The sequence below is a fragment of the Rana temporaria genome, chromosome 8, assembly GCF_905171775.1.
Source record: "Rana temporaria chromosome 8, aRanTem1.1, whole genome shotgun sequence".
NCBI classification, from domain to species: domain Eukaryota; kingdom Metazoa; phylum Chordata; class Amphibia; order Anura; family Ranidae; genus Rana; species Rana temporaria.
Window position 1 is genome coordinate 2,733,566 of NC_053496.1, and position 72,089 is coordinate 2,805,654.

General features: G+C 47.9%; 3 protein-coding genes across 3 annotated transcripts; all 3 read left to right on the forward strand.

The window, feature by feature from the left end:
• Positions 1-2,605: 2,605 nt before the first annotated feature.
• Positions 2,606-54,929, forward strand: LOC120946628 (C3a anaphylatoxin chemotactic receptor-like). Its single transcript, XM_040361211.1, has 2 exons — positions 2,606-2,661; positions 53,819-54,929. The coding sequence occupies exon 2, from the start codon at positions 53,828-53,830 to the stop codon at positions 54,776-54,778; it is 951 nt and encodes a 316-aa protein (XP_040217145.1). The 5' UTR covers positions 2,606-2,661; positions 53,819-53,827; the 3' UTR covers positions 54,779-54,929.
• Positions 18,581-20,605, forward strand: LOC120946627 (C3a anaphylatoxin chemotactic receptor-like). The gene has a single exon (XM_040361210.1). It carries the CDS (start codon positions 18,611-18,613, stop codon positions 19,577-19,579), a length of 969 nt encoding a protein of 322 aa, XP_040217144.1. The 5' UTR covers positions 18,581-18,610; the 3' UTR covers positions 19,580-20,605.
• On the forward strand, positions 33,105-34,210 carry LOC120946629 (C3a anaphylatoxin chemotactic receptor-like). The gene has a single exon (XM_040361212.1). It carries the CDS (start codon positions 33,109-33,111, stop codon positions 34,054-34,056), a length of 948 nt encoding a protein of 315 aa, XP_040217146.1. The 5' UTR covers positions 33,105-33,108; the 3' UTR covers positions 34,057-34,210.
• Positions 54,930-72,089: the final 17,160 nt, after the last annotated feature.

Here is a 72,089-nt window from a genome sequence, read left to right on the forward strand (position 1 = left end):
GAAGAGAAGAGAAGAAGAGAAGAAGAGAAGAAGAGAAGAAGAGAAGAGAAGAAGAGAAGAGAAGAAGAGAAGAAGAGAAGAAGAGAAGAGAAGAAGAGAAGAAGAGAAGAAGAGAAGAGAAGAAGAGAAGAGGAGAAGAGAAGAAGAGAAGAAGAGAAGAGAAGAGAAGAGAAGAGAAGAGAAGAAGAGAAGAGAAGAAGACTTCTCACGATCTACTCATTATAAGGTAGGACATCACCAAACCAGATGGATTTTTATCCCCCTGCTTTACAGGGACACACAATCCATGACTTCACCCCCCTGTTTTTCCCGATTTCATGCTTTCCAGCCTGGAGGAGAGATGTGGGGGGAGGGGAGGTCTTAATGACCCCGCCTCTCTCCGTAAAGAGGACCTGTCACAATAGATTCCTATTACAAGGGATGTTTACATTCCTTGTAATAGGAACAAAAGTGATCAAAAAATAAAAATGTAAAAAAAAGTGTAAAAATAAAAAAAATGAAGTAAAATAAAAAATGTAATAAATAAAAAAAAAATTAAAACGCCCCTGTCCCCAGAAGCGAAGGTAAGTCCCGCCCACATATGTAAACGCTGTTTAAACCACACATGTGAGGTATCGCCGCGTGCGTTAGAGCGCGTGCAACAATTCTAGCCCTAGACCGCCTCTGTAACTCGAAACTGGTAACCTATAAAAAGAAGCGTCGCCTATGGAGATTTTTAAAGCGGAGGACCACCCAAATTTTGTTTTTTATTTTAACAGCCAGCAGCTACAAACAGCTACAAACACTGCAGCTGCTGACTGTCCAGCACGCCCGCAATGTCGGCAGCCAAGGCCGAGCAAAATCGATCGTCTCTCGTCTGCCCCCGCCACCATCCTCGGTGAGGGAATAAGGAAGTGAAGCGTTGCGGCTTCACTGCCCGGTTCCTTATTGCGCATGCGCGAGCGGCGCAGCCCATCCTCACTGGTCCCTGCTCTCTCCTGGGACCAGCGTGTTTCCCAGGAGACAGCAGAGGGGGGGGGGCTGAAGTGGTGTGACTCCCACGGCTGAAGTGGCGTGACTCGCGTGCGCAAGATGCTTACCCCGACTTGTTCATTCCCTGACTTAGTTGGGGTAGGCGGTACACTTTGGTGGGGGTGGGTCAGCCACGCCCTGTGACCTTTGACCTCTGGGGGAGGTTCCTGTTCCAATTCCTGAGTCCTAGCCATATTCTTCAATTGGAGACCTTAACCCCTAACCCTAACCCTAAACCGTAAACCTTAACCCTAAACCCTAGCATTAAACCCTAACCCTAACCCTAATCCTAAACCCTAAACCTTAACCCTAAACCCTAGCATTAAACCCTAACCCTTAACCCTAAACCTAAACCCGAAGCCTAAACCCTAACCCTAAACTCTAACCCTAAACCCTAACCCTAAACTCTAACCCTAAACCCTAACCCTAACTGTAACCCTAAACCCTAACCCTAAACTCTAACCCTAAACCCTAACCCTAAACCTAACCGTAACCCTAAACCCTAACCCTAAACCCTAACCCTAAACCCTAACCCTAAACCCTAAACCCTAACCCTAAACCCTAAACCCTAACCCTAAACCCTAGACAGGTATATGCACACCCCCCGAAAGGTGCCAAATGTGACACCAGAGGTTCTGAAAAGCGGAAGTTCCATTTTTGGATGGAACTCTGCTTTAAGTATCGAAGTTTGGCGCCAATTCCATGAGTGATTTTAAAGCGTGACATGTTGGGTATCTATTTACTCGGTGTAACATCGTCTTTCACATTATACAAAAATATTGGGCTAACTTTACTGTTTTGTTATTCTTTTAATTCATGAAACCGTTTAAAAAAAAAAAAAAAGGGGGTTTGAAAAATGATTGCGCAAATACCGTGCGAGATTAAAAGTTGCAATGACCGCCATTTTTTTCCCTAGGGTCTCTGCTAAAAAAAGAAACATATATAATGTTTGAGGGTTCTGAGTAATTTTCTAGCAAAAAAAAAAAATGATGATTTTTACATGAAGGAGAGAAGTTCCAGAATAGCCCCCCCCCCCCCGGTATAGAAGTGGTTAAGTTCTAAACAACTCTGACGTTATTTATATGAATTCCAGGCGAACTCTCGGAACATCCAGACCCTCTATAATTGCCCTTCAAATTCTAAAAATGGGGGCAAAAAATCTTGTTTACAAATACCAGTTCACGGTCTCGGAGAACGTGATAAATTCTAAGAAGACATTTTCCCACGGATTTATGATGATGATGTTGACCGTTGCTTTACTGAACCCCCCCCCCCCCCCCAGAGACCACAGTGATTCAATATATGGACTCTTCTCACTTTCTATAGAAGATCCACGATAAAATCTGCCAAGGAAGGAAACCCCCCTAGATCGTATTTTATCAGGAGGAAGCTCGTTGGCAAAACAACTCGTCAACAATTTTTAAGTGTTGAGAAGGCGACTCGGACTCTCGCCGTCTGTCAAAGAAGAGAAGAAGAGAAGAGAAGAAGAGAAGAGAAAAGAAGAGAAGAAGAGAAGAGAAGAAGAGAAGAGAAAAGAAGAGAAGAAGAAGAGAAGAGGAGAGAAGAGAAGAAAAGAGAAGAAGAGAAGAGAAGAGAAGAGAAGAGAAGAAGAGAAGAGAAGAAGACTTCTCACGATCTGCTGATTATAAGGTAGGACATTACCAAACCAATCTAATATTTCAAAGGTTTTTGATAATAACTTTATTTTATAAGACATCAATTCTTGGGGGGAAAAAAGATCCAATAATTATCAAAAAGTAAAAAAAAAAATGATTTTTTTGAGCATTTATGTAAGATAAGCAAAATAATTTGCAGAGTTTCCCAAATATTATCCGGCAATCTAAGCTTATTTTAAAAATGGAAAATACTTTGTTTTATGTTATACAAGCATTTATGTAAAATGAACAAAAAGAGAAACACATTTGTAAATATTTTGCAGAGTTTCCCCCAATAATTATCCGGCAATTCAAGCTCATTTTAGAAATGTATAATATTTGTATCAATTTTAATTTTCAACAATCACCCGGGTAAAAAAAAAAAAAAATACTTTAAATGGCACCTAATACTTGAATCGCCTTCCATTTCACAGTTTGGGCCTCATCACTGAGTTGGCTTGCTTTAATTTTTTTTATTTCATTTGTGTGTTTTGTATCGGTATGAATATTAATAACTTTATTTTGTAAGACATCTCTTCTTGGGGGGGGGGGGGGGGAATAGATCCAATAATTATTGAAATGTTTTTTTTTTTTGTTTGAGCATTTATGTAAAATAACCAACAAAATGTAAACATTTGCAGAGTTTCCCAAATATTATCCGGCAATTTAAGCTTATTTTAGAAATGTTAAATGATTTATTTTATGTTATATGAGCATTTATGTAAAATAAACAAAAAGAGCTCCTTTACATCAGGTGTCCCCATTACAGTGCCCTTTTACATCTTTACATCAGACATTCCCGTCAGAGTGCCTCCTTACATCAGAGTCCCCCTTAACCACTTAAGACCCGGACCTTTAGGCAGGTAAAGGACCTGGCCAGTTTTTGCGATTCAGCGCTGCGTCACTTTAACTGACAATTGCGCGGTCGTGCGACGTGGCTCCCAAACAAAATTGACGTCCTTTTTTCCCCACAAATAGAGCTTTCTTTTGGTGGTATTTGATCACCTCTGCGGTTTTTATTTTTTGCGCTATAAACAAAAATAGAGCGACAGTTTTGAAAAAAATGAAATATTTTTTACTTTTTGCTGTAATAAATATCCCCAAAAATATATATAAAAAAAATGTTTTTCCTCAGTTTAGGCCGATACGTATTCTTCTACATATTTTTGGTAAAAAAAAAAAATCAATAAGCGTTTATCGATTGGTTTGCACAAAATTTATAGCGTTTCCAAAATAGGGGATAGTTTTATTGCATTTTTATTAATTATTTGTTTTTTTACTACTAATGGCGGCGATCAGCAATTTTTTTCGTGACTGCGACATTATGGCGGACACTTCGGACAATTTTGACACATTTTTGGGACCATTGTCATTTTCACAGCAAAAAATGCTATAAAAATGCATTGTTTATTGTGAAAATGACAATTGCAGTTTGGGAGTTAACCACTAGGGGGCGCTGTAGGGGTTAAGTGTGACCTCATATGTGTTTCTAACTGTAGGGGGGCGGGGCTGGACGTGTGACGTCATTGATCGTGTTTCCCTATATTAGGGAACACACGATCAATGAAGCTGCCACTGTGAAGAACGGGGGAACCCACGGCTGGGCACTTAAAGAGGACGTACAGGTACGTGCTTGTGCCCAGCCGTGCCATTCTGCCGACGTATATCTGCAGGAGGCGGTCCTTAAGTAGTTAACATAAAATGTGCCCATCAGTGTGCCCCTTAACATAAAATAAGGGTCACGCTGATGGGGACCTATTATGTTAAGAGACACTCTGATAGGGGAAATTTTATTTTAAGGGGCACTCTGATGGGCATAACAAAACGTGCCCCTTAACATAAAATTTGCCCATCAGAGTGCCGTTTAAGATAAAATATGTCCAGCAGCGTGCCCAGTAACATAAAATTTGCCCATGGGCACATTTTATGTTAAGGGACACTCTGATGGGCACATTTTATGTTAAGGGTCACTCTGATGGGCACAACAAAACGTGCCCCTTAGCGTAAAATCTGCCCATCAGAGTGCCCTTTAATACAAAATGTGCCCCTCGGTGTTGCTCTTAACATAAAATGTGCCCATCAGCGTGCCCCTTAACATAAAATAAGGGTCACTCTGATGGACACATTTTATGTTAAGGGGCACGCTGATGGGTACCGTATTTATCGGGGTATAGCGCGCTCCCGCGTATAGCGCGCACTCCTAAAGTTGCCCCCATTCCTGTGGAAAAAAATAGTTTTTTGTACTTACAGTTTTGGTGTCTTGCACGGCGTCCATCGGCGAATCCGGCGTCCGTCTGCGGCTTCGGGTGTCCTCTTCGTCGGGTCCGGCGTCCTCCCTGCTCGTTTCCCGCGCCGAGTTTTGAATACTGCGCCAGCATATACCGAGCGCAGTACACTCGGGCAGGCTCGGCAACTGTCGCGCTCACGTCCTGTACGTCCAGGACGTGAGCACGGAAGAAGCCGAGACTGGCCGACTATACCCGAGTGTACTGCGCTCGGTATATGTCGGCGCAGTATTCAAAACTCGGCGTGGGAAAGCGGGTATCGGCGTATATTGCGCACCCACGATTTTGCCCTGTGCGCGATATACGCCGATAAATACAGTATATTTTTAATATGCACGCTGATGGGCACATTTTATGTTAAGGGGCACTCTGATGGGCACAAAAAAATGTGTCCATCAGTGTGCCTCTTGACAAAATATACCCATCAGCGTGCCCCATAATATAAAATGTGTTCATCAGAGTGCCCCTTAATATAAAATATACCCATCAGAGTGCCCCTTAACATAAAAAAAGGTGCCTATCAGCCTAACTATTTAACAAAATAGTATGTGGGCCCAGTAGTTAACCCGTGGCCCACATACCTTGCATGCAGGAGGGCACAACTAAAATAACTTATGGGCGGAAGCTGCGAGATATGGATTGCCAGAACCCGGGAACCGGGAGCAGCATCGGGGCGGGGCAGGGGGGCGCGCATGTGACGCCACGCCCCTACTAGAAAAGAGAGCCAGGACAAGGGGAGCCGCGAGCAGCAGGGGTGGGGGGGCACGCATGTGACGTGATGCCCCTACTCACGGCTCCCGTGTCAACTCTGAAACCTGCGGTGAGGAGCAGGAGGTGGGCGCACGCACTCACTGGTTGCTGGGGAAACCCACGGTGAGGAGCAGGATGTGGGCGCACGCACTCACTGGTTGCTGGGGAAACCCACGGTGAGGAGCAGGATGTGGGCGCACGCACTCACTGGTTGCTGGGGAAACCCACGGTGAGGAGCAGGAGGTGGGCGCACACACACAACACTCACTGGTTGCTGGGGAAACCCGCGGTCCCAGCAAACCAAGGCTGACAATTACACTGGCGGCCTGGCGGTCCAGGGAGAAGTTTCACGCGGGCCGGACGCAGACCGCGGGCCGCCATCTAGTGGCACCTTATATTTTATACTTATTTACCTACCCTGTTTGGGTCCCTAAATTGTCTCACTTTCTTTATCGTTTTGCTTTTAAGTGTTGTATCCGTATGAAAATTAATACTTTTTTTATTTTATTTTTATTATTATTATTATTATTTATTTATTTTTATCTTGTACAACTTTAAAAACACTAGTGTAGATTCAAAGAGCAATTGCGTCTGCGTAACCATAGTTACGCAGCGCAATTGCTTACCTGCGCCGGCGTTACGAATGCTCCTGATTCAGGAACCTCGTTACACTGACTGCAGCCTAAGAAATGACTGGCATAGGGCTCTTATGCCGTCGTATCTTAGGCTGCATTCTTACATTGGCCGCTAGGTGGCGTTCCCGTTGTGGTCAGCGTAGAGTATGCAAATTGCATACTAACGCCGATTCACAACCCTACGCGAGCCCTGCGTACGCAGTTTGCGTACGTCAGGTTTCGCGTAAGGCTGCTCCTGCTAATAGCAGGGGCAGCCAATGTTACGTATACCCGTCGTTCCCGCGTCGCAAAGTTTAAATTTTATGTCGTTTGCGTAAGTGAATCGTGAATGGCGCTGGACGCCATTCACGTTCACTTTGAAGCAAATGACGTCCTTGCGACGTCATTTGCCGCAATGCACGTCGGGAAAGTTTCCCGACAGAGCATGCGCACTACGTTCGGCGCGGGAACGCGCCTAATTTAAATGATCAACGCCCCCTACGGGATCATTTAAATTACGCGCCCTTACGCCGGGCAGTTTTCCGGAGCGCACATGCAATATACGGAGCTACTGCTCCGTGAATCGCGCCTATCACAGGAAATTTACGGAGGCGCAGCGGCAAAACGGTGCGCTGCGCCTCCGTAAAAAAAAAGGGGCAAAGCTACCTGAATCCACCCCACTATTCAAATGATGAATAACATCCTGGTGCTTATTATAAGATGAGAATACTACTTTATATACTAATTATTTTAATATCTTATTTAAACAATGATATTAGTTTATTTGTTTGACTTTGTTCACAAATCTGGTATATCCCTACTTTCTTTTTTTTATTAGGGATACATTTAAATGTCAGTTGTATATATATATATACAGCGGAACCTCAAATAATCCGTTCCAGGAGAATGCTTGCAATCCAAAGCACTCGCCTATCAAAGCGAGTTTTCCCATAGAAGTCAATGGAAACTAAGAAAATTGGTTCCGCATTGACTTTCTATGGCATGCAATACCGCATGTGGCCAGAGGTGGTGGGGGGGGGGGTGCTGGAGAGTCTCGGAAATACTTCTGAACTCAGAAACCCTCGGAAATGCTCGGTAACACTTGGGAACGGAGTATTTCCGCGTGTTTCTGAGTCAGGGGCGGACTGACCATTGAGGCACTCAACACTGCCCGAGGGCCCCATGCCACTAGGGGGCCCCATCAGGGTTGCCAGGCTCAGTAAAACCAGGGACAGTATGGAAAAATCTGTGTTTTTTTTACATCTGTCCCTGATATGTCCGAAACCGACATGCGTTTGATGTGAAATGCCTGAGATTTTAGCTGCCCAGCCTCTGCACTGCCTCACGTAGTGGTCATCTGTAAGCCCAGGGGCCCCATAATCTTCTATTGTCAGGAAGGAATTTTCTTCCCCTGCAGTAGCAAATTGGATCTCATGCTCTGCTGGGGGTTTTTTCGCCTTCCTCTGGATCAACTGTGGGTATGTGGGATTGTATGATATTATTATTATTATTATTATTTTTTGTGGTTGAACTGAATGGACTTGTGTCTTTTTTCCACCTGACAAACTATGTAAGGGTCACGTTTGTGTTCAGGCAGCCGTCCCAATACTTTTGGCAATATAGTGTATGCGTTGCAATTGTATGTTATACACTTTGTGAAAGTAGAATTTTAATTAAGATTGCTGTATATTCTATTAATTGCTCATCAGGAATGCTAGAACATACTTTTTTTTTTTTGGCACCGAAAATAAACATCCTTTAATCTTCATGTATTGTGGATGTGGACACTTTTTTGTCCTTAGAAGGTGTTCCTGAAGCAGGTGGAAGGACTTTGAAGGTAGTGTGGGAAATCGGAATACTATCCCATAGACGTGTGCTCTCTTGTATTTATGAGATTTAGTGTTGGCAAGCTTTGCACTGCCTTGGGTTGTTCCCAAATCATCATATTCTATTCTTGGAGCTTTCAATTAAACTCGCTAAAAACAAAGGGAATAAAACCTCTCGTACGGGAGACTGCTCAGCCACACTTCTAGATTCCTGGTGGACTGATCCAAAGAACGTCTAGAATCCTGGTGGACTGCTTAGAAGAACGTCTAGATTCCTGGTGGACTGCTCATAAGAACTTCTAGATTCCTGGTGGACTGATCAGAAGAACTTCTAGATTCCTGGTGGACTGATCAGAAGAACTTCTAGAATCCTGGTGGACTGATCAGAAGAACTTCTAGATTCCTGGTGGACTGCTCAGAAGAACTTCTAGATTCCTGGTGGACTGATCAGAAGAACTTCTAGAATCCTGGTGGACTGCTCAGAAGAACTTCTAGATTCCTGGTGGCCTGATCAGAAGAACATCTAGATTCCTGGTGGACTGATCAGAAGAACGTCTAGATTCCTGGTGGCCTGATCAGAAGAACTTCTAGATTCCTGGTGGACTGATCAGAAGAACGTCTAGATTCCTGGTGGCCTGATGAGAAGAACGTCTAGATTCCTGGTGGACTGATCAGAAGAACGTCTAGATTCCTGGTGGACTGATCAGAAGAACTTCTAGATTCCTGGTGGCCTGCTCAGCCACACTTCTAGATTCCTGGTGGACTGATCAGAAGAACTTGTAGATTCCTGGTGGACTGATCAGCCACACTTGTAGATTCCTGGTGGACTGATCAGAAGAACATCTAGATTCCTGGTGGACTGATCAGAAGAACTTCTAGATTCCTGGTGGACTGATCAGAAGAACTTCTAGATTCCTGGTGGACTGATCAGAAGAACTTCTAGATTCCTGGTGGACTGATCAGAAGAACTTCTAGATTCCTGGTGGACTGATCAGAAGAACTTCTAGATTCCTGGTGGCCTGCTCAGCCACACTTCTAGATTCCTGGTGGACTGATCAGAAGAACTTCTAGATTCCTGGTGGACTGATCAGCCACACTTGTAGATTCCTGGTGGTCTGATCAGAAGAACTTCTAGATTCCTGGTGAACTGCTCAGAGGAATGTCTAGATTCCTGGTGGACTGATCAGAAGAACGTCTAGATTCCTGGTGGCCTGCTTAGAAGAACGTCTAGATTCTCGGTGGTCTGTTCCGACACACTCCTGGTGGACTGCTCAGAAGACCGTCTAGATTCCTGGTGGCCCGCTGCTTTCAGTGGTTCCTCTCGTCAAGCCTAAAAGCTGGCCATACACTAGTAGAGCTCAGAACGTTCAATAACTTGGTAGACGTTGGAAAGTACTTCAACGTTTTGTTCTTCAGGTCTGGACTTGAATGAGGCATTTGGAAGGGAATTGATACTCGCATCATTTGGACCCATTTTTTTTTACCTTTTGCACATTTTTGCTTGGATTGGTTTTAGGTGTAGCACGAAACATCCTCCTTTTTTGTATCAGCTTTTCTCTTTATTGAGCACTGGATTTTGAGGTTAGTATTGAAGTATTATTGAGGTTGTAATGTTTATAATGGAGCCAATGACTGTGAAGGACTTTTTACCTATATGCTTCAGGTTAATCCTCCCTGCTTGTTTAAGGCTGTTAATGGTATTTGCCCTTCTGCAGCCAGTCCTGTTTCAAATGTTAATTGTTCTAGCCCTGTGTTTACTGGTTACTGTGATTAGATAAGTGGCTCATGTTAATTATGCTGATTGCTTCATTGTGGTAATTATCTCTCTATATGCGGAGCCGAACCGGCTAGATACTGATTAGTTCAAAGAAATATCTGTATTTCAAGGGAGCTGTATTGAAGACCCCCCACTGTGTAAGGGGGGGCGGAGATTTGTTATTGTAACAGTTGTAACCACATATAAGCTCTGTTTTTTTTACTATTAAAAGTCTGTGTTGTTCCAGCCTTAAGCCTTGCCTCATGTATGGATGCTTCTGTGATGTTCTTGTATGGAGAGGAGGGAATGCTTGACGGGGATATCATACCAATACCGTCACAAATTGGTTGGCAGCAGCGGGATCTTCCCTTCTACTCTCCCTTACACCAGGACTCCAAGCAGACACTGGGAACAGTGAATGGAAGGCTGCTACACCCTGCTTAAAAGAACTACTGGAAGTTCGTGGAAGGATTGCTAGCAACAAAACCAAGCGGGTCATCATAGCAGAATTAATGGAGCTAGACCAGGAGAACGTGATTACAGCAACGCCAGCAGTACAAGAGATGGAGACACCAGTGATTCAGGAGGAGGAATCACCAGCCAACAAGCTAATGAGAGAGAAGCTAGCGTGGTTCGGCCCGAACCCAACGCCGGATGTGGTGCTGAGAGTGATGGAGCTACAGGAGGCTAAAGAAATAAGGGACGCAGAACTACAGTTAAAACTGGCAGCAGTCCAACAAGCAGCCGCACATTCTCCAAAGAGTGAGTACAGCACAGCAGACGCAAGGAAGATTCCGTTTAGCGCTTTTAAAGCTTTTGATGAAAAGGACTGTGAGATTGATAACTTCCTGGCGGATTTTGAGCGACAATGTAACCTGCACCGAATAGCTAGAAGAGAGTGGGTTGCAATATTGTCAGGCAAACTGTCAGGCAAAGCTTCTGATGCTTTCCGGACCGTGCCAGATCAGGATATCCATAGCTACGCCAGGGTTAAAGAAGTCCCACCGACAGAAGTTCAGGGACTCGCGCAAAACCACGAAAGACTCTTACGCGGAATGGGCATGCCAGTTGTCCCTGTCGCCCTCTAACTGGGTTAACAGCAGCCAGGCCACCACCGCAGAGGACATTTTGCAACTAATGCTCCTGGAGCAATTTTACAATCACATCCAGACGGACGTCAAAGATTGGGTGAGAGATCGCAGGCCCATGACTCTACCAGAGGCCGCGAAGTTGGCGGATGAATAAGCGGATACTCGCAAGACAAACCAGGTCACACCACGGGTACAACCTCCACGACCAACGGCACCCTCACACCCACCAGCCGCTAGATACCAACCGCCTAACAGACCGATGACATCTAGCCCTCGCTACCCACGCCAGGAGGACAATGAACAACGCTGCTTCCGGTGCAAACAGTTGGGTCACTTCAAGCAGAATTGCCCCATGAATGACAACACCAGGTCAAATTGGTCTCAACCTGGGTACCGCCCACCAGCAGCAGCCCATTGTGTAGACTCGGCTTGGGATCCCCAGGAGCTGGGTCAGGAAGAACCATTGGGCACCCCTTACGAAGCCCTCATGGTACAATCTGTTATTACGGACAACAGGGAACACCATTGTCAGCTGGTCATGGGCAACAGCCATGAGCCGGAGGGGCCTTGGAGGGAGCTGGGCAGAAAGAGGAACCGCCAGCTACCCTCCAAGAAGAAGAGGTCCTGGAAGTCATATAACCAGCGGACCTGGGAGGAGAAGAAGCGACTGGAGGAGATGGAATCGCAGCGGGCGCCCCAGATGCGGGCCGAGATGTTCGCCAAGGGCCCACCGGTGGCCCCTTACACCACCACCCAGTTCCTGATGATGAAGGACCACGTGGAGAGCCTGCAGGACATGAGCAAGCAGGAGCTGATCCGTGAGTACATAGAGCTGGAGGAGTGCATAAGCCGCAAGGAGGAGGAGAACAACCACCTGAGGTCACAGCGGGCTGACCCCCCCAGGCTCCATGAACTGGAGATGGAGCTGGAGAAGCTCAAAGAGGAGAACCGGCGGCTGCGGAGGGAGCAGGGGGTGGCTGACCTTATGGGGCTCTGAGTCCCTTCCCCCCCCCCCCCGGACTCTGAGCACCAGTGCTACAGCATTTCAACAAATATAACTTTTCCTTTTTATGAATCTCCTGTGATTGTCACTTCAGAGCCATAACCTGCCCCTCCCATGGCGGGACACCTAGACGGCGGCGCACAGACCCATTCGCCGTCTTCACACTGACTTCTGGTGACTCTGCAGATCGCACAAAGACTTGGGGACTGACCGGCGTGTGATCTGACGACCCGGTGACATACCTAAGTCGGAAGCAGTTGCCAAGGGAGGTCAGTCACGCCAAACGGAGTTAACCTCGGACTAAAAGCTCTGAACCCGTCAACCCTACTGGACCAGGGAAGGTCCAACCGGGTTTGCCGTAGCAGGGAGAAAAAGGGGGGCCATTGTGAAGGACTTTTTACCTATATGCTTCAGGTTAATCCTCCCTGCTTGTTTAAGGCTGTTAATGGTATTTGCCCTTCTGCAGCCAGTCCTGTTTCAAATGTTAATTGTTCTAGCCCTGTGTTTACTGGTTACTGTGATTAGATAAGTGGCTCATGTTAATTATGCTGATTGCTTCATTGTGGTAATTATCTCTCTATATGCGGAGCCGAACCGGCTAGATACTGATTAGTTCAAAGAAATATCTTTATTTCAAGGGAGCTGTATTGAAGACCCCCCACTGTGTAAGGGGGGCGGAGATTTGTCATTGTAACAGTTGTAACCACATATAAGCTCTGTTTTTTTTACTATTAAAAGTCTGTGTTGTTCCAGCCTTAAGCCTTGCCTCATGTATGGATGCTTCTGTGATGTTCTTGTATGGAGAGGAGGGAATGCTTGACGGGGATATCATACCAATACCGTCACAATGACGTAGCACGGATGGGGCAAACTGGGGCTGGTTGCCCCCCGGGGTGCAAAATTCTTAGGGGCGCAAAATCATACCTCCCAATTATCCCGGATTCTTCAGGACCATCCTGGGATTTCAATAAAATCCTGGGCATCCCGCAGATCCGGGCTGAGTCCCGGAGACCAGTGCCAAAACAAGTTCCAGCTCTTGGACGGGGGTGTGCTAGTGCCCGGGGGGAGGGGGGTCCCTAGCACTGTGATTTCCCCCTCTGTAGCAACTGGCTTTTCTTCCTGCTGGCTTCCGGTATCAAAAATACACTCCAGAGGGGGAAGCTAGGCCCCTCCTCCTCAGCTCTGACGCATTTTACACACAAGAGGAGGAGGAGGAGGAGGAACTGGAGGATGAATGGCCCCATGTGTTGAGGTCTGTTTAAGGGTTTCAGGGAGGGAAAATTGCACTGGGGGGGGCATATTACCCCAAAGGGGTGGGATGGAGGGGCTCTCAACAAGGACTTCTGCTGGGGTCGATTCATGGAGGGAGGGGTGATTGAGGGAGTTGGTAAGAGGAGTTTTGCCCGGGTTCATTGGGAGGGAAATGGATTTGTGTTAGATGATGAAGGGATTGTGAAAGGGGATAGGATTTCTGCCAGACTTAAGGGATTGGAGGGGGAAGGATGTGTGCTGGGGTTAGGGGGTTAGGGTTAGGGTTTCCCATTGAAGAATATGGCTAGGACTCAGGAATTGGAACAGGGACCTCCCCCAAAGTTCAAAGGTCAGAAGGCGGGTTCCCAGAGGTCAAAGGTCACAGGGCATGGCTGACCCACCCCCCACCAAAGTGTACCGCCTACCCCAACTAAGTCGGGGAATGAACAAGTCGGGGAAAGCGTCTGTGTGCTTCCCTTTGACCTGGGCCCCCTACCACATCATGGGGGTAGTCCTGATATTCACTCAAAATGAAGTAGTGTTCATCCTGGATATGTTCTCGTAGTCTCTGGCCCAGTTCAATAGTTGCATCAACCCGATTCTCTACGTCTTCATGGGGAAAGATATGAAGGACAAGATGAGACAGTCTATTGGAGAGCTCATGCAAAATACATTTAGTGAAAGCTTATCAAGCCCATCACCTCAGAGGAATCAGCAAATGGCGGCAGACAACGGGCCTCTACAGTGAAGATCTCAGTTTAAAATGCCAATTAGTGCCAAGATAATTAAAGGACGATTTCTGCTTGAATGTTCAGATGGATCTGTAGACTTTTTTTGTTGGGTTAGATCAGTGGGTCTCAAAACATTCTAAACAAAGGGCCGGTTGGGTGAGAGATCGCAGGCCCATGACTCTACCAGAGGCCGCGAAGTTGGCGGATGAATAAGCGGATACTCGCAAGACAAACCAGGTCACACCACGGGTACAACCTCCACGACCAACGGCACCCTCACACCCACCAGCCGCTAGATACCAACCGCCTAACAGACCGATGACATCTAGCCCTCGCTACCCACGCCAGGAGGACAATGAACAACGCTGCTTCCGGTGCAAACAGTTGGGTCACTTCAAGCAGAATTGCCCCATGAATGACAACACCAGGTCAAATTGGTCTCAACCTGGGTACCGCCCACCAGCAGCAGCCCATTGTGTAGACTCGGCTTGGGATCCCCAGGAGCTGGGTCAGGAAGAACCATTGGGCACCCCTTACGAAGCCCTCATGGTACAATCTGTTATTACGGACAACAGGGAACACCATTGTCAGCTGGTCATGGGCAACAGCCATGAGCCGGAGGGGCCTTGGAGGGAGCTGGGCAGAAAGAGGAACCGCCAGCTACCCTCCAAGAAGAAGAGGTCCTGGAAGTCATATAACCAGCGGACCTGGGAGGAGAAGAAGCGACTGGAGGAGATGGAATCGCAGCGGGCGCCCCAGATGCGGGCCGAGATGTTCGCCAAGGGCCCACCGGTGGCCCCTTACACCACCACCCAGTTCCTGATGATGAAGGACCACGTGGAGAGCCTGCAGGACATGAGCAAGCAGGAGCTGATCCGTGAGTACATAGAGCTGGAGGAGTGCATAAGCCGCAAGGAGGAGGAGAACAACCACCTGAGGTCACAGCGGGCTGACCCCCCCAGGCTCCATGAACTGGAGATGGAGCTGGAGAAGCTCAAAGAGGAGAACCGGCGGCTGCGGAGGGAGCAGGGGGTGGCTGACCTTATGGGGCTCTGAGTCCCTTCCCCCCCCCCCCGGACTCTGAGCACCAGTGCTACAGCATTTCAACAAATATAACTTTTCCTTTTTATGAATCTCCTGTGATTGTCACTTCAGAGCCATAACCTGCCCCTCCCATGGCGGGACACCTAGACGGCGGCGCACAGACCCATTCGCCGTCTTCACACTGACTTCTGGTGACTCTGCAGATCGCACAAAGACTTGGGGACTGACCGGCGTGTGATCTGACGACCCGGTGACATACCTAAGTCGGAAGCAGTTGCCAAGGGAGGTCAGTCACGCCAAACGGAGTTAACCTCGGACTAAAAGCTCTGAACCCGTCAACCCTACTGGACCAGGGAAGGTCCAACCGGGTTTGCCGTAGCAGGGAGAAAAAGGGGGGCCATTGTGAAGGACTTTTTACCTATATGCTTCAGGTTAATCCTCCCTGCTTGTTTAAGGCTGTTAATGGTATTTGCCCTTCTGCAGCCAGTCCTGTTTCAAATGTTAATTGTTCTAGCCCTGTGTTTACTGGTTACTGTGATTAGATAAGTGGCTCATGTTAATTATGCTGATTGCTTCATTGTGGTAATTATCTCTCTATATGCGGAGCCGAACCGGCTAGATACTGATTAGTTCAAAGAAATATCTTTATTTCAAGGGAGCTGTATTGAAGACCCCCCACTGTGTAAGGGGGGCGGAGATTTGTCATTGTAACAGTTGTAACCACATATAAGCTCTGTTTTTTTTACTATTAAAAGTCTGTGTTGTTCCAGCCTTAAGCCTTGCCTCATGTATGGATGCTTCTGTGATGTTCTTGTATGGAGAGGAGGGAATGCTTGACGGGGATATCATACCAATACCGTCACAATGACGTAGCACGGATGGGGCAAACTGGGGCTGGTTGCCCCCCGGGGGTGCAAAATTCTTAGGGGCGCAAAATCATACCTCCCAATTATCCCGGATTCTTCAGGACCATCCTGGGATTTCAATAAAATCCTGGGCATCCCGCAGATCCGGGCTGAGTCCCGGAGACCAGTGCCAAAACAAGTTCCAGCTCTTGGACGGGGGTGTGCTAGTGCCCGGGGGGAGGGGGGTCCCTAGCACTGTGATTTCCCCCTCTGTAGCAACTGGCTTTTCTTCCTGCTGGCTTCCGGTATCAAAAATACACTCCAGAGGGGGAAGCTAGGCCCCTCCTCCTCAGCTCTGACGCATTTTACACACAAGAGGAGGAGGAGGAGGAGGAACTGGAGGATGAATGGCCCCATGTGTTGAGGTCTGTTTAAGGGTTTCAGGGAGGGAAAATTGCACTGGGGGGGGCATATTACCCCAAAGGGGTGGGATGGAGGGGCTCTCAACAAGGACTTCTGCTGGGGTCGATTCATGGAGGGAGGGGTGATTGAGGGAGTTGGTAAGAGGAGTTTTGCCCGGGTTCATTGGGAGGGAAATGGATTTGTGTTAGATGATGAAGGGATTGTGAAAGGGGATAGGATTTCTGCCAGACTTAAGGGATTGGAGGGGGAAGGATGTGTGCTGGGGTTAGGGGGTTAGGGTTAGGGTTTCCCATTGAAGAATATGGCTAGGACTCAGGAATTGGAACAGGGACCTCCCCCAAAGTTCAAAGGTCAGAAGGCGGGTTCCCAGAGGTCAAAGGTCACAGGGCATGGCTGACCCACCCCCCACCAAAGTGTACCGCCTACCCCAACTAAGTCGGGGAATGAACAAGTCGGGGAAAGCGTCTGTGTGCTTCCCTTTGACCTGGGCCCCCTACCACATCATGGGGGTAGTCCTGATATTCACTCAAAATGAAGTAGTGTTCATCCTGGATATGTTCTCGTAGTCTCTGGCCCAGTTCAATAGTTGCATCAACCCGATTCTCTACGTCTTCATGGGGAAAGATATGAAGGACAAGATGAGACAGTCTATTGGAGAGCTCATGCAAAATACATTTAGTGAAAGCTTATCAAGCCCATCACCTCAGAGGAATCAGCAAATGGCGGCAGACAACGGGCCTCTACAGTGAAGATCTCAGTTTAAAATGCCAATTAGTGCCAAGATAATTAAAGGACGATTTCTGCTTGAATGTTCAGATGGATCTGTAGACTTTTTTTGTTGGGTTAGATCAGTGGGTCTCAAAACATTCTAAACAAAGGGCCGGTTTATTGTCCTTCAGACTCTTGGAGGGCCGGACTTTGGCATGCGGGGGTGGAAATTTTCCTGGCATCAGTGGGACTAAACATCTGATATTAGGGGAGGAATAGTGCCCCATTGTTGGTATCATAGGGAGGAATAGTGTCCTATTAGTGGTGTTAGTGGGAGAAATGGTGCTTCACTGTCGGTGTCAGATGGCAGAATAGTGCCCCAAGGGCCGGATAAAAGCAAGCAAAGGGCCGGATCCGGCCCTCGGGCCGCAGTTTGGAGACCACTGGGTTAGATCAACTGTCTGCAGGAAACTTCATCAGTGCATGCCATTCATGTAAAGATGTCTTGTACAAGTCACGTGCCACCAGGGCCTACTGCTGTTTGTCCTACCAGGGCAGGGGAGGGCTGGCAGCCTTAGGCCTGAGGGGCAAGTCCAGTCAAGGGGCCCATTGAACCACCAAATCAGCTCACCATCCATGGCCCACCTGTTTTTTTCAATGCAGCCTCACCAGTGCCCATCAGTGCAGCTGGGGCAGGTTACATGGGGTGTATGGGGGGGGATGGGGGGTCAGCTAGGGGTGTCAGGGTATCTCACCTCAGTAGGTCCTTGCACGCCACAGCCTCCTGGGGGGTAATGCTCCTGGTCCTGGTGTCAAGTTGCAGTCAGCGCCCAGCCCTGCAGCCCTGCGTTCCGACTCCCTGGCACTTACGGAATGCAACAGTAGTGTTCGGCCGCTGTGGCCACGCCCCTGGCCCGACTTCCTAGACCAGAATAAAAAAGAAAATGGTAGCGGGCAGCGGCTGCTGGCCATTTTGAACATAAGTCAGGGTGGCCTGGGAGGCAATTTCCCCCCTGCCCCCCAGCCCAGTCCTCCCCTGTACCAGGGCCACAAGGCGGTCTTTTTTGGCCTCCAGCAACATGTGGTGTTCCACAGTAGGTGTGTTGGGGTGCCATTCCGAATTGCATGAACATTGTCCCCTTTAATAAGAACATGTGCATCCACGGTAAACACATGTAAAACACCAAAAACACCAAAAACATCAAACTGATCACAAATGAAATACTTTTTGACACCAGGCCGCCGTCTCAATCAGCTGTGGTCATGGAATTCCTCACCCGGCACCCACATGTAAGAAAGGGGCAGCCATGGTGATGACATCGTTGACCTAGCATGGCCATATTTGGACAATGTCATTGAACAATACAATTATGTGGCCATAAGGGGTCAATGAGGTCACCAGCATGCCCGCCCCTTTTGTTACGTGTGGCTGCAGAGTGAAGGAATTCCATGGCTGCAGCGGATTGGGCCTCCTGTCTTGTCTCCCACAGGGTTTTGACCAAACTTTAGCGCATTCTTAGTCACAGAACCTCATCAAGACCAGTAATGACCTCATACTTTATGTTACATTTGATAACATCTGATTGAATGGTAGCCACATGGATACAATAACTCTTGATGTTTTTACAGGAGAACAAGATGTCCAATGTCAGTGATGAGACGGGATCACCCAGCTTTTACAATCATCGGCATTTGTTCACAGTCGTGGTTTTCTCTTTCACGACCCTCATAGGTGTCCCCGGCAATGCTCTGGTGCTTTGGGTTACCGGAGTGAAGATGAAGTGGACCATGACTACCATTTGGTTTTGGAACCTTGCTGTGGCCGATATCATGTGCTGTCTATGTCTCCCGTTCATTATAGCGCAGTTCTTCTACACAGATTGGCTGTACGGCGCTGTGCTCTGCAAGATTATACCCTTCATTGCTCCTTTAAACATGTTCACCAGCGTCTTCACCTTGGTGGCTATCAGCGTTGACCGTTGCATCCTGGTTGTCCAACCCATTTGGGCCCGAAATCACCGAGGAGTACGAAAGGCGTGGATGACCTGCTTTGCTATTTGGATGATGTCCTTCATAATCTGTATACCTAAGTTCCTGTACCTATCTTTCTCCACTTCTAATAACACAGCTCGATGCATTCCCGAAGAGCACATAATAGTGCCCAACACTTACATCTACATGGTTTTTGGTTTTCTGCTTCCATTCTTAATCATTTCTATTTGTTACATTTCTGTGGCTTTTATATTACACAAGAGAAGATTTACAGAAGTTGGTAATAAAATCATCAAGGTGTCTTTAGGGATCATAGTCGCATTTTTCATCACCTGGGCCCCCTACCACATCATGGGGGTAGTCCTGCTATACACTCCAAATAAAGTAGTACTCATCCTGGATATGTTCTCGCAGTCTCTGGCCATGTTCAATAGTTGCATCAACCCGATTCTCTACGTCTTCATGGGGAAAGATATGAAGGACAAGGTGAGACAGTCTATTGTGGGACTCATGCAAAATACGTTTAGTGAAAACTCGTCAAGCGGCACAACTCGCAGGACGCACCTGGTAAATGATGACGTGCTTCTAGAATGAGGATCTCGGTGTCAAATGCCAACTTATGCCGAAGGACAAATGCCAAGACAATTAAAGGAAGACCTCTGCTTGTATGTTTAGAAGGATCTGTAGACTTCTTTGTTGTATTAGGGATTGTGACCAACTGACTGCTGGAAACCCATGCATGCGAGGGTAGCCATATGTTGGCAGATGTCTTGTACAAGTCACATGCAAATTAGGGCTGTTTGACCAACTCAGACAATAGGTGTTAGCAGCACGTGCATTGTATTCAGGCTACGCAACCTGCCCGCTATATCACAGACAGACTACCCCCATCATTACATGGGACCTCCTCTCCATCATAATACAAGACCCCTTCCACATACTACCCCAGTCATTACAAACCATCCGTTCCCCTCAGTATTAAACAGGATCCCCTCCCCCTTACTACCCCCATCATTATACAGGACCCCCTCCATTATTACATTTTAACCCCCCCCCTCATACTATCCCCATCATTACACAGGATCCCTCCACCATACTACCCTCATCATTAAACAGGATCCCCTCCCCCTTACTACCCCCATCATTATACAGGACCCCCTCCATTATTACATTTTAACCCCCCCCCCCCTCATACTATCCCCATCATTACACAGGATCCCTCCACCATACTACCCCCATCATTATACAGGACCCCCTCCATTATTACATTTTCCCCCCCCCCCCTCATACTATCCCCATCATTACACAGGATCCCTCCACCATACTGCCCTCATCATTAAACAGGACCCCCTCCCCTTACTACCCTCATCATTAAACAGGACCCCCTCCCCGTACCATCCCCATCATTACACAAGCCCCCCTTACTACCCAATCATTACACAGGGCCCCCTCCATTATTACACTGTAACCCCTCCCCAACTATCCCCATCATTACACAGGACCCCCCACCGCCATACTACCCTCGGTATTAAACAGGATCCCCTTCCCCTTACTACCCCCATCATTACACAGGACCCCCTCCATCATTACATTGTAACCCCCCATACTATCCCCATCATTACACAGGCCCCCCTCCATTATTACATTGTAACCCCTCCCCGTACTATCCCCATCATTACACAGGCCCCCCTTACTACCCAATCATTACACAGGGCCCCCTCCATTATTACACTGTAACCCCCTCCCCATACTATCCCCATCATTACACAGGACCCCCCACCGCCATACTACCCTCGGTATTAAACAGGATCCCCTTCCCCTTACTACCCCCATCATTACACAGGACCCCTCTCCATCATTACATTGTAGCCCCCCCATACTATCCCCATCATTACACAGGCCCCCCTTACTACCCAATCATTACACAGGCCCCCTCCATTATTACACTGTAACCCCTCCCCATACTATCCCCATCATTACACAGGACCCCCCACCGCCATCCTACCCTCGGTATTAAACAGGATCCCCTTCCCCTTACTACCCCCATCATTACACAGGACCCCCTCCATTATTACATTTTAACCCCTCCCCGTACTATCCCCATCATTACACAGGCCCCCCTTACTACCCCATCATTACACATGGGCAACTCCATTATTACACTGTAACCCCCTCCCCATACTACCCTCATCATTAAACAGGATCCCCTCCCCCTTACTACCCCCATCATTACACAGGACCCCCTCCATTAATAAATTGTAACCCCTCCCCGTACTATCCCCATCATTACACAAGCCCCCCCATACTATTCCCATCATTACACAGGACCCCTTCGCCATACTACCCTCATTATTACACAGGATCCCCTCCCCCTTACTTCTCAGACAAGATGAGGGACATGGGGCCAGTGTGACTGTGCCCGGGACTGACAGGTGCTCTCCCTGTACAAGGTTTACCTTAACGAGCTGGCCAGTCACTGCACAGGTTGCAGACATAACACCCAACCAATCACCAGCGCCCCCCAACATTGAATTCGGCCCCCATCTCCTTAATGATAGCCAAATACACTTATCAACTATTTGTGGGCAGAGCGGGCTCAATAGCCAGCTCAGCTGTCTTGGGCCCCACAGCAATTATTTTTGGCCTAGGTAGACCATAGCGTGCCTTGCCCCTGCCAGGAGCCTTGCGCCCCAGGAGTTTCAGGGTTTTAAGCTCTTCCTCTTCAGAGTATGGCCTGTTCTGATGTAGGATGGAGGATCTGTGGCCTTTGGGCCTTTCTCTTCTCTCCAACCCGGTGGTCTCTGTTCAGGACAGCCCCCCGAGGACTTAGAGGACCGACCAGCTTTCAGAAGGTCTCTGAAGAGCAGGCTGTAAGTTATTAGGGCCTGTCCTAATGTTGTGGGGAGGCTCTATGGCCTGTGGGCCTTTTTCGTTTCCACAACATTATTTTTGGCCTAGGTAGACCATAGCGTGCCGTGCCCCTGGCAGGAGCCTAGCGCCACGGGAGATTCATGATTTTAGGCTATTCCTCTTCAGGCCTGTTCTGATGTTGGAGGGGGGATCTGTGGCCTTTGGGTCTTTCTCTTCTCTCCAACTCTGGAGGTCTCTGTTCAGGACAGACCTCCGAGTACTTTCAGCAGGTCTCTAAGGAGCAGGATGTAGAGTAGAGTGCCTTGCCCCTGTCAGGAACCTTGCGCCCAAGGTGGTTCAGGGTTTGAGGCCCTTTTTCTATGAAGGATGGCCATTACTGTACCCTGGTGTATGTTTTTTGTGTGCTGTCATTTCATGGTTCACTTTTTTGTTCATAGAGTTCAACAAGCAACACCGAGGAGCTCCATAAAATAAAAAATAAAACAAAAATAACACATTAAAGAATACCTGAATAGTCCTAAAGTGTATCTAGACACATGTTTCTAAACCCATGAATACAAATGTAATATATTGCAGCTTATCGCTTACCGTGGCAGGTTGCTTTTTGATTAGTCCTCTTGTATGTTGTCCCATACATACCGTATACCTGCTGCAGCTTGCCTGTGTTGATTTATAATACCATTTGCATGGTTTCATTTCGATTTTGATTATATTGCAGCTAACCGGTACTTTGATGTGGTGGCTGCATTCGTTTTTTTCTTTTGGGACATTGGTCCCAAAAATGTAACTTTGGATTCTAAATGGTGTGAGAGATACTATATTGTTGAAGGATCTTACTGTGAATGAATGAGTAACTTCTGTAGCGCTACAAACGCGAATTAAATCGCCGCAAGGCGCTCTAGTTCTAGTTACTGTGGTCAGTACAAGGTATTATCCAGACGTGGCTTTTCTTTCATTGGTGATAATATACAGTAGGAATGATGTATGGGTGGCCCATATGTACCGTGTTTCCCCCGAAAATAAGCCTGGGTCTTATATTAATTATGCCAACAAAAGACACAGTAGGGCTTATTTTCGGGATAGGTCTTACCATGTAATGTGCTGTCTTCTCTCCCCCTCTCCCTCCCCAGTGTGAACTGAGTTAAAATGCTTGTACAATCCCATAATCCACTCCATTACAGTATTATATAATGTACAATGTGTACGTTTCTGTAATATAATTGTGCCAAATACATTTGTTATAGCGCCACTCTGCACTTCTGTTACCCGCCGGAGCTCTCTTTCCCGCATTTATATTACAGAAACGCACACATTGTACATTATAAACTACTGTAATATAGTGGATTATACAAGCATTTTTAACTAGGGCTTATTTTCGGGGTAGGGCTTATATTGCAGCCCTCCTGGAAAATAATGCTAGGGCTTATTTTCAGGGTAGGTCTTATTTTTGGGGAAACAGGGGGCCATATTCTCAGTAGAGTTACGATGGAGTATCTCAGGATACTCCATCGTATCTCTCTTTTTTGGCCAGTGTATCTATGCGACTGATTCTTAGAATCATTTTCGCATAGATACACTTAAGATCCGCCATGTGTAAGTCACTTACACTGTCGGATCTTAAATGTAATTACGCCGCCCGCCGCTAGATGGCATTTACGTGAAGGTCTCAATTGTTTATGCAAATGAGCCTGCTACGCCGATTCCCGACCGATTTCGCGTCGCGTACCCGTCGCTAACGTCGTTTGCGTAAGCGGAAACTTACTCCTGCTATATGAGGAGTAAGTTTCCGCATGTCCCACGTAGGCCATGTTACGGATAGCGTCGGGTCCGCGTCGTGTTTTTCCGTCGGCTACGTCGTTTCCCTAAGTCGTTCTTGAATACGACTTTACGTCAATGACGCACACGTCGGCGTCACTGACGTTTTCCGCCGAGAACTGGAGCATGCGCACTGGGCTATTTTAAGCCCGGCGCATGCGCAGTTACTTAGAATCGGGGGCGCGCTTAATTTGAATAGAAGCCGCCCCCTTGAAGATACGCGTGGCTACGCCGGGCCATTTACACTCCGCCGCCCCAAACTACGGAGCAAGTGTTTGGGGAATACAGCACTTGCTCCTGTAGTTTGTGGCGGCGGAGTGTAAATGCCTTACGCGCCTCCCGCGGACATTTAGAGAGAATATGGGCCAGGGATACTATATTGTTGAAGGATCTTACTGTGAATGAATGAGTAACTTCTATAGCGCTATAAACGCGAATAAAATCGCCGCAAGGTGCTCTAGTTCTAGTTACTGTGGTCAGTACAAGGTATTATCCAGACGTGGCTTTTCGTTCATTGGTGATAATATACAGTAGGAATGATGTATGGGTGGCCCATATGTACCGTGTTTCCCCGAAAATAAGCCCGGGTCTTATATTAATTATGCCAACAAAAGACACAGTAGGGCTTATTTTTGGGATAGGTCTTACCATGTAATGTGCTGTCTTCTCTCCCCCTCTCCCTCCCCAGTGTGAACTGAGTTAAAATGCTTGTACAATCCTATAATCCACTCCATTACAGTATTATATAATGTACAATGTGTGCGTTTCTGTAATATAATTGTGCCAAATACATTTGTTATAGCGCCACTCTGCGCTTCTGTTACCCGCCGGAGCTCTCTTCCCCGCAATTATATTACAGAAACGCACACATTGTACATTATAAACTACTGTAATATAGTGGATTATAGGATTTTACAAGCATTTTTAACTAGGGCTTATTTTCGGGGTAGGGCTTATATTGCAGCCGTCCTGGAAAATAATGCTAGGTTTTATTTTCAGGGTAGGTCTTATTTTTGGGGAAACAGGGGGCCATATTCTCAGTAGAGTTACGACTGAGTATCTCAGGAAACTCCGTTGTATCTCTCTTTTTTGACCCGCGTATCTATGCGAGTGATTCCTAGAATCATTTTCGCATAGATACGCTGAAGATCCGACAGGTGTAAGTCACTTACACTGTCTGATCTTAAATGTAATTCGCCGCCGGCCGCTAGGTGGCGTTTACGTTCAGGTCTCATTTGTTTATGCAAATGAGCCTGATTCGCTGATTCCCGAACGAATTTGCGTTGCGTAACCGTCGCTTACGTCGTTTGCGTAAGCAGAAGGTTACCCCTGCTATATGAGGGGTAACCTTACGCCAGTCCCATGTATGCCATGTTAAGTATGGCATCGGGTCCGCGTCGTCTTTTCCCGTCGGGTACGTCGTTTTCCTAAGTCGTTCTTGAATACAACTTTACGTCAATGACGCACACGTCGGCGTCATTGAACTCTTCCGCCGAGAACTGGAGCATGCGCACTGGGCTATTTTTAGCCCGGCGCATGCGCAGTTCGATCGAAATGGGGGCGCGCTTAATTTAAATATAAGCCGCCCCCTTTGAAATACGCGGGGGTACGCCGGGCCTTTTACACTACGCCTCCGCAAACTACGGAGCAAGTGCTTGAGGAATACGGCACTTGCTCCAGTAAGTTGCGGCGGCGTAGTGTAAATGGCTTACGCGAGGCGCCGCAGAATATTGGAGAATCTGGCCCAGGGTATCTAGTGTAGTCATAAATGTAGAGTCAGCAGAACATTAAACGTTGCCAATAACAATGAATGGTGGAACCCACCAAGAGCAGCCAGTGGTTTCCACATCGGGGGGTATTATGTGTGGAAAATTGACGGATTAGCATATTTCAGGCGCAATGATTGCCTTAATTTCCTGTTTCTCGTTCAATATCATCGGAAGGTCGTTATATTTGTAACCTTTTATTTTGTTATGGAAAGGAGATGCTGCGTGTTGCTGCTATGTATACCGCCACTTGTAATCTCTGTCTACTTTTATCATCTCTGAATAAACATTATTGAAAGAGAAAAAAAAACGATTTGTGACAATAAAAGTAATATTTTATCGTATATCGTTGTACGTGTTTCTTACTTACTAGTAGCCCCCTGTACAGTCCCATCGTCCCCTTCTATTGGTGGGGTTATTGGTAAATTGAGGATGGGTGCAAAGACTCTGGGCCAGATCCACGTACATTTAGATGGGCGCAGCGTATGTGAGATACGCTACGCCGCTTTAACTTACTTTTTAATTCAAGGGGCCAGATTCTCATACATTAACGTTGCTCCTGGGCAGCGTAACGTATGTGCTGTACGCTACACCGCCGCAGGTTTACAGGTTTACATCCTGATTCTCAGAACACTTACCTGTAAACTTGCGGCGGTGTATCGTTAATTCGCTCGGCGCAAGCCCGCCCAATTCAAATGGGGCGGGCACCATTTAAATTAGGCGCGCTCCCGCGCCGAGCGTACTGCGCATGCTCCGTCGGGTAAATTACCCGACGTGCATTGCGCTAAATGACGTCGCCCCGACGTCATTTGCTTAGACGTTTACATAAATGGCGTCCAGGGCCATTCACGGACGTCTTACGCAAACGACGTATTTTTTTTAAACTTCGACGTGGGAACGACGGCCATAGTTAACATTGGTTGCCCCTGCTAATAGCAGGGGCAACCTTACGCGTCGCGTACGCTACGGAAACAACGTAAATTCTCAGCGTCGGACGCGCGTAGGTTCGGGAATCTCGCGTACTTACCTCATTTGCATAGACGACGGGGAAAACGACGATGCGACACCTAGCGGCGGGAAAAAAAATTACTTTTAAGATCTGACAGCGTAACAGCCTTACGCATGTCAGATCTAATGGGTATCTATGCGCAACTGATTCTAAGAATCAGTCGCATAGATACCCGGGGCCAGATGAGGAGTTACGACGGCGCTAATGGTGTTGCGCCGTTGTAACGCCTTTGAGAATCTGGCCCTTTGAATCCACAAAGAATACGCGCCGTAAGTTACGGCGGCGTAGTGTATCTCTCGGCGCGTAATTCAAATCGGCGAGTAGGGGGGCGTGTTTCATTTAAATGAAGCGCGTCCCCACGCCGAATGAACTGCGCATGCGCCGTCCCTAAATTTCCCGCCGTGCATTGCGCTAAATGACGTCGCAACGACGTCATATTTTTTTAACTTAGACGTGAATTACGTCCATCCCTATTCACGGACGACTTACAGTACGCAAAAAAAAAAAATTCTAATTTTGACGCGGGAACGACGGCCATACTTAACATGGCAAGTCTAACTATACGCCGCAAAATACCAGCTTTAACTATACGCCGGAAAAAGCCGACTAGAGACGACGTAAGAGAATGCGACGGCCGCGCGTACGTTCGTGGATCGTCGGAAAAAGCTCATTTGCATACCCGACGCGGAAAACGACGCAAACTCCACCCAGCGGACGCAGAAGTATTGCATCTACGATCCGAAGGCGTACAAAGCCGTACGCCTGTCGGATCGAACCCAGATGCCGTCGTATCTTGTTTTGAGGATTCAAACTAAAGATACGACGCAGGAAATTTGAAAGTACGCCGGAGTATCAGTAGTTACGCCGGCGTACTTTTACTGTGGATCTGGCCCTCTATTGGGTGGCCATCTGTATAAAATCAGTATCATAAACAACAGCAGTGACTTTATCCTATAAATGAAAGAGTTAGGGGTAGATTCGGAAAGAATGGTCTATCTTTCCGCCCGGCGTAACGTATCTCAGCTACGTTACACCGCCGTAATTTAGGGCGCAAGTTCTGTATTCAGAAACAACTTGCGCCATTAGTTAGGGCGGCGTAACGTATCTGTGTCGGCGTAACCCCGCCTAATTCAAATGTGGATGATGTGGGCGTGTTTTATGTACATTAACTGCGACCCCGCGTATTTGCCGTTTTATACAAAATTCCGCCGCAAATCGTCATTGCTTTCGTCGTGAACGTAAATTACGTCCAGCCCTATTCGCGAACGACTTACGCAAACGACGTAAAATTTTCAAAACTCGACGCGGGAACGACGGCCATACTTAACATAGGATACGCCTCATATAGCAGGGGTAACATATGCCGAAAAAAAGCATGACGTAAAAAAATTCGCCGGCCGGACGTACGTTTCTGAATCGGCGTATCTAGCTCATTTGCATATTCCTCGCGTAAATCTACGGAAGCGACACCTAGCGGCCAGCGTAAATATGCAGCCTAAGATACGACGGTTGTAAGACACTTACGCCGGTCGGATCTTACGGAAATCTAGGCGTAACTGATTCTATGAATCAGGCGCATAGATACGACCGGCCGCACTCAGAGATACGACGGCGTATCCGGAGATACGCCGTCGTATCTTCTCTCTGAATCTACCCCTTAACCTTTTATCATCCTCTTTGCCGTCTCCGGCCTCTTTCAGCTATCGACCTGTCTACCTGCACTGCCTCCGGGGGTGGTGTATCCTCCATGGGTGCAATGTGGGGGGCAAATCCCTGTTTTCAGGGGGAGGGGGGCTGTGACTGGCCACTGCTAAGGCACTCCTATTTCTACTCCAGACCCCCCCCTTTTTTTTTTTTAACAACAAGGTTGGTCTTTATTGAAAAACATGACAATTCACGGAAAGTGATAAAGTAGTTGCATTGAATGAAATAACATACATGTGAGGAGCAAAGAAAACAGAACAGACTTCCACAAGTTAACATGTGCCTCATATATAGAAAAATAAACGTCCACCAGTTAGGGGGACCATGGGAAAAAAGGGGGAAAGGGGTGAGTGAGAGGGGGGGAGGGAGAGGAGGGGGATTAAGCTACTCCAGACCCCTCTGCGTCACTTACTCCTGATGTCTGGACTTTATGTCACTCCCGATGTCTGAACTCTGCGTCACTTACTCCTGACCTCTGAACTCTGCGTCACTTACTCCTGATGTCTGAACTCTGCGTCACTTACTCCTGACCTCTGAACTCTGCGTCACTTACTCCTGACCTCTGAACTCTGCGTCACTTACTCCTGACCTCTGAACTCTGGGCCATATTCTCATAGAAGTTACAATGGAGTATCTCAGGAAACTCCATCGTATCTCCCTTTTTTGGCCCGTGTATCTATGCGACTGATTCTTAGAATCATTTTTGCATAGATACACTTAAGATCCGCCATCTGTAAGTCACTTACACTGGCGGATCTTAAATGTAATGACGCCGGCCACCGCTAGATGGCATTTACGCGAAGGACTCATTTGCGTATGCAAATGATCCTTCTACGCCGATTCCCGAATGAGTTTGCGTCGCGTAACCGTCGCTAACGTCGTTTGCGTAAGCGGAAACTTACTCCTGCTATATGAGGAGTAAGTTTCCGCAAGTCCCACGTAGGCCATGTTACGGATGGCGTCGGGTCTGCGTCGTGTTTTTTGGTCGGGTACGTTGTTTACGTAAGTCGTTCTGGAACACGACCTTACGTCAATGACGCACACGTCAGCGTCATTGACGTTTTCCGCCGAGAACTGGAGCATGCGCACTGGGCTTTTTGAAGCCTGGCGCATGCGCAGTTCATTAGAATCGGGGGCGCGCTTAATTTGAATACAAGCCGCCCCCTTGGAGATCCGCCATGCTACGCCGGGGCATTTACACTCCGCCGCCCCAAACTACGGAGCAAGTGTTTGGGGAATACAGCACTTGCTCCTGTAAGTTGGGACAGCGGAGTGTAAGTGCCTTAAGCGCAGCCCGCAGATTTTTAGAGAGAATATGGGCCTCTGTGTCACTTACTCCTGATGTCTGAACTCTACGTCACTTACTCCTGATGTCTGAACTCTGCGTCACTTACTCCTGATGTCTGAACTCTACGTCACTTACTCCTGATGTCTGAACTCTGCGTCACTTACTCCTGATGTCTGAACTCTGCGTCACTTACTCCTGATGTCTGAACTCTGCGTCACTTACTCCTGATGTCTGAACTCTGCGTCACTTACTCCTGATGTCTGAACTCTGCGTCACTTACTCCTGATGTCTGAACTCTGCGTCACTTACTCCTGATGTCTGAACTCTACGTCACTTACTCCTGATTTCTGAACTCTGCGTCACTTACTCCTGATGTCTGGACTCTATGTCACTCCCGGCATCTGGACTCTGCGTCACTTACTCCTAATGTCTGGACTCTATGTCACTCCCGGCATCTGGACTCTGCATCACTTACTCCTGTACCCTGAAGTCCGCGTCACTTACTCATGACCAATTAAATTTGCATCACTTACTCCTGACCTCTGGACTCTACCCTCACTTAGTAATGATGTCTTAACTTTGCGTCACTTACTCCTGACCTCTGAACTCTGTTCTACTACTGACCTCTGAACTCTGCATCAATTACTACTAACCTCTGGATGCTGCACCACTTACTACTGACCTCTGAACTCTGCATCATCTACTAATGACATTATTCTATTCTATTCTGTATTCTACCTTACTTACTCCTGATCCCTGAACTCTGCCTCACTTACTCCTGACCTCTGAACTCTGTTCTACTACTGACCTCTGAACTTTGCATCAATTATTACTAACCTCCTGATGCTTCACCACTTACTACTGACCTCTGAACTCTGCATCAATTATTACTAACCTCCTGATGCTGCACCACTTACTACTGACCTCTGAACTCTGCATCATCTACTACTGAACTCTGAGTCACTTACTACTGACCTCTAAACTCTGTGTCATCTACTAATGACATTATTCTTTTCTATTCTGTATTCTACCTTACTTACTCCTGACCCCTGAATTCTGCCTCAATTATTCCTGACCCCTGAACTCCACCTTATTTACTCCTGACCCCTGAACTCTACCTTACTTACTCCTGACCCCTGAACTCTGCCTCACTTACTCCTGACCCCTGAACTCTACCTTACTTACTCCTGACCCCTGAACTCTACCTCACTTATTCCTGACCCCTGAACTCTGCCTTACTTACTCCTGACCCCTGAATTCTACCTTACTTACTCCTGACCCCTGAACTCTACCTCACTTACTCCTGACCCCTGAATTCTACCTTACTTACTCCTGACCCCTGAACGCTACCTCACTTACTCCTGACCCCTGAACTCTACCTCACTTATTCCTGACCCCTGAACTCTGCCTCACTTACTCCTGACCCCTGAACTCTACCTTACTTACTCCTGACCCCTGAACTCTACCTCACTAACTCCTGACCCCTGAACTCTACCTTACTTACTCCTGACCCCTGAACTCTACCTCACTTACTCCTGACCCCTGAACTCTACCTTACTTACTCCTGACCCCTGAACTCTACCTCACTTACTCCTGACCCCTGAACTCTGCATCACTTACTCCTGACCCCTGAACTCTGCCTCACTTATCCTGACCCCTGAACTCTACCTCACTTACTCCTGACCCCTGAACTCTACCTCACTTACTCCTGACCCCTGAACTCTACCTTACTTACTCCTGACCCCTGAACTCTACCTCACTTACTCCTGACCCCTGAACTCTACCTCACTTATTCCTGACGCCTGAACTCTGCCTCACTTACTCCTGACCCCTGAACTCTACCTTACTTACTCATAAACCCCTGAACTCTACCTTACTTACACCTGACCCCTGAACTCTACCTCACTAACTCCTGACCCCTGAACTCTACCTTACTTACTCCTGACCTCTGAACTCTACCTCACTTACTCCTGACCCCTGAACTCTGCCTCACTTATCCTGACCCCTGAACTCTACCTCACTTACTCCTGACCCCTGAACTCTACCTCACTTACTCCTGACCCCTGAACTCTACCTCACTTACTCCTGACCCCTGAACTCTACCTCACTTACTCCTGACCCCTGAACTCTACCTCACTTACTCCTGACCCCTGAACTCTACCTCACTAACTCCTAAACCCCTGAACTCTACCTTACTTACTCCTGACCCCTGAACTCTACCTCACTTACTCCTGACCCCTAAACTCTACCTCACTTATTCCTGACCCCTGAACTCTGCCTTACTTACTCCTGACCCCTGAACTCTGCATCACTTACTTCTGACCCCTGAACTCTGCATCACTTACTCCTGACCCCTGAACTCTACCTCACTTACTCCTGACCCCTGAACTCTGCATCACTTACTCCTGACCCCTGAACTCTACCTCGCTTACTCCTGACCCCTGAACTCTACCTCACTTACTCCTGACCCCTGAACTCTACCTCACTTACTCCTAAACCCCTGAACTCTGCCTCACTTATCCTGACCCCTGAACTCTACCTCACTTACTCCTGACCCCTGAACTCTACCTCACTTACTCTTGACCCCTGAACTCTGCCTCACTTATCCTGACCCCTGAACTCTACCTCACTTATCCTGACCCCTGAACTCTACCTTACTAACTCCTGACCCCTGAACTCTACCTCACTTACTCTTGACCCCTGAACTCTGCCTCACTTATCCTGACCCCTGAACTCTACCTCACTTACTCCTGACCCCTGAACTCTGCATCACTTACTCCTGACCCCTGAACTCTGCATCATCTACTACTGATCTAGGAAACATGCTCATAGGAGGAGAGAACAGAATGAAAGAGAGATGAACTCATGTGTCTGCTGCTTCTCCTTCATTGTCCAGTCACAGGCTAAGGGGAGGAACAAGACCTGTAAATGTTACTTAACTGCAGCGGAGAAAAATCAGGTCTCGAGTAATGCCAGACAGGGCTGTGCAAATCTTAATATCGGATGTCCAGATGTAGAAACCCTTTGGCAGGTAAAACAACTCCCTTATACTATTTGATTTTATTTGAGTTCAGCTTAAAAAAAATTGATTAGCTTGCTGGGATGAATAATGAGTAATAGATAGATAGATTAAACCCTTCGTAGACTCTTCCTTGACCTGGCTATCCTACTCCTGGCCCCACCCACAAGCTGATTGGGCCTCCTGTCATGTGACAGTCCCACATGGGTTTGCACTGAACTCAGTTTGGCCCGAACTCACGTGAGACTGTCACATGACAGCAGGCTGCTACCCCGATCAGCTGTGGTCATGGAATTCCACACCCCGCACCCGCATATAACAAAGGGGCAGCCATGTTGGTGACATCATTGACTTGGCATGACCATATTTGCACAATGCCAATGAACAATATACATGTCCCATATACATGGCCGTAATGGTTCAATGATGTCACCAGACTCCACCCCTTTGTTATGTGGGGGGTGAGGACTTCCAAGGCCACAGCCAATTGGGCCTCCTGTCATGTGATAATCTCTCTTGGCTCAGACCAAACTTTACAGAACTCCATCATGACCCATAATAACCTTATAGTTTGTATTACATTTGATAAAATCTGATTGAATAACAAGCACATGGATACAATAACTCTTAATGTCTTTACAGGAGAACAAGATGTCCAACGTTGGTGATGTGACGGGACCAAACATCTTTTACAACCATTGGCATTTCATCACAGTCGTGGTTTTCTCTTTGACGACCCTCTTGGGTGTCCCTGGCAATGCTCTGGTGCTTTGGGTAACCGGAGTGAAGATGAAGTGGACCATGACCACCATTTGGTTTTGGAACCTTGCTGTGGCCGATATCATCTGCTGCTTGTCTCTCCCATTCGTTATAGTGCAGTACTTCTACCCATATTGGCCGTACGGCCCTGTGCTCTGCAGGGTGATACCCTTCTTCGCTCCTTTAAACATGTTCACCAGCGTCTTCATCTTGGTGGCTATCAGCATTGACCGTTGCATCCTGGTTGTCCAACCCATTTGGGCCCGAAATCACCGAGGAGTACGAATGACGTGGATGACCTGCTTGGCTATTTGGACCTTGTCCTTTGTTATGTGTCTACCTAAATTCCTGTACACAAATTTCACAACTTCGAATAACTTAACTTTATGCAATCCTGAGAAGCACATGAGAGAGACCACCACTTACATCATTATGGTTTTTGGTTTTCTGCTACCATTCTTAATTATTTCTGCCTGTTACATTTCTGTGGCTTTTATATTACACAATAGAAGATTTGAAGACGTTGGTAATAAAATCATCAGGGTGTCTTTAGGGATCGTAGTCGCATTTTTCATCACCTGGGCCCCCTACCACATCATGGGGGTAGTCCTGCTATACACTGAAAATGAAGTAGTACTCATCCTGGATATGTTCTCGCAGTCTCTGGCCATGTTCAATAGTTGCATCAACCCGATTCTCTACGTCTTCGTGGGGAAAGATATGAAGGATAAGATGAGACAGTCTATTGCAAAGTTTATACAAAACACATTTAGCGAACACTTATCAAAAACAGCACCTGGGAGGAATCAGCAAATGGAAGCCATCAACGTGCCTCTATAGTTAAAAATTCGGTGATTTGTGCCAAAGGTCGATTGCCAAGATAATTAAAGGAAGATCTCTGCTTGAATGTTCAGATGGATTTGTAGACTTTTATATTGTATTAGTGATTGTGATCAACTGATTGCAGGAAATATTATCAGTGCATTCTATGGTGGCCATTCATGGTCAGATGTCTTGTACAAGTCACATACCATCGAGGCCTACTGCTGTTTGCTTGACTCAGCTAATAGGTGTTAGCAACACGTGCACTGCATCTAGAGTACCCAACCTGCCTGCTAAATCACATTGACATATCCCATGCTTATGGAAACCTTGGTTTTCAGTGTCTGGCGATTTTCTCGCCCTACAAACATAGAAAAGCCTCACCTCCATTGCCCAAGGAGCTAGGAAAGAGAGCAAATTCCTCCGCTGTAGCCTGTGGGTCTTTTCCCTCTCCTCAACACGGTTTCAGCTTAGGTAGACCATAGAGTGCCTTGCCCCTGGAACCGAGCGAGCAAGGGTCTCGTTACATTATCCCACTGCTGCCACCAATGCAACAAGACCCTTGCTCACTCGGTTCCACTCTCCCGACACTCCTCTGCTGCTATTGAATCAGATTGCAGATCGCAACGTCTGATGGTTCGGACATCCGATGCTCCGGGACTCGAACTACAGCTATGTGCCGTTCGAAATCCATCAGAACAAACACCAGGCAGGCTGTATGTAAGTTCAAACAGGAGACTCCTTTATTGGAAGTACACAACACACTTTTATACAGAATTTTGAACATCCCGCCCCCAACAACCGCTTTCCTATTGGTCAATTTTAAAGTACATGGTAGTTCTCCATTGGGTCCTCTTAGCCATGCAAATGAGGACTTGAAACAGGGTCAGCAGGGATTGTTCCAATAGCTTGAATAGAAGGACTGCTATGTGTAATGAGACAGAAGCCCCAGGGGGCAATCAATGTACACAAACAGCCAGACACAGAACAATGGAACCGTCTGGAGGGGGGTGTTAGCCTTAAGACAGGCAGAAGACCCCCCACTGTGTAACAGATTTAAAGGAGAAACACTTCTGCATTCCAAGGTCCATGACACATACATCCCCTTAGCCTTGTCATAGAGGGGGTAGGGGAAGGAAGAACCAATGGGAACTCAACACTTGTACATTGAAACAGAATCTACAGTTGAAACACATAAAGGGATTAAGATAAGCAGGCAGCTTCACCTTACACATCCCCTGCTGGGATGTTTCTCCAGACCTTTGGTATACATGCCATGACCTAACATAATTAACACAATTACAAGAGGAGGGGTGGGATGCAGCTGATATTGGGACCTTCATTACATTATCCCAACGCCATTTTGTCCCCAAGTCTCGTAGCCCCACACTTTGGGAATACCGCCCTCTTGTATATGCCTTTATCATCTAAAAGTACATTGTTTGTGGAATAAAAGTGTATATTTAGCCCAACCGGGCCAATAGGTTTAGGTAGCCGGAAACAACTCCACAAGCCCAGCCACAGATACCGCGTTCACGGTGTTCCGATTAACCGGCGACCACGGACACAAATATATGGAGGTTGCGTCTTCTCCAGGTGGTGGGAGACGACAAATATCCCTCCAAATCCCCCCTTCTCTGCTGGGCCATAGTCTATGGGTAGGAGACCAGCCCACATCCCCCTCCAAAACACACAGTGACAGTGGGTTCTGTCACACTGTGATCTCATGGTTTACTTTTTTTGTTTCATAGGGTTCAACAAGCATTGCATAGGGTTCAACAAACCTTCACATTTAGGAATATATCACAAAATAATCCTAAAGTATATATTTGTTGTGGTGGCTACATTGGCTTTCTCTTGGCAGTTTGGTCCCAGAAATTTAACCTGGACTCTAAAAGGTGTGAGATATACTGGATTGACGTAGGGCATTGATGGTGAACCATGGCACCCCAGATGTTTTGGAACTACATTACCCATGATGTTCACTGCATAGTGCATGAGCATCATGGGAAATGTAGTTTGAAAAACATCTGGGGTGCCAAGGTTTGCCATCACTGGTGAAGGATCTTACTGTGGTCAGCTACTTGGGGATTTACGGTGCTCAGAGGTGGGTACAGATGGAACCAAGGGACCATGCTCGGAGGTGGATAGGGGATGGAACCAAGGGACAATGCTCGGAGGTGGGTAAGGGGTGGAACCAAGGGACAATGCTCAGAAGTGGGTAGGGGATGGAACCAAGGGATGGTGCTTGGAGGTGGGTAGGGGATAAAACCAGGGGACGGTGCTCAGAGGTGGGTGGGGATGGAACTAAGGGACAGTGCTTGGAGGTGGGTAGGGGATGGAACCAAGGGATGGTGCTCGGAGGTGGGTAGGGGATGGAACCAAGGGACAATGCTCGGAGGTGATTAGGGGATGGAACCAAGGGATGGTGCTCGTAGGTGGGTAGGGGATGGAACCAAGGGACGGTGCTCAGAGGTGGGTAGGGGATAAAACCAAGGGACGATGCTTAGAGGTGGGTAGGGTATGGAAACCAAGGGACGGTGCTCAGAGGTGGGTACGGATGGAACCAAGGGACGGTGCTCAGAGGTGGGTAGGGGTAGAACCAAGGGACAATGCTCAGAGGTGGGTGGGGATGGAACCAAGGGACAGTGCTTGGAGGTGGGTAGGGGATGGAACCAAGGGATGGTGCTCGGAGGTGGGTAGGGGATGGAACCAAGGGACAATGCTCGGAGGTGATTAGGGGATTGAACCAAGGGATGGTGCTCGTAGGTGGGTAGGGGATGGAACCAAGGGACAGTGCTCAGAGGTGGGTAGGGGATAAAACCAAGGGACGATGCTTAGAGGTGGGTAGGGTATGGAAACCAAGGGACGGTGCTCAGAGGTGGGTACGGATGGAACCAAGGGACAGTGCTTGGAGGTGGGTAGACAGTAGAACCAAGGGACAATGCTCGGAGGTGGGTAGGGGATGGAACCAAGGGACGGTGCTTGGAGGTGGGTAGGTGATGGAACCAAGAGACTGTGCTCAGAGGTGGGTAGGGGTAGAACCAAGGGACAGTGCTCAGAGGTGGGTAGGGGATGGAACCAAGGGACGGTGCTCGGAGGCGGCTAGGGGATAAAACCAAGGGACGGTGCTCAGAGGTGGGAAGGGGATGGAACCAATGGACATTGCTCGGAGGTGTGTAGGGGCGGAGACAAGGAACAATGCTCGAAGTTGGGTAGAGGGTGGAACCAAGGGACAGTGCTCGGAGGTGGGTAGGGGTTGGAACCAAGGGACAGTGCTCGGAGGTCCACACCATTTTTTATTAAACACAGATCTGCTGGTGGCATGAGGATGGTGGACATCTACAATAACCATATTATAACCCACTCGGATCAACTAAAACACTGGTTTTCCTCTCCTGAGCCCCCTTTATGGGTGGATATCGAGCGTTTCCTCACTAAAACGAATAAGCTGAGCCAACGTGCTTGACTGGTGGAAGACCATACCACTATGCTGGACATGGCTGGACATTAACCACTTCCCTACCCGCCCATAGCGATATGACGTCCGCAGGAGGAATCTCCCATCCTGGGTGTGGCGTCATATGACATTCTGGGCTTCCCGGATGTCTAGGGGGCCCCCCCCCCTGCCGAGTCACTCGGGAGGCAATACGCATGCCCGGCGGCCGCGATGTCCACCGGGGAACCCCCGATTGCTCAGAGCAGGGACGTGGATCTGTGTGTGTAATGATGGAGTGTAAACACACAGATCCACCTCCTGTCAGGTGAGAGGAGACCGATGGTGTGTTCCAAGTACAGAGGAACATGGATCGGTCTCCTCCCCTTGTGAATCCCCTCCCCCCTACAGTTAGAATCACTCCCTAGGACACACAATTAACCCCTTGATCGCCCCCTTCCCTGCCAGTGACATTTACACAACAATCAGTGCATTTTTATAGCACTGTTCGCTGTATAAATGTGAATGGTCCCAAAAATGTGTCAAAAGTGTCCGCCACAATGTCACAGTCACAATAAAAATCGCAGATCGCCGCAATTACTAGTAAAAAAATTAAAAAATTCTATAAAACTATTTTGTAGATTCTATAACTTTTGCGCAAACCAATCAATATCCGATTATTGTGATTTATTTTTTTACCAAAAATATGTAGAAAAATACATATTGGCCTAAACTGAGAGAAAAAAATATTATTATTTTTTTTTTAATTTATTTAAATATTAATAAATATTTATTATAGCAAAAAGTAAAAAATATTGTGTGTTTTTTTTCCAAACTTGTCACTCTTCAATAACGCCCGGTATTGAAGTGGTTATGTTACCATGTGTATATACCTGTATTTCATGTTGTATACATTCCACAGTACTGGACAATATCTACAAATGTTATCCTTGTACTGTCCGCACAATCTTACCTCTTTTTATTTGAAAATAATAATTAAACTATTGACACAGAAAACAAAAAATAATAATAATAATTATTATTTTCTATATAGAGAATTGTATTCTGTATCTGTAGAGTGTCACGACTTATGCAAATATATTTGTAAGATATTCCATAAACATAATAAAAGTGTATTATAGGAATAAAAACATTTTCAAAAGCTGTGGCCGTATTTTTAATTTTTTTTTTTTGTTTCAATTTTTTTTTATTGAAATCTCACAAGAAAAGGAAATACAAAAAGTCCACAAAGTTGGACAGAAACACAGAACAGAGCGACCATCTTTAACCCACCTGCCCCCCCCCCCCCCCCTCATAACCGGGGCAATCTTTGCTATTCAGCACTAAGTTACTTTAACTGGCAATTGTGCTGCTATGCAACTATGTATGCAAACTCAATTTGATATATATTTTTTTTTTCACACAAAAAGAGCTTTCTTTTGGTGGTATTTGATCATCACTAGGTTTTTTAATGAAAAAAATCATGAAAAAAAAATACATAAAAAACGTTAAATTTTAAAAAATTGAAATCAGTATTTTTTGCTAGAAAAAAAAAATGATATATATATTAGAGTTGTCCTGAGACCGAGTACAAGTACCGATACTTTTTTTCAAGTACTCACCGATACCGAATACCGATACTTTTTTTAATGTCATGTGACAGTGGTGTTTTTTTTTTGCTACACAATTTTTTTTTTTTACAGTGATTTTTTCTTTATTTTTTTATAGGGGGGGGTAGTGGATTGTCAGTGTTTTTTTTTATATTATTATTATTGTTATTATTATTTACATTTTATTTTTTTAATTATTTATTGCATTTTTTTTATTTTTTTTAATCAGCCCTGTTGGGGGGGGGGGGCTTTGGTGAGATATCAGGGGTCTCCACTTTAAGACAGAGAGAGGGACTAAGGACACAGATTCCCCAGTCCCTTTCTCTGCAGCCTCAGCTGAAATGAATAGAGAGAAGTTTCTCTCCATTCATAAACTGAAGCATTATTCTGAATCGGCTACAAAGGCTATGAATGTATTTTTCAGTAGCACATGGAGCTCATTGCCCTGAAGAGATTGTTCATCCCAAATCACCTTTCCAGATAGCTTACTCAGTCACAACTCACATGAAAGAAGATCTGGCGATGTTTATTCGTCGTATGATCCGTAGAATGCAAGTTACAACAGGTAAAAGAACGATTCTTCCATGCAGGTAGAAGAAACACACAGGTCACATGAATTACAGCATTAAAATGACTGATACAGAAAAGAGGGGGAGGAGACTGAGCAGCATGCAAACTAAGGAATGCCACAAGAGTCAAACTAGATAGGAATTAAAGAGACAGTACATAATAAAAATAATATCATGTAACATGACACTCCCCGCCTGAAATCTTTAGATTTCAAAGTCTATTACATATATAAAGATAAGTCCAACTTGAACCTGTAGGGGAAGAAACGTTAAAGGTAAAACTGGTGTGTAAACCATAGATACGAGATACCCGCAAACACAAGAAGGTATGCAGTAAATGAACAATGAAACATAACGTCCAAAAAACAGATGGCTTGAGTCCTGCAGTCTATCGTTTATAATCGTGGGACTTCAACAGTAGCACAGTCAATAGTGATAGTGATATTCTCCCCGCCATAGCAGGTATAGCCGGTTCTCCTGCCTAAGTCACTCACTTGGGAGAAGAAGCACCAATTCCGTGATTGGTCGTGAGAAAGTCCGAGCAGAACCTCCTTTTAAAACAATGGGCAATGTGTATCAAATAAGCAACAGCCCTAACAGCTGATGACCAGGTTGAGAAACGTTCAAAACGATGCGACTTTAGTTTTTGTTCTGAACTCGCAGAGGTACACAGTGTGGTGTACATAGACCTTATTTCTTTATCCTCGTCAGGATGTACCAGTTCATAGGTAGTGTCCGTGGAAATTGAGTAGGAGTTTTCAGAAAGAAATCTTGGAGGCGACAGCCACAAGCAGTCGAGGAGAGCTACTGGAGATATAGCTCTTGTCCCACAATCGGCAGGATTAAGGTCAGTGGGAATATGGTGCCATTGCTTTGGCAAGGAGAACCTTCTGATACGTTCTACTCTATTGCTGACGTACACGTAAAATTGTTTAGTTTGGTTGTAAATGTAACCAAGCACTATCTTGCTGTCTGTGTAAAATATGAAGGAATCAATGTTAATGTCCATTTCACTCTTTATGACTTCAGCTATTTTCACTGCTAGCACAGCTGCACAAAGTTCAAGTCTGGGTATGGTATGTGCGGGTTTTGGTGTTAGCTTTGTCTTGCCTAGAACAAAGTTGCAGTGTATGTCTCCATTAACTCCTGAGGTCTTCAAATAGGCCACTGCAGCTATAGCTTCAACTGATGCATCAGAGAAAATATGGATTTCCCTCTGGACAGCGGCTGAGATGGAGACTGGGGCATAGCAACGTGGAATTTGGAGCTGTTCTAATGTCTTCAGAGAACCTCTCCATTTCTCCCATCTTTGTTGTTTCTCAATAGGTAACGGAGTGTCCCAATCTATGTTATCAGTAGTAAGCTGTCTTAATAACATCTTACCTTGGATGGTGACTGGGGCTATAAATCCCAGTGGGTCGTAGATGCTGTTCACTACGGACAAGACTCCTCTCTTGGTGAAGGGTTTGTCACAGGTTGACACCTGGAAGGTGAATGTGTCTGCCTTGATGTTCCACAGCAGACCTAGACTTCTCTGTATAGGGGGTGTGTCTGACCCAAGGTCAAGGTCTTTCACACTGGCAGCATAGTCCTCAGGGTGAAATGCATTCATTAGCTCTTGGCTGTTAGATATAATTTTGTGAAGTCTCAAATTTGCTACAGCTAGCATCTCCTTTGTTCTGGTAAGAAGATTAATTGCTTCTTTAGCAGTAGGAAAGGATTTGAGCCCGTCGTCTACGTAAAAGTTCCTTTCAACAAATTGACGAGCATCGGATCCATACTCAGCTTCTCCAAGCTGAGCTGTCTTTTTTAGTCCATAGATTGCTACAGCTGGGGAAGGGCTGTTCCCAAAGACATGCACCCTCATTCGGTAATCAATTACCTCTTTGTTGATGTCGTTGTCCTTGTGCCATAGAAACCTGAGGTAATTCCTGTTATCTTCCTTGACGATGAAGCAGTGGAACATTTGTTGAATGTCGGCCATCACCGCTACAGGTTCTTGACGAAAGCGAATTAGGACTCCAATGAGGTTGTTGTTCAAGTTGGGCCCTGTGAGGAGCATGTCGTTAAGTGAGAAGCCTTCATGTTGGGCACTGGAGTCAAAGACAACTCTGATTTGGTCTGGCTTTCGTGGGTGATACACACCGAAGGAAGGGAGGTACCAGCATTCTTCTCCTTCTTTCAATGGGGGTGCGGGTTCGGCATGACCCCTGTCAAAGATATTCTGTATGAAGTCCACAAAATGTCTTTCCATCTCTGGCTTCCTGCTTAAGGTACGCTTTAAGGAGGAGAATCTTTTGACTGCTTGATGTAGATTGTTTGGTAGTTTCTCTCTCGGGAGGCGAAAGGGTAGAGGTGCTACCCAACTATTGGAATCTTCCTGAAAGAACTCATTGTCCATTACTTTAAGGAATTCTTTGTCTTCTGCCGAAGGAGCCAACTTGTCGTCTTCACTGCTTACATTGAAAACTGTAGAACCAAAGCTGTCATAGTAGGTGCGGGAAAGGTTTGTGTTGCAATGTTGCAACTTGCAGCTAGTTACCTTCTCCTTTACCCAGTAGTGATGTGGGCATGGCTCAAAGTGAGTATTACGACCATTTGGCAATACATTTGTCTTGAATGAAGAAATGTTAGTAGGCCTTTTCATTTTGCCTATACAGACGTTGCCTATGATGACCCAGCCTAAGTCCAGGTACTGGGCGAATGGGGCCTCTGGAGGTCCGCTGACCTGCCTGTGTACCTTGTGGATCCTTAGAATATCTCTTCCCAGCAGAAGAAGGATTTTAGCATCTTTGTCAAGTGGTGGGATTTCACTGGCTATTGACCTTAGATGAGGGTGGTAGAAGGCAACTTCTGGTGTAGGTATTTCTTCTTTGTTGGCTGGTATCTGGTTACACTCTACAAGTGTAGGTAAGGGTAATTGTAGGTTATTTTCTAGGGAGGACACAATAAATCCATGAGCCCTTCTTCCAAAAACCTCTGTAGTTCCACTACAAGTGCCTAAGGTGTAAGGGTGAACCTCTCCTTTTGTGCAAAATAGATCGAACAGTTCGGATCGTGCAAGCGATCGATTGCTTTGATCGTCTAAGATAGCATACACCCTTAAAGTCTTTTCTGGCTGATCCTTGTGATGAATATTCACTAGGCATATTTTAGCGCAAGATTTGTCACAGTGGTCTTCCCCACAGACTTCAGTGCACGAAGAAAATACCATGGTGGAATTAGGTACGTGATCTGTACTCTTCCCGCTGTGGTTCTGCCCAGGAGGAAGGTCTGCATGTTGTGAAGGATTGGACTCAAGGGGATGGAGTGCTTGCACATGGTCCTCGGAACCGCACTCTATGCACTTGATAGGAGTTTTACATTCCTTGGCAAAGTGATCGGTGGAAGCACAGCATCTATAACATACCCCAAAAGTCTTTAGGAGTTCCTTTCGTTCGTGTAGGGGCTTCTTTCTGAAACCGATACATTTTTTGAGGGGATGAGGCTTCTTGTGGATGGGACATAATCGGTTTGGGTTTTCGATCTTGCCGCTCTTGTTTGGGGCGGGAGTGGGAATAATGTCTGTCTTCCTAACAGACACGGGACCTCTGCGGTTCCTGTAGCTAGTATGTAGGTTGTCACCTTTAGGTGAGGGAGTATTGAACTCGCTGAATGCAAAACTAGGATCGTTCTTGGTGTCAGCAATGTTCCTGACGAAATTGCAGAAGTAGGAGAACGGGGGAAAGGAAACCTTGTTTTCCCGTTTGTATGATGACCCAACTTGGATCCACTTTTCTTGTAGGCCATGCGGAAGCTTGCAAACGATAGGGTTAACTCCTCGAGCAGTGTCCAGGTAACTGAGGCCAGGTAGCTTAGGGTCAGTTTTGGCAAGCTGGACTTCGAGAAGAAGGTCGCTGAGTCTCTGGAACTCTATATTGTCCTTACCAGATATCCTTGGGAAATTTTCCAATCGTTTGAGCAATGCATTCTCTATGGCTTCAGGACTACCGTAAGTCTGTTCTAGACGCTCCCATGCTGCGGTGAGACCTGCAGTTGGATTGTCGATGTAAACTGACCTGAGGCTCTTGACACGTTCTGTAGACTGTGGGCCAAGCAACCCGATCAGCAGATCCAGCTCACGATCGGCAGTAAAACCGATACCGCCTAATGTATTTTTGAAAGCGGCTTTCCAGCTTCTATAATTTTCAGGATGGTCGTCGTAGTTTACTAGGCCTGACTTGGCGAGCTCATGTCGAAGTAAGTACTTTACTACCTCTGTTGTATCGGTTGCCTCTGACTTTACATAGGAGGTTGCTGGTTGATTGTTGTGGATTGCATTGTTTATGGTATCGTTGCAAAGAGACGTGGGAAGATATGGTGCAGCAAGGGCATTCAGCTGAATTGTTGGGTGAAGGTCTGGAACAGTACTGTTAGCAGGAGGCTGGCGACTTGCTTGCGGATTTGTGTGCCGTTTTGTGACATATGCGGGATCAGCATGACAGTCGGGAGCTGCACTGGGGTGGGTTTGCATGTAGGAAGTGGCTGGAACAGCTTTTACCTGATGATGTGGTGAAGTCCTTGCGTTGCCGTGAAACGTGGAGGTAATTGAGTGTTCACTGCTGTGGTTTAGAACATAGTTCTTAGTGCGTTCAAAAGGATCTTCTACATCTGCCTCGACGCTGACCCTTTCGCTAGCGTTTTCATCTGCACCGATAGCTTGTTCCAAAACCTTTAGTTTTGCTGCAGCTGCCTCGTAGTTGCTCTGTTCCTTTAAAGCTTCAATTGCTGCCCTTTGACGTGCCGTTTGAGCTTCCATTACTGCCTTTTGATGCGCTGCCTCGGTTTCCATTACTGCAACCTCGGCCTCCATGTCTGCTCTCTTTTTTGCATATGCGGCCCGTACTTTGATAGCCTCTGCTTCGGCGCGGGCATTTATTAGCTGTTCACTAAGCGTTGAGTGCCTTGAACTTCGGGATCTAGAGGAACCTTTAGAACGTCTGGTGGATACAGATTTGTGAGATACAGTGTCCCGTGGCAGCATTTATTTTGCTTCTGCCTTTGCTTTAGTTCGCTGGATAAAGCTTTCTCTTTCCTCATTAAGAAGCTGGGCATTGTTAAGTTGCTCTAAGGACTCCTCAGTGTTGATGCTTTGCAGAATAGTTTTATATTTGTTGCTTGTAGTCTGGTACAGTTCGTATGAAGCAGAGAGATGCTTTATGGCGCCCTCTAGTTGCAGTACCTCATGGCTGGGACATGAAATCACATCAATGTGGGTGAGGATTTTATCCCAAATCTGCTTCAAACTGGTTGCTAGTTCAGTTCTCATGGATTCATAGTTCTCTATAACCTTCCAAGTGGGTTTCACAGAGCGTTTGGTCAATGCAGTGGACTCTGGGTCCTCATTCTGGCTTTCTCTGTGTAGTGCATGCTGTGGTGTTTCATCACACACTGAGCCCTTTCCACTCATGATGGCCTGCAGTACACAGGCTTGACTGTAGCAGTGAAGAGAGTCTGTATACTGTGAGGAGCTGTAACAAGCTGTGCTGGGGTTGTATGCAGAATTCTCATGCAATACACACGGTTACACTTCACTATGATCTGTCCTGTGACGCAGTTATCTCTGTGCAGGCTGCTGGATACGTTCTTTTACTATTCTGAATCGGCTACAAAGGCTATGAATGTATTTTTCAGTAGCACATGGAGCTCATTGCCCTGAAGAGATTGTTCATCCCAAATCACCTTTCCAGATAGCTTACTCAGTCACAACTCACATGAAAGAAGATCTGGCGATGTTTATTCGTCGTATGATCCGTAGAATGCAAGTTACAACAGGTAAAAGAACGATTCTTCCATGCAGGTAGAAGAAACACACAGGTCACATGAATTACAGCATTAAAATGACTGATACAGAAAAGAGGGGGAGGAGACTGAGCAGCATGCAAACTAAGGAATGCCACAAGAGTCAAACTAGATAGGAATTAAAGAGACAGTACATAATAAAAATAATATCATGTAACATGACAAGCATCGTAAACACAGGGGGCCATATTCTTATACATCTAAGGCGGAGGAACGTATGTACTTTACGTTACTCCGCCGCAAGTTTAAGTGGCAAGTGCCTGATTCACAAACCACTTACCTGTAAACTTGCGGCGGCGTCGCGTAAAGTCCACCCGCGCAAGCCATCCTAATTCAAATGATCCTGGCAGGGGGCGTGGATCATTTAAATTAGGCGCGCTCCCGCGCCGATCGTAATGCGCATGCTCCGTCGGGTAAATTACCCGACGTGCATTGCGCTAAATGACGTCTCACGGACGTCATTTGTTTTGACTGTAACGTAAATGGCGTCCAGCGCCATTCACGGACGACTTACGCAAACGACGTTTAATTTTGAAATTTCGACGCGGGATCGACGGCCATACTTAACATTGAGTACGCCACCTAGGGGGCATCTTTATCTTTACGCCGCGTATCGCTTACGGAAACGACGTTAAAACACTACGGCGGGCAAGCGTACGTTAGAGAATCGGCGTGACTAGTCATTTGCATATTCTACGCTGACCGCCACCTAGCGGTCAGCGTAGATATTGCAGCCTAAGATACAACGGCGCAAGCCGTCGTATCTTAGGCATGTTTAAGTGTATCTCAGTTTGAGAATACACTTAAACATAGGAAACGGACTTACGTAGGCGTATCTGCTGATACGCCTACGTAACTTGTTTAAGAATATGGCCCAGTGATCACTGACTCTGTCCATTCAGAAAAGGTAGGAGCTGGGTTTAGCGGCTCCTACCTACGCACTCCATCCTGACAAATTGAGGGGGAGAGCTGCACAGAGGGGGGGAGAAGACAGCAGGGGGAGAGCGGCACGGAGGGGGACAAGAACGCACGGGGGGACAGCGGCACGGAGGGGGACAAGAACGCGCGGGCGGAGAGCGGCACGGAGGGGAACAAGAACGCACGGGGGGAGAGCGGCACGGAGGGGGACAAGATAGCACAGGGGGAGAGCGGCACGGAGGGGGACAAGAAAGCACGGGGGAGAACGGCACGGAGGGGGACAAGAAAGCACGGGGGAGAGTGGCACAGAGGTAGACAAGAACGCATGGGGGGAGAGCGGCACAGAGGGGGACAAGAAAGCACGGGGGAGAGCGGCACAGAGGGGGACAAGAAAGCACGGGGGAGAGCAGCACGGAGGCAGACAAGAAAGCACGGGGGAGAGCGGCAAGGAGGGGGACAAGAAAGCACGGGGGAGAGCGGCACAGAGGGGGACAAGAACGCATGGGGGGAGAGCGGCAAGGAGAGGGACAAGAAAGCACGGGGGAGAGCGGCACAGAGGGGGACAAGAACGCATGGGGGGAGAGCGGCACAGAGGGGGACAAGAAAGCATGGGGGAGAGTGGCACGGAGGGGGACAAGATAGCACAGGGGGAGAGCAGCACGGAGGGGGACAAGAAAGCACGGGGGAGAGCGGCACGGAGGGGAACAAGAAAGCACGGGGGAGAGCGGCACAGAGGGGGACAAGAAAGCACGGGGGAGAGCGGCACAGAGGGGGACAAGAACGCATGGGGGAGAGGGGCACGGAGGGGGACAAGAAAGCACGGGGGAGAGCGGCACAGAGGGGGACAAGAACGCATGGGGGGAGAGCGGCACGGAGGGGGACAAGAAAGCACGGGGGAGAGCGGCACGGAGGGGGACAAGATAGCACAGGGGGAGAGCGGCACGGAGGGGGACAAGAAAGCACGGGGGAGAGCGGCACGGAGGGGGACAAGAAAGCACGGGGGAGAGCGGCACAGAGGGGGACAAGAACGCATGGGAGGAGAGCGGCACGGAGGGGGACAAGAAAGCACGGGGGAGAGCGGCACAGAGGGGGACAAGAACACATGGGGGAAGAGCGGCACGGAGGGGGACAAGAATGCATGGGGGAGAGCGGCACAGAGGGGGACAAGAATGCACGGGGGGAGAGCGGCACGGAGGGGGACAAGAAAGCACGGGGAGAGCGGCACGGAGAAGACTTGTAACTCCCCCCACCACCCGATACCTGACTGCCCAGGTATCGGGTGAAGCATCGGAGCATTTCAGCCGAGTACAAGTACTCGAGAAATGCTCGGTATCGGTACCGATACCGATACTAGTATTGGTATCGGGACATCCCTAATATATATATATACGAGGATAATCCGTTCCAGGAGAATGGTCGTAATCCAAAGCAGAGGGGACAAGAAAGCACGGGGGAGAGCAGCACGGAGGGGGACAAGAAAGCACGGGGGAGAGCGGCAAGGAGGGGGACAAGAAAGCACGGGGGAGAGCGGCACAGAGGGGACAAGAACGCATGGGGGGAGAGCGGCACGGAGGGGGACAAGAAAGCACGGGGGAGAGTGGCACGGAGGGGGACAAGATAGCATAGGGGGAGAACGGCACGGAGGGGGACAAGAAAGCACGGGGGAGAGCGGCACGGAGGGGAACAAGAAAGCACGGGGGAGAGCGGCACAGAGGGGGACAAGAAAGCACGGGGGAGAGCGGCACAGAGGGGGACAAGAACGCATGGGGGAGAGGGGCACGGAGGGGGACAAGAAAGCACGGGGGAGAGCGGCACAGAGGGGGACAAGAACGCATGGGGGGAGAGCGGCACAGAGGGGGACAAGAACGCAAGGGGGGAGAGCGGCACGGAGGGGGACAAGAAAGCACGGGGGAGAGCGGCACAGAGGGGGACAAGAAAGCACGGGGAGAGCGGCACGGAGGGGGACAAGAAGGCACGGGGGAGAGCGGCACAGAGGGGGACAAGAAAGCACTGGGAGAGCGGCACGGAGGGGGACAAGAATGCACGGGGGAGAGCGGCACAGAGGGGGACAAGAAAGCACGGGGGAGAGCGGCACAGAGGGGGACAAGAAAGCACGGGGGAGAGCGGCACGGAAGGGTGACAAGAACGCACGGGGGGAGAGCGCCAATGAGAGGGAGAAGACAGCACGGGGGAAATCGGCACGGAGGGGGACAAGAACGCATGGGGGGAGAGCGGCACAGAGGGGGACAAGAAAGCACGGGGGGAGAGCGGCACAGAGGGGGACAAGAAAACACGGGGGAGAGGGGCACGGAGGGGACAAGAAAGCACAGGGGGAGAGCGGCACAGAGGGGGACAAGAAAGCACGGGGGAGAGCGGCAATGAGAGTGAGAAGACAGCACGGGGGGAGAGCGGCGCGGAGAAGGCTTGTAACTCCCCCCACCACGGTACCGATACTAGTATCGGTATCGGGACATCCCTAATATATATATATATATATATATATATATATATATATATATATATATACACATACAGTGGAACCTTGGATTACGAGCATAATCCGTTCCAGGAGAATGCTCGTAATCCAAAGCACTCGCATATCAAAGCGAGTTTCCCCATAGAAGCCAATGGAAACGAAAATAATTTGTTCCGCATTGAATTCTATGGCATGCAATACCGCATGCGGCCAGAGGCGGGGGGGCCAGAGAGCCTCGTAAACACTCGGAAAGGGCCGAGGACACCTCGGCTGAATTAGGAAAAGCTTTAAGAAAGGAGTATTTCCGCAATTTTCCGAGCATTTCCGAACGGCTCAGAATGGCACCGATCGGCTTCCGATCGGCGCCGTTCGGCTCTGCTCAGCTCCGGCACCCCACACCTCAGGCCAAACGTGGTATTGCACACCGCTTTGGCTTGAATCCTGCTCGTTTTACAAGACGACAATCGCAAACCGAGTCTGTTTTCTTTTAAATACAGCGCTTGTATTGCGAAACGCTCGTTAACCGCGTTACATGCAATCCGAGGTTCCACTATATATAAATATATATTACTTTTTGAACAGAGACCCTATAGAATAAAATGGTGGCTGTTGCAATATTTTATGTCACACTGTATTTGCGCAGCGGTCTTTCAAAACGCAGTTTTTTTGAAAAAAAAAAGAACAAAACAGTAAAGGTAGCCCAATTTTTTTGGTATAATATGAAAGATGATGTTACGCCGAGTAAATAGATACCTAACATGTCACACTTTAAAATTGCACACGCTCGTGGAATGGCGCCAAACTACGGTACTTGAAAATCTCCATGAGCGTCGCTTTTTTTTTTAACGGTTATCAGTTTTGACTTGGCGTTACTGCAGGCAATACTGCACCTGTTACTGCAGGCAATACTGCACCTGTTACTGCCAGCAATACTGCACCTGTTACTGCGAGTGATACTGCACCTGTTACTGCCGGCAATACTGCACCTGTTACTGCCGGCAATACTGCACCTGTTACTGTGAGTGACACTGCACATGTTACTGCAGGCAATACTGCACCTGTTACTGCAGGCAATACTGCACCTGTTACTGCCGGCAATACTGCACCTGTTACTGTGAGTGACACTGCACATGTTACTGCAGGCAATACTGCACCTGTTACTGCAGGCAATACTGCACCTGTTACTGCCAGCAATACTGCACCTGTTACTGTGAGTGATACTGCACCTGTTACTGTGAGTGATACTGCACCTGTTACTGTGAGTGATACTGCACCTGTTACTGTGAGTGACACTTCACATGTTACTGCAGGCAATACTGCACCTGTTACTGTGAGTGATACTGCACCTGTTACTGTGAGTGACACTTCACATGTTACTGCAGGCAATACTGCACCTGTTACTGCGGGCAAAACTGCACCTGTTACTGTGATTGATGCTGCACCTGTTACTGTGAGTGATACTGCACCTGTTACTGCAGGCAATACTGCCCCTGTTACTGCCAGCAATACTGCACCTGTTACTGCCGGCAATACTGCCCCTGTTACTGCCAGCAATACTGCACCTGTTACTGCCGGCAATACTGCCCCTGTTACTGCCAGCAATACTGCACCTGTTACTGCCGGCAATACTGCACCTGTTACTGCAGGCAATACTGCAACTGTTACTGCGAGCAATACTGCACCTGTTACTGCCAGCAATACTGCACCTGTTACTGCAGGCAATACTGCACCTGTTACTGTGATTGATGCTGCACCTGTTACTGTGAGTGATACTGCACCTGTTACTGCAGGCAATACTGCACCTGTTACTGCTAGCGATACTGCACCTGTTACTGCAGGAAATACTGCACCTGTCACTGCAGGCAATACTGCACCTGTTACTGCAGGCAATACTGCACCTGTTACTGTGAGTGATACTGCACATGTCACTGCAGGCAATACTGCACCTGTTACTGCAGGCAATACTGCACCTGTTACTGTGAGTGATACTGCAACTGTTACTGCAGGCAATACTGCACCTGTTACTGCAGGCAATACTGCACCTGTTACTGTGAGTGATACTGCACATGTCACTGCAGGCAATACTGCACCTGTTACTGCAGGCAATACTGCACCTGTTACTGTGAGTGATACTGCAACTGTTACTGCATGCAATACTGTACCTGTTACTGTGAGTGATACTGCACCTGTTACTGTGAGTGATACTGCACATGTTACTGCATGCAATACTGCACCTGTTACTGTGAGTGATACTGCACCTGTTACTGTGAGTGATACTGCACATGTTACTGCATGCAATACTGCACCTGTTACTGTGAGTGATACTGCACCTGTTACTGCATGCAATACTGCACCTGTTACTGTGAGTGATACTGCACCTGTTACTGTGAGTGATACTGCACATGTTACTGCATGCAATACTGCACCTGTTACTGTGAGTGATACTGCACCTGTTACTGCATGCAATACTGCACCTGTTACTGTGATTGATACTGCACCTGTTACTGTGAGTGATACTGCACATGTTACTGCAGGCAATACTGCACCTGTTACTGCAGGCAATACTGCACCAGTTACTGCAAGTGATTTTTCACCTGTTACTGCGAGCGATATTGCACCCTGTTGACATACGTAACAATACTAGTGTTAGCATCTGTGTTCTGCAGGAAACCTTGTTATCCTTCAACATGCATACTTCTAAATAGGGGCAGGCATGTTGGTGACATCATTGACTTAGCATGACCATATTTGGACAATGCCATTGAACAATATATGTCCATGTGGCCATAATGGGTCAATGATGTCACCAGCATCCCCGCCCCCTTGTTATGTTAAAGACTGTTTCCCTTGTTATGTGTGTGGGGGGGGGGGGGAGGGGGGATTCCACGGCCGCAGCTAATTGGGCCTCCTGTCACGTGATAATCTCTCTCAACCAAATTTTAGCTAATCACTAGTTACGGGACTCCATCATGACCAGAAATAACCTTTTACTTTATGTTACATCTGATTGGACAAAACCACATGGATACAATAACTTTAACTTTTGACACACGTGGACACTCTTGAGCCTAGGTGAGTAAGATTTATGCCTAATTACAAAGGCTCCTTTCCTACTGACCCTTTAATCATTTTTATGGCTAAAAACTCCTTCCTTTGGACTCCTCAGTTGGATCGAGTGCCTAATGTTTGCCTTTACCCTGGCATTGTGAGATAGTACACACAAGGCTATTATTGTCCGGTTCTCTGTGCCCCAGTAATCTGCGTACCTTTGCTGCAGTCCTGGTAAGGACCCTTTGGGGAGTGTGTATTGTTGGTTGGTCACCCTGGTGATGGACTCTTCTAATTCACTGACGTGTCTGTTGATGGGCTTTTTCCATTCACCACCTTCCCATTTCCATGTATCCCTGTATATAACAATGCACTTCCTGTATATGCTGATGTTTTCCTATCAAGGTCACTAACTTTACGATCCTTACTAGCCCTCTCACTGCCCCTTTCATTCCCCTGTCCCTTCTCCCCCTCCTCCATCTCCCTTATCCAACACCCTCCCCCCCCCCTTTTTTCCCCTTCTTAAAAAAACCCCCACTCCCCTGTTCCCCCACTTTTCCCCTCCCCCTCCCTTCCCTTTTCCCTCCCCTGTCCCTCCTCCAACCCACACACTCCACACACACCCGTTTCCCCCCCCTTCCTTACACACCCCCCTTCTTCCCCTTTTACCCCTTGTCCAGACACTTTATGCACCACTTCACTAGTCCTCGCTGATCCTTCTTCCTTTCCCCCTTCTTTCTTTTCTCCCTTACCCCTGTTTTTCCTCCCCTCTTTCTTTCCCTTTCCCATCCTTCCCTTGATAATATTATCCAATTGTTTACCCTTATCCTCAATAATACCTGTTCCCCCCCCCATTTCTCCCTCCCCCTATTCTCCCTTTCCCTTCTCCCCTTCTCTTTTCCCCCCCCACCCCTTTCCTCTCTTCTCCTCCTTCCCTCCCTCCCCTCCCTTTTCCCCCTTTCACGTTAATCCTAACCTTATTTATTTTAATTCCCTAAACCCCCCCCCCCCCCCTTCCCCCATTTTCCTTTCTCCCCCCCCCCCGCCCTTTTTCTTCCTCTCCCCCCCCAAACAACCTCTCCCTTCCTCACCCCCCCTTTTTTTCCCTCCCCCAATTTTCTACCCCTCTTTCCTCTTTTTTTTCCCCCCCTCAACCTTCCCCCCCCTTTTTTCCGTCACCCACACACACTTCCTTCCACTCACTGGTGACCCACACCTCAATAATTAACTGACCATTCCCTGTATATTTGATTTATTCTACTCCTCACCTTAATAGAGCCCGTCTAAATAAAATATCCCCCTCCACGCGCCACAGAAGGCCTATACCAGGCTCCACGTCTGATCATATGACCAACCTGGGTGAGTGCTCGGCTCCATTATATAACGCATTGTATTGAATTGTACACAATGTATACACATATTGTATATCCTGCTTGTTTATTTATATGTTTATGCATACTTTTTAGAAGAGAAAAGAATCTCCTCCTGAAGAAGCGGTAAATCACCGCGAAACCGGTCGAGGTCATCGATTCCTTACATTAAGACACAGTCTGTTTTTTGCTTTCTGTTGTGAAATGTGGGGTTTGTTCTTAAATTGTCTATGTATTATACTTATTTTCTTTTTTGTTAAATAAATATTGAATTTTTATCAGATTGTCTTTATCAGTGCCGCGAAAAGTCCCTTCCAAAATCCCTCCCCCTTCCCTCGACCTAAATACTGACACACATTGGCCCCAAGCAGCCAAATGTTGTCAAATTATTTTTGTCACATTATTCTTCATACCAAATGGGATGTAGGCACCTTGTTACTTTTTGTATTTTTATTCTAAAAGAGGCGACACTCTCCCCTTTTTTCATCATTTAACTTTTGATGTCTTTACAGGAGAACAAGATGTCCAACATCAGTGATGAGACGGAACCAAACATCTTTTACACCCATGGGCATTTGTTCACAGTCGTGGTTTTATCTGTCACGACCCTCGTGGGTGTCCCCGGCAATGCTCTGGTGCTTTGGATTACCGGAGTGAAGATGAAGTGGACCATGAACACCATTTGGTTTTGGAACCTTGCTCTGGCCGATATTATCTGCTGCCTGTCTCTCCCATTGACTGTAGTGCAGTACTTCTACCCAGAATGGCTGTACGGCGCTGTGCTCTGCAAGATGTTACACTTCATTGTTCCATTGAACATGTTCACCAGCGTCTTCACCTTGGTGGCTATCAGCGTTGACCGTTGCATCCTGGTTGTCCAACCCATTTGGGCCCGAAATCACCGAGTAGTACGACTGGCTTGGATGACCTGCTTGGCTATTTGGACCTTGTCCTCCGTGATGTGTCTACCTAAAGTCCTGTACCAAACGTTCTACACTGAATATAACAAAACTTGGTGCTATTCTGAAGAGCACATAATAGTGCCCACCGCTTACATCTACATGGTTTTTGGTTTTCTGCTTCCATTCTTAATCATTTCTGCCTGTTACATTTCTGTGGCTTTCATATTACACAAGAGAAGATTTACAGAAGTTGGTAATAAAATCATCAAGGTGTCTTTAGGGATCGTAGTCACATTTTTCATCACCTGGGCCCCCTACCACATCATGGGGGTAGTCCTGCTATACACTCCAAATGAAGTAGTACTCATCCTGGATATGTTCTCGCAGTCTCTGGCCATGTTCAATAGTTGCATCAACCCGATTCTCTACGTCTTCATGGGGAAAGATATGAAGGATAAGGTGAGACTTTCTTTTGCAGAGCTCATGCAAAGTACCCTTAGCGAAAGCTTATCAAAGACACCACCTCAGAGGATTCGGCACATGGAAGCGGAAGACGTGCCTCTACAGTGAAGATCTCATTGTAAGGACGAGCGCCAAGATCATTAAAGGAAGACCTCTGCGTGAATGCCGAGAAGGATCTGTAGACTTTTTTTGTTCAATTAGTGATTGTGGTCAACTGATTGCAGGAAATCTTATCAGTGCATTCTAGGGTGGCTGCACATGGGCAGATGTCTTGTAAAAGTCACATGTCATCGAGGCCCACTGCTTGTTTGTCTGGGCCAGAGGGTGTTGGCGTAGAGTTGCCACCTCATCCCTTTAAACCCAAACACATATTAATTACACAGACTCTGAGGCTAATTTAATGCGGGTAAGGCATCAAGTGAGTTTAATTACCACCTTAATCAGCCTCATGACTATAATAAGTCAGATAAACCTCCCATTACCATGACCAGTGTAGTCAAGATCGTAGTCCAATATCCCCAACTTCTTACCACCCATTTAAACCCCACAACTCCCCACATTCACATTCCCTTACCACCATCAAATGATAAGACCAGACCAGAGTTTGGAGTATAAATGGCCATGGCAGCCTTTTTATTAACCCAAATATTTAAATAATTTCCAAATAACCTTTGTAACGACAACTTTAAACACACAGCCTGTTGGTCTTTGACGGCACCCCGAACTTAACATTTTCCACCGCTACACTGCGCGACCTTTTTCCATACCAGGCCTCCAGCCGTATCACCAGCTCGGACACAACCCCTTTCCCGCAGTGCAACCAATACCGTATTCCAGCAGACACCGTTCCACTGGAATACCCCAGAGGGGCCCATACCACGGATGAGCCCCCCACCACTTCCATCACATCTGTTTTCTGCCACCATCAAAGACCAAAGACACCGCCGTTACACCACTGCCATGACGATCCGAAATCCATTGATCCTAAAATAAAGAAAACAAATGAAAAATGCACAGAGACACAACAATAGGGAGGGTGGGTGGGAAACTGCCTCCTTCTGTCTTTCTCGCCAACTGCTCACGAAAGAGTCCACCTTTTGTACAGCTCCTCCCCCTTTAGAAAATTTACTCCTGAATCCTCCCCTTCAACTTTCCAACTTAACCCTTTGCTGACTCTCCTTTCCACCTTTTCATTCCCGGCCCTCCTCTACTTCTTCCTTTGTCTTTTTCCGTTCGGGGCCTCCCTTATTACCAAAAATGATACCTTAACTCAACCCCCAAAATTTACACTCGCCTGCTCGCATTTTGCGAGTAAATTTTGAGGGCTGGCCAGTGTGGGCTGCCTGGGAGCAGGGGGGGGCGTGCAAGGAGAGGACAGGAGCCGCCACCGCCTGGTTGTTCAGAGCATGGGGAACATAATAGCTTTCAATTTAATAGCTGTTTTCTCCGCTGCGAGACGTAATTTACAGCCCCTCCCCCTTGTCCGGGCACTTTGATAGACAGATCACCCAACCCAGGATTGGACGGGTGATCTGTCTATCAAAGTTTCCCGGACAAGGGGGTTGGGGCTGTATATGACGGCTCGCAGCGGGGAACACAGCTATTGAATTGAAAGCTGTTATGTTCTGGCTCCTCTTCTCTCCTCTCCTCTACTCTCTCTTACCCGGCACAGGTAGGCTGCAATGTGGGGAACTCTGGCTGCAATGTGGGGAACTCTGGCTGCGAAAGGGGGACTCTGGCTGCAATGGGGACACTGGCTGCATTGGGGACATTTTGCTGCACTGGGGACACGTGGCTGCACTGTGGACACGTGGCTGCACCGGGGACACGTGGCTGCATTGGTAGACACGGGCAGGCTGCATTTTTGGGCACGGATAAAGTTGTTGTTAATATTTATTTTTATAACTTAATTCTGCATAAAACATTTAAGTGTAATTTCATGCGATTTATGAGGGCGTGTCTAGGGGCAGGATTAGGGGGCGGGACATGGTAGGGGTTGGGCGGGGCAACTGGTGGCGAGTACGCCTTGAGGCCTGGCTAGTAGCTCAGGACTTGAAATTTTGAGCCCTGCCTTAACTTATAAATAACCAGGTGACATCCATGTTGGCGTTAAATTGGTCACTTGGCCACTTTATTAACAAATTAATCCAACTAGCTGGATTCACATAGATGGGCGTAACGTTAGGCAGGCGTAGCGTATCTCATATACGCTACGCCGCCATAAGTTAGAGAGGCAAGTGCTGTATTCACAAAGCACTTGCGTCCTAAGTTACGGCGGCGTAGCGTAAATGTGCCGGCCTAAGCGCGCCTAATTCAAATTCTGAAGAGGTGGGCGTGTTTTATGCTAGTGAATCGTGACCCGACGTGATTGACGTTTTGAACGAACGGCGCATGCGCCGTCTGCGGACATATCCTAGTGCGCATGCTCCAAATTACGCCGCAAAGACTTATTGGTTTCGACGTGAACTTAAATTACGGCCAGCCCCATTCATGGACGACTTATGCAAACGGCGTAAAAATTAAAAAAATTGACGCGGTTCCGACGTCCACACTTAACATTGGCTGCGCCATCTTTTTGGTGGAATAACTTTAGGCCTGAAAACGCCTTACGTAAACGGCGTATCTTTACTGCGACGGGCAAGCGTACGTTCGTGAATAGGCGTATCTCGCTGATTTAGGCATTCTAGGCGTAAATCAGCGTACACGCCCCTAGCGGCCGGCCTAAATAGACAGCTAAGATACGACGGCGCCCGCGGTCCTATCTTAGCTAGATTTAAGTGTATCTCAATTTGAGACTACACTTAAATTTACGACGGCGCAGATTCAGAGTTACGACGGCGTATCTACTGATACGCTGGCGTAACTCTCTCTGAATCTGGCTAAACATCTTTATTTCACTACACAATCCTTCACAGATACAATTGCCACCCTGTTAGGAAATGATTGAAGGCATTGGCCATCCAAGATCCCAGTCGCAATGCGGCGACTCAAGGACCATAGCACTCTGAACCTTCCCCACGCTGATACCCATCAACCGATGCCAGCTAAACCACGGTGAGCTGGCATCAACCGAGGATCCCATACCTTGATGGTTCCCCACTTATGCCAAATTGGTCAAAATGTGCGGAGGAGCCGCTAGGATGTATTCCTGGAGAAAGATCTTCACCATGGAGATAGTGTCAGGCAGGGCCGATCCTAGGGTCACAGCCGCCTGGGTGCAGAAATATTTCTGGCGCCCCCACATGGGCGTCGTCATTTTACTAGCTCCTCCCCTTTACAAATGTTTCTATGGCAATGACTCAACCACAGAGATGCTCCCCCATGAAGTCTTCATTACCCCGGGATCCTTACATGATCTCTTAACAATAAACAAAATACAGGAAGAGAAGCAGAGTACTTTATTGGGACCTGGAGAAGGGCCTCTATGATGGACATAGAGAGGGCTTCTGTTAGAGAGTCTGTTAGATGTTTGGCGCCCCCACCTCTGCAGGCGCCTGGGTGCAATGCACCCTGCCTAGGATCAGCCCTGGTGTCAGGCTCCTGTGACCGGGGAACACAGGACTTGTGCTATGGAGAAGGTCTGTGTGGAAGAAACATGAGGAGGAATGTTGAGAGTAGAGCAGAATGCTGTGGCCGGGGGAACGCAGCGCTTGCAGTTATGGACTGGCTGGGAGCAGTAGTCCACTTATTGCCATGTGCCGTCCTTGCTAGGCCGTCGGGGAGAGGTACCGAGTATCTCTGGCCTAGGAAAGCACTCTGGTGATATTGTGATAGATTGTAATAATGCCTATTTTAGAATTAAGCTAATTTTTTTATTAGAATCACTGATAATGTTTAATATTTTTTATATCTTCATATTGTTTCTATATTGTTGTTTTTATATTTCTTTTTATATATATATACATGTGTGAAATATATGTATCACAACAAGGGTTTATTTTCCTTAAAAAGTTTATATCAGAAATGATATGTGATGGTTTTTTTAAGTCAAAAGAACACAGCATTGAAATTAAAGGACATTCAAGAGGAAGCTTCCGCACCCCCCTTGTATTTCCTGGATACTCTCATGTTACAGATGTGCTCAAGCCTCCCCCTTCTACCCACTCAGAGGAACTTGTGTGACGTTTGAAAGAAAACCATTAATTTCTGTGACGGAAAGAAACTAAGTCGTGTAGTCATCTGATTGGTCTGGTCAGATCCTTGCAAAGTTGGCCGGGAAATCCTGTGTATTCATTTCGAACAATGGACTGTACATGTGGTCAACAAGAGGGGAGGGTGAGTGGGAGGATTGATGGGTGTGTCTCTTTTATGTGAACCAATCAAATGTATGTATTTTGTGATGTCACAAGGCCAATAAATCTAAGGTGAGAAGAACGCCTCCCTTCTCTTTTCGCACAGCCATCCAAGTAGTCTGGTCTCAGCTTCTTGTAATTTGGTCAGCAGGCACCCTGAGAAATTGTGCCAGGAAATCTTTATTAAGTCTCTATCAATACCATCCAAGAAACTGTGTAGCTATCCAAAATCACTGAGCCCCCGGGGAGAGATATTGTATGGCTCTGGCTTAGTGATTTGCTCCAGCAACACTATTTAAGTCCCCATTCACACCTAGGCGTTTTGTCGCCTGTAGTGTGACGCCGCTGCCGCCAGAGGGCTGGAAACACATTGCCCTCTATGGAGATGGTTCACATCTCCACGCCGAACGCCGGACGCCTGTCGCCTGCCGCCTGAAAAAAGGTCCCGGACCTTTTTTTCAGGCGGCTTTCGGCGTTCGGGGACCATCTCCATAGAGGGGCACATCCTAGGGGCACATCTAGGCGGACAATCGCAGCGTTTTGTCGCCGCAAATCGTGGTACAAAACGCCGCTATTTGCCACCGCAATTCACGGGACAAAACGCCACGATTTTGTCCGCCTAGATGTGAATGGAGCCTAAGAGACTTTATTACAGTAACAAAGTACAGCCAGCAAGCCGGGGATATTCAGAGTGATCACTTTTTGTCTTACTGGAAGTGATGAGACAGGAATCTAATGCTTCGTAAACACGTCCGGGTTTTTCCAACGGGAAAACTGCGAGGAAAGCTTTTGGCCCGGGAATCCAGGCTGTGTGTATGCTCCTTCATAGTTTTTCCGACGGGAAAACTGCCAAACCTGCCGGATGAAAAAAAAAAAGAGAACCAGCTCTCTTTTTCCCGCTGGGATTTCTTTTCGTCAGAAAACCCGGCTGTGTAGCAGAAAACGGCCATTCTCCTGTGGGGGAAAAACTCAGATGGAGCATAAACATGGTCGGGATTCCCGAGGATTCTCCATCTGGAGAGAGCAGGTTCTCGGTTTTCCCCTCTGGATTTCCAACGGACCTTTTCCCGTCGGGAATCCCGGTCGTGTGTACTAGGCAAAAAGGTCCGTCCGAAATCCCGAGGGGAAAACCGAGAACCTGCTCTCTACTTCTCTCCCGTACAGACGATCGGTTTTCCCGCCTGGAAAACTCAGATGAGAGCTTTTCCTCGGGAATCCCGACCGTGTTTATGCTCCATCTGAGTTCCCCCCCCCCCCCCCCCACAGGAAAACTGACATTTTTCTGCTACAAACGGCCGGGTTTTCTGACAAGAAAAAGTCAGTTGGGAATCCCGGCGGGAAAAAAGCTCTCCTCGCAGTTTTCCCGTTCGTGTGTACGGGGCTTTACAGTTCGCAGCAAAGGATTTGTACAAGAGATGTTCAAGGTAGTTATACTCTGCAGGAGCCAGTGCAGAAGAAGAGGAGGAGCAATAGTCTGCAGTGAAGTTATGCAGGGGAAGAGACTGTGAGTGTTAGAAGTGCATAATTTTCAGGGCTAAATCTACTAAGAAGGGGCGGACTGACCATTCGGGGCACTTGGGTCCTGCCCGAGGGGCCCCATGTCACTAGGGGGCCCCATCAGGGTTGCCAGCTTCAGTAAAACCAGGGACAGTACCGTAATTAATCGTGGTATAGCGCGCTCCCGCGTATACCGCGCACCCCTAATGTTGCCCCGAATCCTGTGGAAAAAAAGTTTTTTTTGTACTTACAGTTTTGGTGTCTTGCGCGGTGTCCATCGGCGGCCTCGTCGGGTTCGCCGTCCGTCTGCGGCTTCGGGTGTCCTCTTCGTCGGGTACGGGTCCTTCTGCGGCTTCCGGGGGTCCTTTTCGTCAGGTCCGGGGTCCGTCTGCGGCTTCTGGGGTCCTCTTCATCGGGTCTGGCGTCCTTCTGCGGCGTCCTCGCGTCCTCCCCACTCGTTTCCCGCGCCGAGTTTGAATACTGCGCCGACATATACCGAGCGCAGTACACTCGTGTATCGTCGGGCAGGCTCGACAACTCTCGCGCTGACGTCCTGTACGCTTTGATCTTTGATCGACAGAACGCCGGTCCAGTGTCGGACATGTGACGTCATCAAAGGCGCTAGGCTAAGAGGTGGGGCTATGTGACGATGAGCCCCGGGAAGACGGGGAAATTCAAATGAAAGCTATTACAGCGGGCAATCCCGCTCTCTGCTGATCCTGCCGGCTTGCCTCTTCCTCTGCACAGGTGAGGCTGTATTGGGCACAGGCAGGCCAGGCTGTATTGGGCACAGGCAATGCTGTATTGGGCACAGGTCACGCTGTATGGGGCACAGGCAGTTCAGACTGTATTGGGCACAGTCAGGCCAGGCTGTATTGGGCACAGGCAACGCTGTATTGGGCACAGGTCATGCCGCATTGGGCACAGGCAATGCTGTATTGGGCACAGGTCACGCTGTATGGGGCACAGGCAGGCCAGGCAGTATTGGGCACAGGCAGGCCAGGCTGTATTGGGCACGGGCAACGCTGTATGGGGCACAGGTCACGCTGCATTGGGCACAGGTCACGCTGCATGGGGCACAGGTCATGCTGTATAGGGCACAGGTCACGCTGTATGGGGCACAGGCAGGCCAGGCAGTATTGGGCACAGGCAGGCCAGGCTGTATTGGGCACGGGCAACGCTGTATGGGGCACAGGTCACACTGCATTGGGCACAGGTCACGCTGCATGGGGCACAGGTCACGCTGTATGGGGCACAGGTCACGCTGTATAGGGCACAGGTCACACTGTATGGGGCACAGGTCATGCTGTATAGGGCACAGGTCACGCTGTATGGGGCACAGGTCACACTGTATGGTGCACAGGTCACACGGTATGGGGCACAGGTCATGCTGCATTGGGCACAGTTCACGCTGTATGGGGAACCGGTCACGCTGTATGGGGCACAGGTCACGCTGCATTGACACTAGGGCGGCTCTGGGGGGCCCCATACAACATTTTGCTATGGGCCCTGTGATTTCTAGTTACGCCCCTGGATGAGAGCGTCCTGCTGCACCGCTGAACTGGGGGCCATGTAAAGCCAACTCTTTTTACCTTCGTTTTGGGCAGAATTTGGAAAGGTCAGGGCCTGTCCTGATGGCCTTTAGGTCTTTTCCCTCTCTCCAACCTTTGGGGAAAGCCCTGCACAGTACTTGGAGGACCGGCTTCCAGCAGGTCTCTATAGAGAAGAGAGGCGCCTCTAAGTGTAGCAATATGGTTACATTTAATGAAGGGACAACATTTAGCAGCTCACATGGTTGATGATTAAAAGAGGCACATCCAAGTATGGAGGGATCCGGGGTAAAGATGTCCACATAGACCGTCCTCCTCACCACCGGCTCTCACCGCTGTCAAGTTTGCAATCGTGACCGGGAACTCTGAGGCCCCGTACACACGACCGAGTTTCTCGGCAGAATTCTGCCGAGAAACTCGGTCGTGTGTACACTTTTCACCGAGGAAGCCGACGAGGAACTCGTCGGGCCAAATAGAGAACATGTTCTCTATTTCCTCGTTGTTTAATGAGGAAAGTCGGCCCGCCGAGATCCTCGGCGGCTTCAACACAGAACTCGACGAGGAACTCGATGTGTTTGGCACGTCGAGTTCCTCGGACGTGTGTACGGGGCCTTACAGAGCTTGAGATATTTTACAGAGAAGAAGAATGGAGGAGAAATGTTCCTCTCTAGATGTGCGAAGCTGGTAGAGACCCCCCAAAAAGACTTGTAGAGAAAGGGGGTTCTACAAAGTATTGACTCCGGGGGGCGCCATACAAATGTACCCCCCCCCCCCCCACACTTTTCACATATTTATTTGTATCATTTTCCTTCCACTTCACAATTATGTGACACTTTGTGTCTCTCACATAAAATCCCAATAAAATACATTTATGTTTTTGGGTGTAATACGACAACATGTGGGGAATTTCAAAGGGGTATGAATACTTTTTCAAAGGCTGGAAAGACATAACGCCACTGAAATGTGACGGTTCAGAGGCGCATTGTGCCTGAGAAGTTGTGTTTTCTCTCACGGGTTGGGTGTGTTCAGTCCAGTGACTTATCTCGGAGGGGTCAAGTATATCGTTACATCTCACACGAGATTTGGCATGTGAATGGAATGTCAAACGTCTTTTTCTTTGTCGTCGTTGTTTATGTAGAATTCTCAGCAGAGGAAACAACCGAATGTGTACATCGGGGACAACAGCTCATTAACCACTTCAGCCCCCGGACCAATATGCAGCTAAAGGATCGGGCCCCTTTTTTTCGATTCGGCACTGCGTCGCTTTAACTGACGATTGCGCGGTCGTGCGGCGCGGCTCCCAAACAAAATTGGCGTCCTTTTTTCCCCCCACAAATAGAGCTTTATTTTGGTGGTATTTGATCACCTCTGCGGTTTTTATTTTTTGCGCTATAAACAAAAATAGAGCGACAATTTTGAAAAAAAAAATGCAATATTTTTCACTTTTTGCTATAATAAATATCCCCAAAAAAAGATATAAAAACTATTTTTTTCCTCAGTTTAGGCCGATACGTATTCTTCTACCTATTTTTGGTAAAAAAAAAATCGCAATAAGCGTTTATCGATTGGTTTGTGCAAAAGTTATAGGGCCAGATTAACGATGGACTTACGATGGCGTATCTCCATGTACGCCGTCGTAAGTCCGAATGCGACCCGTCGTATATGCGCCTGATTCTTAGAATCCGTTACGCATAGATTTGGCCAAGATACAAGCGGTGTAAGTCTTAGTACGCCGTCGTATCTTGGGGTGCATATTTACGCTGGCCGCTAGGGGCGCTTCCGTAGATTTACGTGTCGAATATGTAAATTAGATAGATACGCCGATTCACGAACGTACTTGCGGCCGCTACGCTGTTTAGGTAAGGCTTAGTCCGGCGTAAAGTTACCCCTGCTATTTGAGGCGCAGCCAATGCAAAGTATGGACGTCGGCAAGCGTATATTTTTACGTCATTTACGTAAGTCGTGCGTGAATGGGGCTGTGCGTAGGTTACGTTCACGTCACAGGCATTGGGCCTGGCGTATCTTAGGGCGTAAATTCGACGTGATACTGAGCATGCGCGCGCATGCGCCGTACGATCGGCGTGTCATTTACATGGGGTCACGATTGATTTACATACAACACGCCCACCTCTTCCACATTTGAATTACGCGGGCTTACGCCGGCCCATTTACGCTACGCCGCCGCAACTTACGGAGCAAGTGCTTTGTGAATACTGCACTTGCCCGTCCAAGTTGCGGAGGCGTAGCGTAAATAGGATACGCTACGCCCCCGCACAAAGTTACGCGCTCGTACGTGAATCTGGCCCATAGCGTCTACAAAATAGGTGATAGTTTTATGGCATTTTTATTAATATTTTTTTTTTTTTACTACTAATGGCGGCGATCTGCGATTTTTATCGTGACTGCGACATTACGGCAGACGCATCGGACACTTTTGACACATTTTTGGGACCATTGTCATTTTCACGGCCAAAAGTGCTATAAAAATGCACTGATTACTGTGAAAATGACAATGGCAGTGAAGGGGTTAACCACTAGGGAGCGCTAAAGGGGTTAAGTGTGTCCTAAGGGAATGATTCTTACTGTGGGGGGGGGGCTGGACGTGTGACGTCACTGATCGTCGTTCCCTATATCAGGGAACAGACGATCAGTGACACTGCCACAGAGAAGAACAGGGAAGCTGTGTTTACACACACCTCTCCCCGTTCTTCAGCTCCGGGGACCGATCGCGGGACACCGGCGGCGATCGGGTCCGCGGGCACGGAGCTTAGGACCCACGACTGGGCTCTTAACCCCTTCAATGCCGGGCTTTTATACCACCTCCATACCGGGCCTATTCTGGCACTTCTCTCCGACATGTACAAATCATCATTCTTTTGCTAGAAAATTACGCAAAACCCCCCAAACATTATATATGATTGTTTAGCAGACACCCTAGGGAATAAAACGGCGGTCATTGCAACTTTTTATTTTGCACGGTATTTGCGCAATCATTTTTCAAATGCCCTTTTTTTGGAAAAACAAAATTCATGAATTAAAAAAATAACAAAACAGTAAAGTTAGCCCAATTTTTTTGTAAAATATGAAGGACTATGTTACACCGAGTAAATAGATACCTAACATGTCACGCTTTAAAATTGCGCACGCTCATGGAATGGCGCCAAACTTCGGTGCTTAAAAATCTCCATAGGCAACGCTTTGAACATTTTTACAGGTTACCAGTTTAGATTTACAGAGGAGATCTAGTGCTAGAATTGTTGCACACGCTCTAATGCACGCGGCGACACCTCACATGTGGGGTTTAAACGGCGTTTACATATGTGGGCGGGACTTGTGTGTGCGCGTTCGATTCTGCGCGCGAGCTACCGGGGGCAGGGGGGTTTTAATTTATTTATTATTTTTTTCTTTACATATTTATTTATTTTTTTACACTTTTTTTTTTTATCACTTTTATTCCTATTACAAGGAATGTAAACATCCCCTGTAATAGGAAATGTGTGTGACAGGTCCTCTTTATGGAGAGAGGCGGGGTCAATAAGACCTTCCCCTCCCCCCACTTCTCTCCTCCAGGCTGGAAAACATGGGATCGGTGAAAAAAATTTCACCGATCTCATGAATACTGTTGCTTAGTAGCCGCAATCGCGGCTTTGTTTACTTACGGGGACCCGGGCGTGACGTCATCACATCGCGCCCGGGTCCTCCGACGGTCATAGAGATGACTGGTGACCATCTAGTCACCAGTCATCTCTATGCTTCCTGCCTGAGCCGGACGATTCTTTCTCCGGGCCCCCGATGGCACGGGAGAGCCCGGAGAAGCACCGGATGGCGGCGGGAGGGGGGGGATGTCCCCTCCCACCGCCTATAAGAACGACCAATCGGCGGAATTGCCGCTATGATCGTTCTTATGTTGCACAGAATCGCCGGCAGAAGAGAAGGATATCTGAATGATGCCTCTAGCTGCCCCCATCATTCAGATATCCCCCCACAAAGCCCAGGACGTCATGTGACGTCCACCCAGGATGGGAGATCCCCTCTGTGGACGTCATATTACAATGGGCGGGTATTGAAGTGGTTAAAGGCGATGTACCTGTACGTCCATGTGCCCAGCCGTGCCATTCTGCCGTCGTGCGGGGGTCCTTAAGTGGTTAAAGTGGTATTACACCCAAAACCAAGAATGTATATCCCAGTCAGGGGCAGACTGACCATTCGGGCACTGCCCGAGGGCCCCATGCCACTAGGGGTCCCCATCAGGGTTGCCAGCCTCAGTAAAACCAGGGACAGTATGTAAAAATCAGTGCAAAAAAAATCTTGGGGGCCCCCCATGCAGTCTTGCACCTATTCTGAGACATACAATAAACATCAGCTAGACTTAAAATCGGTTTACTGTGATTGCAATTGGTTGCTAGAGGTTACAGCATATCATTACCACTTACTGACTGGTTGCTAGAGGTTACAGCACCCATTACGGCTCACTGATTAGTTGCTAGAGGTTGCAGCTCATGATTTCTTCTTGTTGATTGGTTGCTAGAGGTTACTGTACAGTAATACTGCTCACTGATTGGTTGCTAGAGGTTACAGCACCCATTACGGCTCACTGATTAGTTGCTAGAGGTTGCAGCTCATGATTTCTTCTTGTTGATTGGTTGCTAGAGGTTACTGTACAGTAATACTGCTCACTGATTGGTTGCTAGAGGTTACAGCACATCATCTCTTCACTGCAGAGGGGCGTGATATACATATGAATGTCATCGTCCTCAGCTATTTACATATGAATGCTCCCCTAATTTAGATATGAATGACTGTTATTTCCATGTAAACACAGGGGGCCGGATTCACAAAGAGTTACGCCGACGTAACTCGCAATCTAAGCCCGTCGCATGTTTAAGTGTATTCTCAAACTGAGATACACTTAAACCTGCCTAAGATACGACGGCCTGCGCTGTCGTATCTTAGGGTGCAATATTTCCTCTGGGCCCGCTAGGTGGCGCCTCCATTGAGTTCGGCGTAGAATATGCAAATGACTAGATACGCCGATTCACGAACGTACGCTTGCCCGTCGCAGTAAAGATACGCCGTTTCCGTAAGAGGTATGCCGGCGTAAAGATAAACATGCCCCCTAGGTGGCGTAGCCAATGTTAAGTATGGCCGTCGTTCCCGCGTCAAAATTTAGAAATTTTACGTCGTTTGCGTAAGTCGTCCGTGAATGGGGCTGGACGTAATTTACGTTCACGTTCGAAAGCAAAGACGTCCTTGCGACGTCATTTGGAGCAATGCACACTGGGAAATTTTACGGACGGCGCATGCGCAGTTCGTTCGGCGCGGGGACGCGCTTCATTTAAATGATACACGCCACCCAACCCGCCGAATTTTAATTCCGCCGGGTGATTTACGCGACGCCGCCGAACTTTACAGGCAAGTGCTTTGTGAATAAAGCACTTGCCTGAAAAACTTGCGGCGGCGTAACGTAAATGACATACGTTACGCCAGCAGAAAGATCCGCTGATCTCTCTGAATCTGGCCCAGGGTCTGCAGGTGAGTCATCTGTACACAATGATAGGGCAGCATTAGTAGCAGCACTTCACGCTGAGATTCCAGGACACAGCACAGGACTAAAACTTTAAGGGACAAGGGAATTTAAACTGGGATAGTTGTCAAGTGTGAGGCAGCTGCTTTGGGCCCCACGGCGACAGGGTCCAGGGCAGCTGCCCCTTTTGCCCTGCCTTAGAGACGGCCCTGTATATATACATTATTTCTCACATTTCCTCCATAAATAAAGATTCAAAAAAATACCCTGTCTAAGGTAAAGTCAATAACTGTTAAGCCTCGTACACACGATCAGTCCATCCGATGAGAACGGACCGAGGGACCTGCGAGGCTCTTATGCCACGCAGATTTTAGGCTGCATTCTTGCGTTGACCGCTAGGGGGCGCTCCCATTGTGGTCAGCGTATAGTATGCAAATTGCATACTTACGCCGATTCACAATGTTGCGCGGGCCCTGCGTACGCAAGGTACGGAGTTTCCGTACGGCATCTTTAGCGTAAGGCTGCCCCTTCTAATAGTAGGGGCAGCCAATGCTAAAGTATAGCCGCCGTTCCCGCGACGTGAAATTTGAATTTCACGTCGTTTGCGTAAGTGATTCGTGAATGGCGCTGGACGCCATTCACGTTCACTTTGAAGCAAATGACGTCCTTGCGACGTCATTTGCCGCAATGCACGTCGGGAAAAGTTTCCCGACGGAGCATGCGCTCTATGCTCGGCGCGGGAGCGCGCCTAATTTAAATGATTCCCGCCCCCGGCGGGATCATTTACATTGCGCGCGCTTATGCCGGGCAATTTTGCCGGCGCGCCCTCGCAATTTACGGAGCTGCTGCTCCGTGAATCGAGGGCAGCGCAAAATATTTGCGTGGGCGCAGGGCAAAATCGTTGCCCTGCGCCTCCGCAAATATAGCGCAGATATCTTTGAATCCGGGCCAATGCTTTCTCTCCGGGGTATTAACCACTTCCATACCGGGGGGCACTTACGCCCCTTCCTGCCCAAGCCAATTTTCAGCTTTCAGCGCTGTCGCACTTTGAATGACAATTGCACGGTCGTGCTACACTGTACCCAAACAATCTTTTTATCATTTTGTTCCCACAAATAGAGCTTTCTTTTGGTGGTATTTGATCACCTCTGCGGTTTTTATTTTTTGCGCTATAAACAAAAGAAGAGTGACAATTTAAAAAAAAAAACACTATTTTTTACTTTTTTATTTAATAAATATCACAATTTTTTTTAAAAAAAACGTTTTTTTCCCTCAGTTTAGGCCGATACGTATTCTTCTACATATTTTTGGTAAAAAAAATCGCAATGATCATATATTGATTGGTTTGCGCAAAAGTTATAGCGTTTACAAAATAGCTGATAGATTTATGGCATTTTTATTTTATTAATTTTTCTACTAGTATTGGCGGCGATTTGCGATTTTTTTTACTGTCACCGTGACATTGCGGCGAACACATCGGACACTTTTGACACGTTTTTGGCGCCATTCACATTTATACAGCGATTAATGCGATAAAAATGCACTAATTACTGTATAAATGTGACTGGCATTCAAGGGGTTAACACTAGGGGGTGAGGGAGGGGTTAATATGTATACCTGTATTGTGTTCTAACTGTGTGGGGGAAGGGGGCTGACTGGGGGAGGTGACCGATCTATGTCACTATGTACAAGGGACACAGATCGGTCTCCTCTCTCCCCTGACAGGACGTGGAGCTCTGTGTTTACACCCCATCATTACACACAGAGCTCCACGTCCCTGCTCTGTCGTTACCGATCGCGGGTACCTGGCGGACATCGCGACCGCCAGGCACGCGCATCGGCATCTCGGGGACGCGCCGGGCGCGCGCGCGCCGCCCAGTGGCCGCAGGAATACAGGACGTCATATGACGTCCTGTTGAGTTTTCAGAGTCACCGTGGAGCCGTCATTTGACGATGGCCCGGTACTCTAGTGGTTAATATCATCTATGAGGCGGTTTGGAATGCTTGGAGTGCACAGAAAGGATGTGATAAACAATTAGCTGGGACATATTACTATATATATATATACTTGGCCTGCCTCCAAATAAGTGATATAAACAGAATCGGGGTCAGACGGCCTTCTTCTGGAACCACATACTTAGAGATCCAGAACATCGAACTGAGGAACACGAGACAAGCCAACGTTTCTCAAGTTCTGTCCAGTGCTTATAGGAGAAAAATGTGGGTCAAGATGCCGAGATGCCAAGATGCCAAGATGCCAAGAATCCCAGATGAGCATGGGCGTCCGCTGAATTTTTTTCAGAGGGGGGCGCTTCGGCAGCGGTGATACACAGTCGCATTTAACCCTTTCTTAAAACGCTAACGGGGGTTAAAAGCGTCCTGCTAGTGGCCGAATAGCGCAGCTAAAACGATGGTAAAGCGCCGCTTTTTAGTGGCGCTTTACCGATAACGCGGTCAGCTGGCAGTGTGAAATAGCTCTTGAGATAATTCAGCTTCACTCCATGCCCATATAAATGTAGCCTAGAGAATGTACAGACCCCCCTTCAGCACAGACCCCTCCATTCAGCACAGATAGACCCTCCTTCAGCACAGAACCCTCCATTCAGCACAGATGGACCCCCCCTTTAGCACAGACCCCCCCTATTCTGCACAGACCCCTCCATTCAGCACAGATGGACCCCCCCTTTAGCACAGACCCCCCCTATTCTGCACAGACCCCTCCATTCAGCACAGATGGACCCCCCCTTTAGCACAGACCCCCCCTATTCTGCACAGGCCCCTCCATTCAGCACAGATCTCCCTTCAGCACAGACGGACCCCCCTCCCCCGTCCCATTCAGTACCTCAGATCAGCCATCAGCGCGGCACAGGCACAGCAGGTGTACACATAAACACTGGAGGGGGAGGCGGCGTCACTCAGCTCGCTGTGCCTGTGTGACATCCAGGTCGAGACCGCTCAGACAGCCCGCAGCCGCCAGACTCTTCAACACCTTCTCGATTTTCCAGGGGGGTCAATTGCCCCCCCTTGCCCTATGGAGCGGATGCCCATGCAGATGAGCTTCGTATTAGTACTGCCATGGATATGCAGTAATGTTTGTCTCTCAGCTTACCTCCTCCATGTGTCCACCTTAGAGGCCAGCCACTCTCACCTGGCTGCTTAACCCCTTCCATACCGGGGGGGCACTTATACACCTTCCCGCCCAGGCCAATTTTCAGCTTTCAGCGCTGTCGCACTTTGAATGACAATTGCGCGGTCGTGCTACACTGTACCCAAACAATTTTTTTATCATTTTGTACCAACAAATAGAGATTTCTTTTGGTGGTATTTGATCACCTCTGCGATTTTTATTGTTTGCGCAACAACTAAAAAAATACTGAAAATTTTGAAAAAAATCACTTTTTTTTTTTTTTTTTTTAATTTTTTGGGTAAATAAGTAAGTTTTATACTTCGATTATGGGCACCGATGAGGTGGCACTAGTAGACTGAAGAAAGGAAAATGGACAGCCGCACTCTGGAATAACTTAAAAAAGTTGTCTTTTATTTTCCACTGAACATGCACAATCACAGCAACCACAACGACAGGACAGCTGACGCGTTTCGCACTCAGAATTAGTGCTTAATCATGGCTAAGGTGGCACTGATGGGCACCGGTGAGGTGGCACTGATGGGCACCGGTGAGGTGGAACTGATGGGCACCGGTGAGGCGGCACTGATAGGCGGCGCTGGTATGCGGCACTGATGGGCACTCATAGGCGGCACTGATGGGCACTCATAGGTGGCACTGATGGGCACTCATAGGTGGCACTGATGGGCACTCATAGGCGGCACTGGGCACTCATAGGCGACACTGATGGGCACTCATGGGCGGCACTTATTGGTGGCACTGATGGGTACTTATGGGTGGCACAGATGGGCACTGATAGTTGGGCACTGGGCATTGATGGGCACTGAGGGGTGGCACTGATGGACACTGAGGGGTGGCACTGATAGACACTGAGGGGTGGCACTGATGGACACTGAGGGGTGGCACTGATGGCATGGCACTGATGGCATTGCTGGGCATCACTTGTTTATCCCAGTGCCAGTCCCATGTTGTCCCATGTTGCCAGTCAGTGCCCCATGGGCACTGATTGGCATGTATTCTCTTTTTTTTTTTTACTGCCCTTTTTTTTTTTTTACTGCCCTTCCCTGGTGGTCCAGTGTGGGCTTTCCTGGTGGTCCAGTGTGGGCATCCGAGGGGGGGGCTGCGCTGATAAACAATCAGCGCAAAACCCCCCTGTCAGGAGAGGCCCGGCCGATGGACGCGAGTGAGGAAGAGCCATCAACTGCTCTTCCTGTTTACATCGTGATCAGCCATGATTGGACACAGCTGATCACGTGGTAAAGAGTCTCCGCCGGAGGCTCTTTACCGAGATCGGAGGTGCAGGGTGTCAGACTGAGGTGGGTACGGCACCTGGATCGGGGACCCCGCGAAGACTTCCTAACACATGACCCCTGTCCCAGATATACCCTCCCCCAGCATGCCCCGCAAGGGAAAACATCCTCTAATTGGCTGC

Bases quoted from the DNA above. Each gene is read 5' to 3' on its own strand.
- LOC120946627 (XM_040361210.1), top strand. From the start codon at position 18,611: ATGTTTTTACAGGAGAACAAGATGTCCAATGTCAGTGATGAGACGGGA.
- LOC120946629 (XM_040361212.1), top strand. From the start codon at position 33,109: ATGTCCAACGTTGGTGATGTGACGGGACCAAACATCTTTTACAACCAT.
- LOC120946628 (XM_040361211.1), top strand. From the start codon at position 53,828: ATGTCCAACATCAGTGATGAGACGGAACCAAACATCTTTTACACCCAT.